The sequence below is a fragment of the Schistocerca americana genome, chromosome 10 (assembly GCF_021461395.2).
Source record: "Schistocerca americana isolate TAMUIC-IGC-003095 chromosome 10, iqSchAmer2.1, whole genome shotgun sequence".
In the NCBI taxonomy this organism is placed as follows: Eukaryota; Metazoa; Arthropoda; class Insecta; order Orthoptera; family Acrididae; genus Schistocerca; species Schistocerca americana.
Genome location: NC_060128.1, coordinates 168,141,398 through 168,207,224, shown reverse-complemented (window position 1 = coordinate 168,207,224; position 65,827 = coordinate 168,141,398). Strand labels below are relative to the sequence as shown.

The 65,827-nt window shown below is 40.0% G+C and overlaps 1 protein-coding gene across 1 annotated transcript; it reads right to left on the bottom strand.

Annotated features, from left to right (window-relative positions):
* Positions 1-5,499: 5,499 nt before the first annotated feature.
* Positions 5,500-58,187, bottom strand: LOC124552344 (DNA (cytosine-5)-methyltransferase 1-like). Its single transcript, XM_047126613.1, has 10 exons — positions 58,109-58,187; positions 57,864-58,015; positions 46,655-46,786; positions 46,375-46,577; positions 36,494-36,605; positions 28,978-29,127; positions 28,711-28,877; positions 18,949-19,174; positions 5,686-5,802; positions 5,500-5,595 (listed from the first exon to the last, which is right to left on the bottom strand). The coding sequence occupies exons 1-10, from the start codon at positions 58,185-58,187 to the stop codon at positions 5,500-5,502; spliced, it is 1,434 nt and encodes a 477-aa protein (XP_046982569.1).
* Between the last annotated feature and the right edge of the window lie 7,640 nt (positions 58,188-65,827).

The following is a 65,827-nucleotide window of genomic DNA, read 5'->3' as shown; positions in this document are numbered from 1 at the left end:
GTATTAGGTTGGAGCATAAGTTCACAGCATTTTTGTTTTGCATGTTTATATTTTGATTGCTATGGTTTCAGTTATCAATTGACATATTTTATTGTAGTTCACCGAAGCCATTTGAGTTTACATATTGTCATTTTGTCATTTGGAGATAGTGAGTGGAGCTGTATACAGTAGAAAATGGAGTGTCAAATGGAGATATTGATTTTCTCATTTTGAGGAGGATCATTTTGAATTTTGAATTAGTGACTCTCCACATTCAAAAATACCTTCAGGGTTTGGTGAAGATCATTTAAACGCATTAATCCACAATGATCCATGTCAGTGGACTCAATAACTGTTAGACATGATCAAATGTAATCTTTCCACCATCACGTGATATTTGCGTACAATGGGGACAGTTGAAAAATTAAATGTATGGGTATCGCATGCTCTGAGCCAAGCTTGCTTGCCATCAACTGGCACATGAACAACAGTGGCCTCTCCTGCCCTGTATTGTTACTGGTGATTAGAAATGGTGTCTTCATGCTAACATTAGGAAAAGAAAGGAATGGTTTAGCTCAAACAAAGAAGCAACTCCCCATACAAAAGATAATGTTATGCAACTGGTGGAAAAGTGACAGTATGGTGTACTACACATTGCTTCCCTCAGGTGTACCGTATTTACTCGACTCTAAGCCACACTCGAATCTAAGCCGCACCTGAAAAATGAGACTCGAAATAAAGGAAAAAAAAAATTTCCCGAACCTAAGCCGCACCTGAAATTTGAAACTCGAAATTCAAGGGGAGAGAAAAGTTTTAGGCCGCATCTCCAAATCGAAACAAAGTTGGTCCATTGTAATACGAGACACAATTTAGGTCGAATGAATGACGATACAGCTGCAGTAGTTTGGTTCGAGTCGTAAGCTTAGCACTTAAGCTTTACCAGGTAGCCATTGTTTGCGTCAGGCGCTCCGTCCGTATTTATACGGGTACCCTTCCTTTTTCACGTGCTTCGTCTGATTTGAATCGATTGCTTATTTTTCTTTGATCTGATAAGTGCCGTTTTCTTTGTTATAGGTGTTTACGTCACTCTGAGCTGAAAATGCATTACTGTACTGTGTCATGCATTGTTTGTCGCGGCACGGCTTTGCTTTTGCGCGCGCTGTCGCCGCTTACAAAGGAATCGTCTCATTAGCGAAACAATGGCAAGAGATTGCTATTTGTTGTTATTTATACTGCTGCTTTCTTTGATAATGATCAACAAGAACCAAATAATAAACTGCGTATGATAGAAGATGTTCTGAACGAGAGTTTAGCGAAAATTTTTCTCCGTTTGAAAATCTTTGCGGCCGCTTCTTTAGTACATCAAATTCTGCACAGAAATTAGAGTCATCTTAGATTTAAAAATCTAGTCAGTTGCCGTGCTTCATTTCTGCCTGTATCACTATTAGGCATAAGAATAACACGAATATATACATTACACGATATTTATATTCTTCCACGTTTGCTGTTGTCTCACTCTAGTTTCGTAGTTTATTAGGCAGACAGGATTTAATTGAGATAGCAGCAAACATGAAACAATACATTGCAAAATGTTTATATTCGTATTCTTTCTTATGGTGAAGAGAATAGTGCACGTGATTCACAATTCAAAAAGTTTCTATTAGCAACCATCTCTTTCTCAGAGGTAGCAAAAAAGTTCAGAAATTGGCCATATTGACAAACATCCCAAACAGTCTTGCCAGTCGGATTTTCGCAGTGCATTGAAATTCTGCTACATTTGAAGATGAACAATACGGAATTTGTATTTACTTCGTTGGATAATGTGTGAAAATGCAGTGGTCGAAACTGGGGGTGGAGAAAAAAAGCTCGTCTTCCACCCCCCCCCCCCCCCTTTTTTTTAAAATGACGCAGAGGTTTTGGCACCAGTATTTACCTTTGTGCCTACAAAGCTTGCCTGTGTAGCGCTACATATATTCGACGGCAGAAGTTAGTTGTGGCGGCACCTACCAATATTTTTCAGAACTTCCACTTGCTTTGCACTCGATTCTAAGCCACAGGCGGTTTCTTGGATTACAAAAACCGGAAAAAAGTGCGGCTTAGATTCGAGTAAATACGGTAACCAACACTGCCCACATTTATTGTCAATAACTGATACATCTTGCAGACGCATTCTGAGAGCAACAAGTGTGAAGTGATGCTAGTCCACAATAATGTCTGCCTGCATTCTGCTACACTGACAAAAAACAAGATAGGGGAGATTGGTTGGGAAGGCATTCTGCAGCCACCTTATTCATCTGATCGTCTACCATCAGATTTTCACCTTCTCCACTCTACATCTACATGGATACTCTACAAATCACATTTAAGCGGCTGGCAAAGGGTTCATCAAACCACCTTCAGATTAATTCTCACCTATATCTTTCTGTACAAGCTCTGATTTCACTTATTTTATTATGTTGTTCACTTCTCTCTATGTAGGTTGGTGTCAACAAAATAATTTTGCATTCGGAGAAGAAAGTTGGTCATTGAAATTTTGTGAGAAGATTCCACCCTAACAAAAAACATTTTTGTTTTAATGATGTCTACCACAAATCCTGTATCACTTCAGTGACACCGTCTCCCCTATTTCACGATAATGCAAAACGTGCTGCCCTTCTTTGAACTTTCTTGATGTATTCAGTCAGTCCTCTCTGGTAAGGATCCCACACCACTCAGAAGTATTCTAAAAGAGGACAGACAAGTGTATTGTAGGAGTCTGCTTGGTAGATTTGTTACATTTTCTATGTGTTCTTCCAGTAAAATGCAGTGTTTGATTAGCCTTCCCGGCAACATTTTCTATGTGTTCCTTCCAATTTAAGTTGTTCAAAATTGTAATTTGTTACACCGTCACCAAGACAGCCCCTGCGGGCCAGCAACACATCTAACATGACACAGGACCAAGGTTGCCTATGCCCAAAGGCGTAAGCAATGGTAAACATCGGCTGTTTTGGAAACAGACATTCTGTGTACTACTTCCTGCAGAGGGAGTTCGAGATGGCCTGCAGGAAGTATTACTACACTGACATTTGATTGGCTGGCCAATACTGTTTAAAGGCTAGCACCACCACCGGACATCAGTTCACGCCGAATACCGACCTCAAGGACGTCTCCACAGTAGACTACGTCTTCACCATCGGAGTAGGACTTGGAATTAAGTGTATGTGTGTTACAACAGGCTCTTGTGGGAAACTTAGAAGTTATCTTTTGTTGCCTCTAGTAGGAAATTCTTACTGGCTTTGTGATTATGACTTTTTGTTGTTATTCAGTCATTTCCATGTAGACTCACATCAATAAAAGTTGTGTTGTAAAAATATTTAAATTGTCAGTTACAACATAATTCCTGGGTATTTAGTTGAATTTATGGCCTTTATATTTGACTGATTTAGCATGTAATCAAAGTTCAGTCTAGTAGTAGTCTATCGAACAACCTTCAAGGATCTTCCTTTCTGGAAGAAAATGCACTCTGAACATGGCTTGATGAGTTGTTAGCCTCAAACCATATGATTTCTATGGTTGCAGAATCAAAAAGTTACCCCAGCAATGGCAGACTGCTGTAAATAGTAAAGGAAAATATACTATTGATGACTAAAGTCTCTGTTATGTGTATGTGTTGTGTTTATTAAATTTGTTGAGAAACACTACAAGTTATGCACCAATGCAATAACATTTTCAATTTAATGAGAGCCTCAGATTTATGGGAAGGATTATGCCTGTCTGCCAAAAGTAGGCATTGTACAAGAAGGCAAGCGTTATGCAAGTATTACCAATTGAAATTTCAATGAATTACCAACATCAGCTTTGTATAGGGTGTTGGTAGAATCAGTGGGGAGATTTAAAAATGTGTGCCCAACCGGCATTCAAAGCCGGGATCTCCTGCTTACTAGGCAGGTGCTGCTGTAACTCCTTAGCCACCGAGGCCACAGTGCAGCTGAATTATCCCAAGCACCCCCCCTCCCCTGGCCCCCCTCCCTTCCCTGCAGACACATCCTCAACTTACTCCACACACTACAAAAGTAGTGCTCCCTGCCCATTGATCTCAATGCTCATGGCAAGGTGTATTCCCGCATGAGTTCGAGCATGGGTGTGCATCCACACAGAAATGATACGTGGCTTGTGATAGCCGTCATTATGTGTTTATGGTTTAATGCTTGGGATACATCCACACAGCCGCACCAGTATCTGTGTCCTTGGTGGCTTAGGGGTTAGAGCACCTGCCTAGTAAGCGGGAGATCCCAGGTTTGAATCCCAGGCGGGCACACATTTTCAACTCTCCCCATTGATTCTATCAATGTCCCGAATACAACTGATGTTTGTTAACCATTGAAATTTCATTTTTCATGGCTGTAATGATCCACCATGGTGTCTGTTTCTTCAGACATGTCCAAAAGAACAGACACCATATACATATATTACCAACTGCTTGTGCTCCTATGTAACCATTTCATACATAACTGTTGTAAAAATGAGAATATGCAGTTGAAAGGTGCACATGGAAAAAAGCTTGGAACAGTCAGATTTACTTCAAAAAGTTTCAGCTTCATGCATTTCCACAAATCTCTTATTAGCTTATTCATATACACGTTTACCTCAGAAGTAATTGTAAGGAAACCACTGTGAGGGGCAATAAGTCTAGTTCTTCATTTATGTTTAGTTTTCATTTATTAAAGGCAAAACATCACAGAAATGTATTGGTAGAAAATATCTATACAAGTTACAGAAGTTCTGCAGCTACTTAACTGACAGTTCAGTAAACTACTAGCACTGTCCTATAATTTTACAAATAGTGTTAACCAAATTACATGAGATATCAAAAAGAATTAACTGATAATGTCAGTAAACTATTAGTGCTATCCTACAATTTTACATATATTGCTAATCAAATTATATGAGATATCAAAATGACATAGCTGATACTGTCAGAAAACTATTAAGCACTCTCCTATAATTTTACATATAGTTGCAAACAAATTACATGAGATATCAAAAATACCGTAATTTTATTTAATATATGTTGTTATACTGACAGGTGTTGATCACAAGGAAAAAAACTGTTTTAAGCAACCAAACATTTTCCAAACATGTGCAATGACAAAAATTCAGTTTAAATACCCCACTAGCACATGGCATAAATAATAAAATAACTTCCACATGGAGTTTGAATTCTTATCTGAAGTTCAGAACAGAGCTTGATATCCTGAGATTAAATATTTTACCAGAGTTCTGAGAGACACAAAATGAAAACTTTGTAATATTCAGGAAGGAAAGAAAGTACACCTTACTATTCACACTTTCTATAAATGTGTAATATCTTCCTTTCTTAATGGTTTACATAAATGCTGCAATTTTACACTTGAAAACTGCATTGACAGTTCCTTTGCAAATCCTTGCCTGGTCTATCTTGTGTCATCTTTAATGACATAGTGTTTTATTAACATTGTCACACCTAAAGCAAAAAAGTAATTAAATTTATAATAGTTTTGTTCATTGGCTGCACTGTCTTGCTATGTGAATTACCAAGCATTTTGCTATTTCATGGCCAACACCAGCACTCAGTGGTGGTGGAACAGCATTTCCAACCTGAAATACAAAAGTATATGCTTCAAACCATGAGCACGCACCCATGCATCCAGACACACACACACATTGGAACTTTCATTAGCTTCTTACCTGACGGTACTTATCTGCCATTGATCCACAGAAAATAAAACTGTCAGGGAAGCCCTGCACTCTTGCAAATTCTCTAACACTCATTATTCTTGACTGTTTTGGATGAAGAACTTGACCCTGAAAATTGTTAATGTGCAATAGACGAGTTTAATTGCATGATAGGACAATATTTGATCTATGTTGTGATTATGTTAGGTGCTGAACATGAAATATTGTTTTGAATCATGCATGTGAAGCAACAAGAAATAAATACTTCAGAAGAGCTGGAGGTTCAGCCTGGAGTTGATATACATGTGATACATATATAAAACAGAAAACAAATAATCCTCAGAAATTAAAAACAATTGTTTTACACATCTAGCCACTTCCTTGTTTAAACTGAATTGATCAAAGTCAAGGGATAATGATATGCACATATACAGATGGCTGTAGTATCATGTACACTAGGTATACAAGGGAAGTGCACTGGTGAAGCTATCATTTGTACTAAGGTGATTCATGTGAAATAGTTTCCAACATGATTATGGTCACATGACAGGAGTTAACAGACTCTGAATGAGGAATGGTAGTTGTGAGGAATGGTAGTTGCAGCTAGATGTAGGGGACATTCCATTTCAGAAATCATTAGAGAACTCAATCCACAGTGTCAGGAGCGGGCCTAGAATACTAATTTCCAGGCATTACTTCTCAACACAGACAACACAGTGGCCGATGATTATCACTTAATGACTGAGAGTAGCGACATTTGTGTAGAGTTATCATATGACAAATAAGCAACATTGTGTGAAGATATAGAGAAGTAAGTGTGGGACATATGACAAATTATCCTTTAGGACAGTGTGGCATAATTAGACATTACTGGGCTACAGCAGCAAATGGCCAATGAGAGTGCCCTGCTAACAGTGCAACATCACCTGTGGTGCCTCTCCTGGGAGCAGACCCTGTGAAGACCTGTATCCAAGCTGTCAACAAGGTGCTGTGAAGCTGGTATTGGCTCCATAATGGTGTGGGCTGTGTTTACATGGAATAAACTGGGTTCTCTTGTCCAACTGAACCAATCATTGATACTTTAGCTACTTGGACACCTTTTACTGACATTTGTGGTCTTCAGTGTTCCCAAACAATGATGGAATTTTTATGGATGACAATCCACCATGTCATTGGGCTACAATCAATGTGATTGGTTTGAAGAACATTCTGGACAATTCAGGTGAATGATTTGTCAACCCAGATAACCTGACATGAATCCCATTTATGGGGCATAATCAAGAGGTCAGTTTGTGTACAAAATCCTGCTCCGGCTACACTTTCACAATTGTGGACAACTGTAGGGGCAACATGGCTCAGAATTTCAGCATGGGACTTCCAACAACTTGTTCAGTCCATGCCACATAGAGTTGCTGCACTATGGCAGGTAAAAGGAGCCTTCACTTGATATTAGGACGTATCTCAAACTCCTTTCTCCTGTGTGTATATCAAAATACATGGAGTTTTAGCATTGTAAGAGTAACTGTAAATATGACTCAGTGGCTAGTGCCACAATATGAGTCCAGAAGTCTCAGTTTTGGTTGCTGGTCAGTACTAGGATTTTAATGTCTCTTATCACTTCTTTCACCTCTGAAATGTTTGTTGATGTGAAAAATGCCAAGGTGAACCGACATTCAAATGACAGCTTTGTGTTAAAGTAAATGACATATAAAAGAGCCTCCAATTTTACTAGGTGTAAAAGTATGAAACCAGAATTTTGTTGCAAAAATTACACACCTGTTGTTTGAAACTGATAAATGATATTTTATTCAAAATAACCTCCATTGCTATTTATATACTTCTCCCACCTCTCCGGTGAAGAGAAACGGCTTTCTGCATTACATTCAATTGTTCCACAAGTTCCTGTTGAGTTAGAGTATCACCTCCATCCAATAAAGCCTGCAATTCATTGTCTTTGAACTTTTTCAGTTGTTTCCCATACTCATCAATTCTTGCATCAAAATCACCTCTTTTGAATTTTTTGAACCACTTGAAACATTGTGCTTTTCCAAGAGCATGTTCACCAAAAGCTTCGACAAGCATGCAATACAATTCTGCACTAGTTTCCTTCAAATGATAACAGAAAATCAATGCTGTCCACAGATCATTGTTCATAGGCACAAAACTCTACATGTTTACAGGTTTGAAACAGATACCTGTGTACGGGACTTGGGTTACTGTGTGTTGACATTCATCATCAACTATTATAGGAAGCAAATGGCACTGCAGATGTGGTCTCATGGGCCCTACGCTGACGGCTAGCACCATCTATAGGGAAATTCTGGTTTCGTACTTCTACACCTGGCATATTGCACAAAAATTTGTTTCCCATCAATTTAAGGAAACACTGAGATTTTATTGATATTACTCCAGTAACTTGATCCACCAAGAGTAAAAATAACAAGGAAAAGTACATTTTTACAGACTACTGGACATGGGACTCAAGCTTGTAAAAAAATCTGCCTGACAGGCAAGGAAGCACCCACAAGACATGGTCAGATGTCACTGTAACTTCATACATGTTGACACCATCAGCTGTCATGTAGATGATTAGAGCTGCATCTGTCTCTGACAGCTATAGTGGCCACCACATTGCATTACTGTTGTTCATGTTTAGTGTTTTCACCAGCCCTGGTAGGGTATATAAGGGAGGTGGGGGAAGGCAGGAGCAATGTCAGATGTTGAGTGATCACTGTGGATGACATATGCCGGCCGGGGTGGCCGTGTGGTTCTAGGCGCTTCAGTCTGGAACCGCTTGACCGCTACGGTCGCAGGTTTGAATCCTGCCTCGGGCATGGATGTGTGTGATGTCCTTAGGTTCTAAGTTCTAGGGAACTGATGACCACAGATGTTAAGTCCCATAGTGCTCAGAGCCATTTGAACCATTTTGTGGATGACATGAAGAAGCACTCATATGGATGTTTCAGCATAGGCTGATATCTGTTATCTCAGAACCACTTGTGATATTAAAATGTAAATGGTTTCATGCACTCCATAATACACACTGGTTAATTTTTTTTTTGACGGTGTATGTTCTTAGCAGCCTCCAGCCACCAATCTTCATGAAGTGTTGATCCAGCATATGTTTCATGAATGGCAAAAAAAATCCTGAATACGTCATTTCAAGGTTGTTTGCTTCCATACCACAAACAATTTGGGAGTATATTTCTGCTCACAACCCTTTCAATGCTACAGGTGTGCTCTCTGCGTTCCAAGCTGAGTGCAGCTCTGTTGTGGTGGCGCTGCTTACTAAATACTGATACCTGTGATGAGAGGTGATGTTCTGGCCACAATGAAATACTTATCATCTGATTTTAAGAAAACTATTCACTGAAAAAATTTGAGTTTTGTACATCTTACAGTCAAATATCTTTGCTCAATAGGACTCAATTTCTTTTCATTATTCCACATAGTTACTGCACTGCAGCAAGTTAAGTAAAACATGTACACTACTTTAAACAGCTTGCAGATGTAAAAGTACAGTGCATTAATTTTGTATGTGGTTGATTTTATCTCATATACTTCAATGTATAAAACATAAATAAGATATCAAAATTTTACTTAAAACTGAGAGAAAATGATATCTCAGTTCATTCTCAAATTATTGATTTTTATACGTGATGGACAATTGCACGCAGTGTGCCCAGTTCTGTCCATAAGTACTTGCTGGCAGCTATGAAATACTTATCATTCAATTTTAAGAAAATTATTTGCTGAAAACATTTGATTTTTGCCCATCTTTTAGTCTGATGGTTCCACTCAAAAAAGGACTGAATTTCTTTTCATTATACTCGTACATCATAGTTCCTCTACTGCATCAAATGAAATATTATTTAAAAACAAAGATGAGGTGACTTACCATACGAAAGCACTGGCAGGTCGATAGAAACACAAGCGGACACATACATACACACAAAATTCAAGCTTTTGCAACAAACTGTTGCCTCATCAGGAAAGAGGGAAAGACGGAAGGATGTGGGTTTTAAGGGAGAGGGTAAGGAGTCATTCCAATCCCGGGAGCGGAAAGACGTACCTTAGGGGGAAAAAAGGACAGGTATACACTCGCGCGCACACACACACACACACACACACACACACACACACACACACACACACACACACACACACACACACACACACACACATCCATCTGCACATACACAGACACAAGCAGACATTTCAGAGTAGAACAATATGTAATTTATCTTTCAAATTATTGATTTTTATATTTGACAGACAGTCGATGCACCCATTTCTGTCCCTGTGAATTGGGAATCTTGTGGTTATAGCAACTGTATTATTTCATAAACAGTTCAAGATATCAAAACAAAGTCTTTTGCAAATTATAGCACACAAAGAGGCACACATGTTATATGATAAATACTCAAAACCTTTTTATTCACCATGGTATGAAGTAACTTGTCTACAGCCATGTGAAGTTAGTGGTACAGGACACATAAACATGTCAACAGTGCTTCAGGAAAACCCAGGGGCCATGATTAAACAAGTCCCCATCACCTGGCGAACGACGGAGCATGACGAGTTAACTTGCTCATAAAGGTGGTTTTACATGAGTGACTTTTTGGTCAAAATCAACTACTTGAAATGTGGGCACCTTTTGTACTTGTGTGCAAATCAGCAACCAACAATGATGCAAGTGTGTCTGTGCTGAATGTGTCTTCTCAAGCTTTATTGTGTTGTTTTTGTGACACACTGAAAAGTTACACAATGTCCTGGTATGTTTTCCTACTAGTGTTCTCCTATGAGAGATGAAACAACTGAAAGCAAAAACTATTTACATTTTACAAGGAAAAAACTACACTATATATAAATAAGAAAATAAATAGATAAACATGTTTAATGAAAAGTATTTCAACAATGAAAAAGTCAAAATTATCGGACAAGAAAAATAATTTTTTTGTTGTTTTGCACTTAGCAAGAAAATGAGATACAAAGGATAAAGCAAAAATGTGTTATTTACTGCATTTTACATATTGTCTGATGTGTTGGCAAGCATATATTTTCTCAAGCAAATAAATGTACGTGTTCTGAAATGTTTGGATGATACTTTTCCCACTCTTCTTCAGTTCTCAGGAATGTGAAGAATTTACTACATGACCTCTGACATGAACTTCCACTAGCAATTCTTCTTTGATCATTAATAACCTATATTGTCACAGCTCTTTCCCACATTTTGTTACTAATGTTGATTTTTCTGTAAAAAGCATAATCCTTCTCCATTCACATGCCAAACTCCACAGCAGACAGCTTTTACTACACTGGCAATTTTGGTGCCGATGTGCGAAAGAAAATAACCACTCAACACAGATGAGACTCAGTAAGGGAATAAAACGCCAGAGGTATTGCAGTTGATGCATTTGTCTTCAGTAATCAACTGAGACCAAAAAAAAAATGACTGTATAAAAGGGGCTTAACAGTTAAAGGGGTAAGGGTCATACCTCATACTGATGTTGAGAATGATAAAAATGAGTTTGAAATAAAATACAAGGTTTAATCTTTCAATAGTTTTTCCCTAATAAACACCTCTGCAAAGTTTAATAAATTTCCAGTTTTGTCTTAATAACGGTATTGGTGGAATTACATTCTGAGTACTTAGGAATCTGAAACTTCCTATAACTTTTATCTCATGACACCTTTGTCTTTTAGACAGCTACTATTTCTACTACCCAAACTCAGACAATCTTCATTCCTTTAATATTTTCCAATTAAATTACGTTTTTCATTACCAATACAGCTAGGTTACTTCTGTACAAAATTGGAGTAAGTCTCAAAATATTAAGTATTTCACTTTTATACACATTACTTTTTAGACATCTTCCCTCAGACTAACTTCCTCTCCTTTCCTATCAACACATTGCAGTGAGTTAGCAGAGACTGAGAAAGGAGTATTGTGGGAGTAAAGGACGTACTGCAAGAATAATTCCCGTTTGCGTTGTGCAGCTCATAAAAGCCGGTACTGTGGAGAATTATCCAAATGGCACAGGTTGTGAACGAGCCACTGAACCGGAGCATCTTATGCTTAGCTGCATTTTCTGCCAGTGGATGGTCAACTCTGCTCTAGGCCACAGTTTGGCGTTGGCCATTCGTTCAGGTTGACAGCTAGTTGGAGGTCATGAACACAAAAAACGTTGTGCAGAAATTTCAGCAAAACAGGTATACACTGTCCATTCAAAAAGTTTTAGGATTGATTTTATTCTTGCTGTATACAGAAAATCTGTGTAGTAACTATGGTGGGAGGTTCAACTAACAACTGTAGACAACGTAAATGCATTCAACCAGTCAGTTGTGATCAGGCAGTGTTAAGTAGTGAACATGCAACCTTACTGTGTCGCCGGCCGGGGCAGCCGAGCGGTTCTAGGCGCTATAGTCTGAAACCGCGCTACCGCTACGGTCGCAGGTTCGAATCCTGCCTCGGGTATGGATGTGTGTGATGTCCTTAGGTTAGTTAGGTTTAAGTAGTTCTAAATTCTAGGGGACTGATGACCTGAGAAGTTAAGTCCCATAGTGCTCAGAGCCATTTGAACCAACCTTACTGTGTCAACAATGTTCTGTCACAAATCACAAAAGTGAAATGTCTGCACAAATTTGTCCCATGTACCTTGACTGCTGAACAAAAACAGTGATATGTAGACACCTACCATGATCTGATTTAAATACAAAATGCAGACAGTAACCTGGTCAAGTCACATTACTCTAACCACCACCTAAGTTTGACATTACTGTGCAATAACCATTCCCCAATGGCAGGTAGCAGCACTACCAATGGAGGCTACACAAAGCATATCAGGGGACGTGATGTGCTCCCTCCTGAAGCCTGGATCCTTTCAACAATTGTTACAGGGTGTTTGCTTTCAGATGTTTCATGCCGTACATGCCAGTGGCCACATGTCCGATGGAGCATAAAACATGATTCATCTGAAATGGTCACCTGTCACCATTCAGTGGACATCCAGTTGCAGTATTGACATGCAATTCCAGCTTTCATCGCCAATGAAGAGCAGTCATCATAGGTGCATGAACAGGGCACCTGCTGTGGAGGCCATGCAGCTATGTTTGCTGAATGTTCTGTGAGGAGACAGTGTTGGTAGCCCCTGAGTTCATCTGGGCAGTCAATTGCTCAGTAGTTACACACCTGATCACCTGTACTCATCTCCACAGCCATTGTTCATGCCTGTCATGTATGGCCCATCGTGCACCAGTTGTCTCAGTGCCAGTTTTGGATGGTGGCCCTTTTTCCATGCACAGTATACTTTAACCACAGTGATACATGAACAGTTTACAAACTTAGCCATTTGCGAAATGCTCCCACCCTAGGCCCGAAAGTCAATTTTGTGCCTTTTGATGTCAGATAAATCATTCTATTTCCACATTTTCCATGTCTGCTGATATGGTATGTGTAGCCTCCACTGGTAATGCTGCTACCTGCCATTGATGAGTGGTTATTGCACAGTAATGTCAAACTTGAGCAATGGTTAGAGTAATGTGACTGGACCAGGTAATTCTCTGCATTTTGTATTTCAATCAGATCATGGGAGGTGTCTACATACCACCGTTTTTGTACAGCAGTCAAGGTACTTTCTATCTTTCTTTCTCGGGCCTTTGTTCCACTCCAACGGGGGTCAGCTCTGTTATGACAGATTTGGCAGTGTTAATTGCAAAGGGTGGCCAGATTCCCATCCTGCCGCCACCCTGAACCCCCCTCCCTGGGACGGAAGTAGTGTACCCCAGCTGTCTGCGTCTAGTGTAAGTCATGAAATAGTGCAAACGTTTTTCAAATGTCTGTAAGTTGTGTAACTGAGGTGGAACTTAGAGGCCAGTCCAGTATTCACCAGCAGGATGTGGAAAACCACCTTAAAACCACATCCAGGCTGGCCGGCATACCTGCCCTTGTCATTAATCTGCCAGGCGGATTCGATCTGGGGCCGGCGTGCCTACTTGAGTCCAGGAAGCAGCGCATTAGCGCTCTTGACTACCCTGGCGGGTCCAGCAGTCAAGGTACATGGGACAAATTTGCGCAGACATTTCTCTTTTGTGATTTGTGACAGAACATTGTTCACACAGTAAAGTTGCATGTCTACTACTTGTGGCATTTCCTGCATGATCTTGTCATTCTGAAAGGCACAATGGATCAACAAAACCATGCATCTATCACTGGTGACCACATCCATCCCTACATGCAGTTCGTTTTTTCTCAGCACAATGGCAACTATCAGCAGGGCAATGCAACATGTCAAACAGCTCAGTGTGTATGTCTGTGGTTTGAAAAGCATCAGGATGAGTTCACTGTACTCCTCTGGCCGCCAAACTCAGAAGATTATAACTCAGTCAAGAAACTGTGGGACTACCTAGAGTGGGCCGTTTGCACTACAGATCCTCAACTGAGAAACCTATCACAGCTGGCCACAGAACTGGATTCGGCACAGCTCCGTATTGCTATCGGTGCTTTCAGAACCTCACTGACTCTTACTGCTTGTCTCGCAGTGGTCCACACCGCAAAATGTGGTTCTTCAGGCATTTGAAAAGTGGTCACATTAATGTGACTAGACAGCACATTTTCTGGAAAAAATGACCACAGGTGACAAAAAATTGTGTTAAAAATACTAACAAAGAGATAGAAGGGCTGGCCAGTACTTACCTCAGTTCAGTACAGCCGATAGATACACAAAATAGAACAGAAAATTTTTATCCTAGCTTTCGGAAATTTGTTCCTTCGTCAGGGAGGAGAGAGGGAAAAATGGGGAAGAATGGAAAGTGGATTCAGTTACTCACAACCCAGGTTATGAAGCAACAGGGGACAGGTAAATAGGGAGGGTAACAAAGATGGAGGCATGGGTGTCAGAGGGTAGCCAAAGATATTCTACTGTAAGTACTGTGCCAGCTTCAAACCAAAGAGGATGCATACAGAAGTAAAGAGGTATATAGTATAAAGATAAACACAACTATGTAGGATCAAAAGATGCGTAAATCGCTAAAGAGGAAAGGGAAAGAGGAGAAAACTGAAGAGTAAATGGGAGTGAGGTTGGTTAACGTAGCTTCAGTCCAGGGGGATGGCAGGATGAAAGGATGTGTTGGAGTGCAAGTTCCCATCTCTGCAGTTCTGAGGGACTGGCATTGGATGGGAGAAGCCAAATGGCACGTACGATGTAGCAAGTTCGCTCTGCTACAGGGTATTGGACATCTCCTAGGCGGACAGTTCGTCTGTGCCCGTTCATGTGCTCAGCCAGTTTAGTTGTCATCATACTAATGTAAAAAGCTGTGAATTTCAGGTGTGTCAGCTGATAAATGACATGTGTTGTTTCACACGTGGCCCTGCCTTGAATTGTGTATGTTTTACCAGTAGCGAGGCTGGAGTAGGTGGTTGTGGGGGTTGCATGGGCCAGGTTTTGCAGCGGGGTCAGTTACAGGGGTAGGAACCGCTGGGTAGAGAGAAGGTGGTCTGGGAATACTGTAGGGTTTGACAAGGATGTTACGGAGGTTGGGGGGTGACAAAAGGCAACTCTGAGTGGTGTGGGGAGAATATTGTCAAGGGATGATCTCATTTCAGGGCTTGATTTGAGAAAGTCATATCCCTGGCGGAGTAATTTTTTGATGTATTCGAGGCCAGGATAATATTGGGTGACAAGATGGATGCTTCTGTGTGGTCTGGGGGTAGGAACATTGTTGTTGGACGGGGAGGAATGTATTGCTCGGGAGATCTGTTTGTGGACAAGGTCTGCAGGATAGTTGTGAGAGAGGGAAGCACTGGTCAGGTTATTGGTGTAATTGTTGAGGGATTCGTCTCTGGAGCAAATATGTTTGCCACGACTACCTAGGCAGTGGGGAAGGGAGCGTTTGATGTGGAATGGATGGCAGCTATCAAAGTGAAGGTACTGTTGCTTGTTTGTGGGTTTGATGTAGACAGAGGTGTGGATGTGAGCTTCAACACGATGAAGGTTAACATCCAGGAAGGTGGCTTGGGTTTTGGAGAAGGTCCGGGTGAAATTAAGATTCAAAAAGGAGTTGAGGTTATGGAGGAAATTAAGGAGTGTTTCTTCACCATGAGTCCAGACCACAAAGATGTCAATCTATAAACCTATACCAGGCCAGGGGAAGCAGCTGTTGGGTCTTCAGGAAAGCCTCTTCCATGCAGCCCATGAAGAGGTTGGCATACTATATACCTCTTTACTTCTGTATGCATCCTCTTTGGTTTGAAGCTGGCACAGTACTTACAGTAGAATATCTTTGGCTACCCTCTGACACCCATGCCTCCATCTTTGCTACCCTCCCTGTTTACCTTTCCCCTGTTGCTTCATAACCTGGGTTGTGAGTAACTGAATCCACTTTCCCTTCTTCTCCTTTTTTCCCTCTCTCCTCCCTGACAAAGGAACAAAGTTTCAAAAGCTAGGATAAAAATTTTCTGTTCTTTTTTGTGTATCTATTGGCTGTACTGAGCTGAGGTAAGTACTGGCCAGCTCCTCTATCTCTTTGGTACTATTTGTTTCACATCTTTATATGAGATTTTCCATAACCATTTAAAACATAGTGTTATTGGCACAAATCAGGCACAAAATAATATAGTGCATAAAGTCACATGAATGATTAATGCTCCGATGACATAACAAATATTCAAGCCAATTTGATGGGAGAATTGAACAAGATCACAAAGAAGGCCTTTTCTGACTGTTTCTCATAGTTGTATGTACATTCTGTGCATTGTAGGGAAGTGTGGGCAGACAATGTAGAAGACATGAAGCATTAAAACCATCATCTCAACATTTCTTTACTTTTTTATTAACCCAGTCTCATAACTTTATCAACTGATGGGGTATGACACTGCTGCTTTCAGAGGTGGCCTTGCCCCTGATGCAACAGGATAGGCCTGTGATGCGAGAGGAATAGAATGAGTTGGGTAAGTGGGTCTTCCACAGCGATACCCTCGACTGATGTGGCAAGGGGTTGGGAGTGAAAGTGGCACAGTGATGGTCCAGATGTTGTGTAGAATGGGTGGGCGCAGAATGCCACCTTAAGAGTGGTCACAGTTGAAGGAGGTCACATGTTGGACAGAGGAGGGCCAGGTGAAGTGAACGGGCTCTGATGGCTGCAGAACTGCAGTCCTGGTACTGTTACTGTGTGTTTAACCATCATAATGTAGCTGTGTGTGTGTGTGTGTGTGTGTGTGTGTGTGTGTGTGTGTGTGTGTGTGTGTGTGTGTGTGTACTCGTGCTCATCTGAAAGCTAGCAAAGTTTTCAGCCTTTCTTCTGTGCCTTACAGCTACTTAATGCCTCTGGAATTTGATGAGTTGCTAAATTAGTTACATATCATGGTACAAACTGTTATTTTTATATAATTTTTTCTTAGTACATTGTATTATTTCTTAGCATGTAACTGATAATGGTACATAAGCCGAAACTGCAATAGTACACTGAAAACAGTTACAGCTAAAAACTGGAAATGACATCACTTAAGAATTTATAGAGGCTGCAGATACATATTACAAGATGAAACAAACTTAAACAATGAAATCTGTCTAAATAGATTGATAGTTGCAGCAGATGGATGACTAATTAGATCATCAGCCCTGTAAATCTGATTCTGTACATTTATACCAGGCTTACATTAATTATCTTCTCCATGAAATGTCATACACTCCTGGAAATTGAAATAAGAACACCGTGAATTCATTGTCCCAGGAAGGGGAAACTTTATTGACACATTCCTGGGGTCATATACATCACATGATCACACTGACAGAACCACAGGCACATAGACACAGGCAACAGAGCATGCACAATGTCGGCACTAGTACAGTGTATATCCACCTTTCGCAGCAATGCAGGCTGCTATTCTCCCATGGAGACGATCGTAGAGATGCTGGATGTAGTCCTGTGGAACGGCTTGCCATGCCATTTCCACCTGGCGCCTCAGTTGGACCAGCGTTCGTGCTGGACGTGCAGACCGCGTGAGACGACGCTTCATCCAGTCCCAAACATGCTCAATGGGGGACAGATCCGGAGATCTTGCTGGCCAGGGTAGTTGACTTACACCTTCTAGAGCACGTTGGGTGGCACGGGATACATGCGGACGTGCATTGTCCTGTTGGAACAGCAAGTTCCCTTGCCGGTCTAGGAATGGTAGAACGATGGGTTCAATGACGGTTTGGATGTACCGTGCACTATTCAGTGTCCCCTCGACGATCACCAGTGGTGTACGGCCAGTGTAGGAGATCGCTCCCCACACCATGATGCCAGGTGTTGGCCCTGTGTGCCTCGGTCGTATGCAGTCCTGATTGTGGCACTCACCTGCACGGCGCCAAACATGCATACGACCATCATTGGCACCAAGGCAGAAGCGACTCTCATTGCTGAAGACGACACGTCTCCATTCGTCCCTCCATTCACGCCTATCGCGACACCACTGGAGGCGGGCTGCACGATGTTGGGGCGTGACCGGAAGACGGCCTAACGGTGTGCGGGACCATAGCCCAGCTTCATGGAGACGGTTGCGAATGGTCCTCGCCGATACCCCAGGAGCAACAGTGTCCCTAATTTGCTGGGAAGTCGCGGTGCGGTCCCCTACGGCACTGCGTAGGATCCTACGGTCTTGGCGTGCATCCGTGCGTCACTGCGGTCCGGTCCCAGGTCGACAGGCACGTGCACCTTCCACCGACCACTGGCGACAACATTGATGTACTGTGGAGACCTCACGCCCCACGTGTTGAGCAATTCGGCGGTACGTCCACCCGGCCTCCCGCATGCCCACTATACGCCCTCACTCAAAGTCCGTCAACTGCACATACGGTTCATGTCCACGCTGTCGCGGCATGCTACCAGTGTTAAAGACTGCGATGGAGCTCCGTATGCCATGGCAAACTGGCTGACACTGACGGCGGCGGTGCACAAATGCTGCGCAGCTAGCGCCATTCGACGGCCAACACCGCGGTTCCTGGTGTGTCCGCTGTCCCGAGTATGGCATATGAACACATTATGTGCACTTATTAAAAATTCTAGTATTATTTCAATGAATTTTGACTGGATTTCAATCTTTTTATATATGTACCAAAAGCTTAATGGGAACTTGAAAACTGTTGCAACTGACCATCTTGAGCTAACTTGACAGAGCAAAAATACCATCTATGTTGATTTTTAATGTTATGATAAATGAAAAAATATCAGTCAAAGCACACAAACAAATAAACCAAATAAAATGTTTACTGAAGTTCAAAATGTGTGTAATACCTGTATTCCTGATGGATCTAGATTTGTTGTTATTGTGCTGAAGAAACCATTCCAGTTTACACGGCCAAACCTCCCTCGCCAGTTGTTGTGGTCATAGGCAGTGTGAACATAAGACCAAGGGATAAGTGTGTTATTCTGCTTGTATGCAGGATCGCATTCCTTGCCTTCAGCACAAGGACAAACACCACGCATCTGTCCACTTCTTGGGTCATAGTTGGTGTATACGCTGCAAGTAAAAGGAATATTTTGGACTAAAACTTAATAAACTACTTATAAATCAATTTTATTATTTTTCATACGTGTGTCCGCGGATGCGTGCACACCCACCCACACACACACACACACACACACACACACACACACACACACACACACACACACACACACACACAATATTTCATTATATAAATCAAGTTGAACTTTTCACTGCACAGTACAATATCACAAATTCATGATTTTCAAGGTACAGTAGCATTAAAAAAAAAAGTATACAAAGTTTTCCACTCTTGCGTGTCGTAAATTCTACAAGGTGTACAACTTTGCTTCTGCCGTTTTTTCCCCAACTTTGATGCTTTAATGAAACAAATTGGTTACACATGTGATTTTCCACCACTGGACAGTACTGTCTCCCATCTTTCGGGCAGTATATGAATCCTGTGTCGAAAAAATTGTTCATCTCTTGAAGAGATCCACAAATCAATCCAATTTGTAACTTCTTCATGAGATCGGAAGTGTTGGTCAGCCAGGCCATGCACCATTGATCTAAACAGGTGATAGTCAGAGGGAGCAATGTCTGGAGAATATGATGGGTGTGGTAGGCCTTCCCATTTTAACGTTTCCAAGTATGTTTTGACCTCTTTAGCAACGTGGGGTCGAGTGGTGTTGTGGTGCAAAATCACTTTACGATGCCTCTCGCTGCAATGCGGCCATTTGTCTTTTAATGCTCTGCTCAAATGCATTAATTGCATTTGATAACAAGCACCTGTGATTGTTCCACTTGGTTTTAACACCTCATAGTACATGACACCAAACTGGTCCCACCAAATGCAGAGCATGATCCTGGAGCCATGAATATTCGGTTTGGCTGTTGACATGGAAGCATGGCTGGGATATCCCCATGATTTTTTGCATTTAGGGTTTTCGTAATGAACCCATTTTTCATCCCTGGTAACAATGCGATGCAGGAATCCCTTCTGTTTTTGCCTCTGAAGCAACTGTTCACAAACACACAAACGCCATTCAGCGTCTCTTGGTTTCAGCTCACACGGGACCTAAGTTCCTTCTTTCTGAATCATGCCTGTAGCCTTGAGATGTTTTGAAATGGCTTGCTGTGTCACTCCCATAAATTGTGCCAATTCTTCTTGAGTTTGATGTGAATCTTCACTCAGCAATGTCTCCAATTCTGCACCTTCGAAAACATTCTCTCTTCCACCACTATGCCAGTCTACTACGTTAAAATCACCATTCTTGAAGTGTTGAAACCACTCACAACACATTCTTTCTCTAATAGCGTCCTTACCATATGTACCTGAGAGCATTCGATGAGACTCAGCCGCTGTTTTCTTCATGCTGAAACAAAACAGTAGCACCTCCCACAAATGGTGAGAATTAGGCTCGTAAATTGACATTTTCAATCAAGAACAGCTTTATGATGCAGACACAAATAGACTAATGTTTGAATGAGGTTATGGTGACCAAGGTCCAAGCTAACTGCCTGACATTTGCGTTTGTGATCTGTTTCTTTCGACCGCTGCTTACCGTTGTTGCCACCTATCAGCAAAAGCGGAAGCAAAGTTGTACACCTTGTAATTTGCTAGCGGGTCTTATGTCACAGTCTCCAAACTTGCCAGCTCCATAAGCTCAAATACTCAACCTGCCGGTTCCTGCCATTGCCCATTTAAATGAAAACTCATCACATGAGTCTGTTGTTAGTAATAAGACTGACAACACTGTGAGTGATCTGGCAATGCTTTGTTGCTCTACTTGAGTAGACCAGTGTGTTCATACCTTCCAGATGCTCAGTCTGAGTTTCAGCTCCATACAGCCAATGCGTGATTTTTGAGAGCACCATCAGTGAAGTTTTATTTTTGTTGTGTGTTACAAAAATGGAACAGCAGCATTTAGATCAACGATATGCCATCAAGTTTTGTGTTAAACTTGGGGAAGCCATGTGTGTGATCATTAAAAAGTTGAAACAAGCCTATGGGGAGCATTCCTTATCAAGAGCACAAGTTTCTTGCTGATACAAATCGTTTTCTGAAGGCTGAGTATGCTATAAAGCTGAAACTTGCTCAGGGAGACCAAAAACTGACAAAAACGTTGAACATGTGTGTGCTTTTGTGAGATAAGACAGAATTTAACAATAAGGATGATGTGTGAGTTATTGAACTTTAACGCTTTCACAGAACATCAAATTTTGACTGAAGTATTGCACATGCATAGGACTTGTGCCAAAATGGTGCCGAAAAACCTCAGAACTGAGCAGAACAACAATCACAGAGATGTGTGCATTGATCTTCTTGAGTGGACTGCCAATGGCCACAAATCATTCAGTTGTGTGATTATAGGTGATGAATCCTGTGTTTTTGAGTACAATCCTGAGACAAAACCGCAAAGTGAGGAGTGGCACACTGAGGCTTCTCCTCAATCAAAAAAAGCTCAAATGAGCAGACTGAAGATCAACACAATGCTGGTTTGCTGTTTTACAGTAGTGGTATTGTGCATAAAAAATTTATTCCTCCAGGACAAACTGCCAACAAAAGTGTTTTACAAAGATGTCCTTGAAACACTCAGAAAAAGGATGAATTGCATGAGACTAGACATTGCAGTCAAGTGGGTACTGTATTGTGAAAGTCACTTTCATCATGGAATTTTCTACCTCAAAAGATATTACTGTTGTTCGACAGTGCCCCTATACATCTGATCCGTCCTTGTGACTTTTTTCTTTTCCCAAAATTGAAAAGCATCTTAAAAGGATGTCATTTTGAGACTGTCAAGAACATTCAAATGAATGTGATCCACATGTTAAATGCCCTACCAGTTGAAGCCTTTCAGGCAGCACTGCTACAAAGACTGAGAATGACAACTCTGCTGGTGTACAGCTGCCAAAGGGAACTACTTTGTAGGCGACAATGTTGTCGTTTCGAAGGAAAAAAACTTTACTGCATAAAAAACCAGTCTCATTACTTTCTGTGCACACCTCATATACATTATGTTTGTGTATATATATCTATACAGGGTGTCCCTCCTAAGAGTTATCATAAGCATTTTCTCTAAGTTTTGAAAGGTATTTGTATTCAGTTTCTCCAATGTTAGCTGCAGTCTACCCAAACAAATATGTCCCACCACTTTGTGTTGGAACTATTCCATAGTCTTATATTTGTCATGTTTTGTACTTACCGATACTTTTTTTGAGAATTAGACCATTCGATACATAAAACATATGTCTAAAATTACGTAAATTTTAGCTTTTTAATGAGCAAGAAGCAAAGAATTTTTCTATTTATATCCAAACATAAAAAATGTATATTCAATTTGTGAATCAAACATAATTATTCTTCATATTTCCAATCTAATTTGAAATTATTGTCATTATTGCTGTTTTTAAATTTATCCTGAAAACATTTGTAAAAATAAATGATTAATCATGTATGTAAGCTCTTGGAATGTAAAATCAATATTTTGTAAGGTCACAGTAGTGGGAATGTTTGTAGTGTGTGTTAAGGAGATGGTCATTTTTGATCTGAGTTGTAAATGCACAACGTGTGTAGCTTTGTCATATTGGGAGTAAATTTCAGCTAAGATGGAATGAATAGTTCATGACACCTGCAGCTTTTATTATTTATGTTGATAACAAGCACAGATCTAGAGCCCAAACACTTATTTTTGAGTTACTGCAAACAGTTGATCAACCAGACAACACAGACAATCACATGAAGAAAACTAAAATTGAACACACCAAGAAAGGTAAGAAATATTAATATAAGACAAGAATCTTCATGCAGTTGATGCACGAATTCTATGTTCTCAATTCCTTTTTCTTCCATACTGTTTAACACTGGAGATAATTTGCCATAACCAGCCATATATAGAGGGAAACATTCCATGTGGGAAAAATATATATAAAAAACAAACATGCTGTGACTTACCAAACGGGAAAGCGCTGGTAGATAGACACAATAAAAAACACACACACAAATTTCAAGCTTTCGCAACTCAAGGCTGCTTTTTTTATATATATATATATATATATATATATATATATATATATATATATAATAGAATTTTTTTCTTAACTTTTATGTCTCAGTACAACCTGCCCTGTAACATCCCTACAAGCATTTCACACATTTCTAACCACCATATATATATATATATATATATATATATATATATATATATATATATATATAAAACAAAGATGATGTGACTTACCGAACGAAAGCGCTGGCAGGTCAATAGACACACAAACAAACACAAACACACACACAAAATTCAAGCTTTCGCAACAAACTGTTGCCTCATCAGGAAAGAGGGAAGGAGAGGGAAAGACGAAAGGACGTGGGTTTTATGGGAGAGGGTAAAGAGTCATTCCAATCCCGGGAGCAGAAAGACTTACCTTAGGGGGAAAAAAGGACGGGTATACACTCGCGCACACACACACCCATATCCATCCACACATATACAGACACAAGCAGACATATTTAAAGGCAAAGAGTTTGGGCAGAGATGTCAGTCGAGGCGGAAGTGCAGAGGCAAAGATGTTGTTGAATGACAGGTGAGGTATGAGTGGCGGCAGCTTGAAATTAGCGGAGATTGAGGCCTGGTGGCTAACGGGAAGAGAGGATATATTGAAGAGCAAGTTCCCATCTCCGGAGTTCGGATAGTTTGGTGTTAGTGGGAAGTATCCAGATAACCCGGACGGTGTAACACTGTGCCAAGATGTGCTGGCCGTGCACCAAGGCATGTTTAGCCACAGGGTGATCCTCATTACCAACAAACACTGTCTGCCTGTGTCCATTCATGCAAATGGACAGTTTGTTGCTGGTCATTCCCACATAGAAAGCTTCACAGTGTAGACAGGTCAGTTGGTAAATCACGTGGGTGCTTTCACACGTGGCTCTGCCTTTGATCGTGTACACCTTCCGGGTTACAGGACTGGAGTAGGTGGTGGTGGGAGGGTGCATGGGATAGGTTTTACACCAGGGGCGGTTACAAGGGTAGGAGCCAGAGGTTAGGGAAGGTGGTTTGGGGATTTCATAAGGATGAACTAAGAGGTTACAAAGGTTAGGTGGACGGCGGAAAGACACTCTTGGTGGAGTGGGGAGGATTTCATGAAGGATGGATCTCATTTCAGGGCAGGATTTGAGGAAGTCGTATCCCTGCTGGAGAGCCACATTCAGAGTCTGATCCAGTCCCGGAAAGTATCCTGTCACAAGTGGGGCACTTTTGGGGTTCTTCTGTGGGAGGTTCAGAGTTTGAGGAGATGAGTAAGTGGCTCTGGTTATTTGCTTCTGTACCAGGTCGGGAGGGTAGTTTCGGGATGCAAAAGCTGTTTTCAGGTTGTTGGTGTAATGGTTCAGGGATTCCGGACTGGAGCAAATTCGTTTGCCACGAAGACCTAGGCTGTAGGGAAGGGACCGTTTGATGTGGAATGGGTGGCAGCTGTCATAATGGAGGTACTGTTGCTTGTTGGTGGGTTTTATGTGGACGGACATGTGAAGCTGGCCATTGGACAGGTGGAGATCAACGTCAAGGAAAGTGGCATGGGATTTGGAGTAGGACCAGGTGAATCTGATGGAACCAAAGGCGTTTAGGTTGGAGAGGAAACTCTGGAGTCCTTCTTCACTGTGAGTCCAGATCATGAAAATGTCATCAATAAATGTGCGGATGGATATGTGTGTGTGTGTGTGTGTGTGTGTGTGTGTGTGTGTGCGTGTGTGCGAGTGTACACCTGTCCTTTTTTCCCCATAAGGTAAGTCTTTCCGCTCCCGGGATTGGAATGACTCCTTACCCTCTCCCTTAAAACCCACATCCTTTTGTCTTTCCCTCTACTTCGCTCTTTCCTGATGAAGCAACCGTTTGTTGCGAAAGCTTGAATTTTGTGTGTATGTTTGTGTTTGTTTGTGTGTTTATTGACCTGCCAGCACTTTTGTTTGGTAAGTCACATCATCTTTGTTTTTATATAAAAAAATAGAAAGAAACATTCCACATGGGAAAAATATATTAAAAACAAAGATTCCATGACGTACCAAACGGGAAAGCACTGGTAGATAGGCACAATAAAAAAACACACAAACACATACACAAAATTTCGAGCTTTCGCATCCCACAGTTGCTACATCAGGAAAGAGGGAAGGAGAGGGAAAGATGAAAGGATGTGGGTTTTAAGGGAGAGGGTAAGGAGTCATTCCAATCCCGGGAGCGGAAAGACTTACCTTAGGGGGATAAAAGGACAGGTATGCACTCGCACACAAACACATATCCATCCACACATATACAGACACAAGCAGACATATTTAAAGGCGCGTGTATACCTGTCCTTTTTCACCCTAAGGTAAGTCTTTCCACTCCCGGGATTGGAATGACTCCTTACCCTCTCCCTTAAAACCCACATCCTTTCATCTTTCCCTCTCCTTCCCTCTTTCCTGACGTAGCAACCGTGGGTTGTGAAAGCTCGAAATTTTGTGTATGTGTTTGTGTGTTTTTTTATTGTGCCTATCTACCAGCACTTTCCCGTGTGGTAAGTCATGGAATCTTTGTTTTTAACAGCACAGCAGCAGCATTGCTGCATGATGGGAGCAGTCAGTGCAGACCTGGTTGGTGCAGTTGCTGCTGGAGTACTGTTTCCTTTTTTTTTTTTCTTTTTCCTTTCTTTTAAGGGGGGGGGGATGAAGGGGGAAAAAAAAGAAAAAAAAAAAAAAACAGGAATCAAAGTAATATTATCCATTGACAACAGGTATCACATGAAAGGTGAGCAGCATTTTTTCAGCTGATTCTATCTACACTTTCCAAAAATGAAATCACAAATACCTGCCAAAACAGCAGATAAATTGTACCTGATGACTCTTTGGTCACACACACACACACACATTCTGAGTGAGATAGTGCAGTGGTTAGCAAACTGGACATGCATTCAAGAGGGCAACAGTTCAAGCTCGTGTCCAACCATCCTGATTTAGGATAGCAAATGGCAGGATGGTTCCTTTGAAAGGGCATGGCCAACTTCCTTCCCCACCCTTCCCTAATCCAAAGGGACCTCACTGTTTGGACCCTTCCCCCAAATCAAGTGACCAACAAACAACACACGGACACAGACACACACACACACACACACACACACACACACACACACACACACACACACACACATGCCTGATTTCGAAGACAGCTGTAAATTTAATAAACACGAATACAATCATTTTGTTTGCAGTGGATGAACTTTGTATGTTTTCCATCTTAAGTGTGGACTATAGCATCAAACTTTTTTCCAGACATTACTCATAGAGTTATGGGACATATTTATAACTATATGTAATGCATTATTTAATTTTTGTCTTGCCCCTCCACAATCTGGCAAAGCACAACTTCGTTAGAGGTCACATGATCCTTACAGTTGGTCATTTTTGAACTTTCAGTGCTGCTCTGCAACAGCAGGATTGTTCACTCAACTTCTGTGGCACATCATGGATTTACACTCCTGCACATTTTAGTAGGAGGATATGACTCAATAAGTAGGAAGTAACTGCAACGCACTGTTCTCAGACTCATCATACTCGTGGAAACACAGTGGGGAGGAAGGAAGCCAGCACAGCACTGACATAACAATGTCGCCTTGACTCCTAATGTATCCAGCCCTCAAAAGAATTGAGTTCAGTTTACAAACTATAATTTCTCTTCAGCAGATCCATACCTAAACTGTAGAGTGGAAATCAGTAACAAGCTAAGTACCAAAAACAATTTTTTTTTAGTTAGACCTGGAAAACCAAGGTAAATGCCATTGCCAACAATCTAAAAAGCAGGCTAAGGGCTACAATCATTTTTAGTTGAGCATATAAGACCAGAAAGATAGACTCAGCATTATGGGCTGGCCCACTGGTGAGGCTAAAGTGGGCAGAGTGCCACAAAGCTTTATAATTGTTTGCAGCGAGTGTCAGGTAGTTTACCCAGACTGAAGAATGTATGAGACTGGAAGAATGTCAGAGTGTTAAGCACCTAAGGTCCTTAAAAACGCGTGAGAAATGTAATAGCTAAAAATCCATTTATGGTTGCTATGCTCCAGCCTGAGGACCTTTTTTGTTTCAAAAAAGCAGCTTATATACATATTAACACAACAACAATAAATATTTCCAAATGTAAGTGTCATCAAGGCAATAACAATGTTTAATGAATTTGAAGAGTGGAGCACCTACAAGATTTTCATGAAAGGAATTACCACTGACATAATAAATAACTTTTTTTTTACCATCGCAACAATGTAAAAACATCTTGTCAGCTGAAAAGAATGTGGATCTGCTACAGATGCTGCTATATTTGAAAGTAGCTAATAGCACATTTTTTGAACACTTAATCAATTAAAATTGCTTTGTGCTTTAGAAAATTACAATAAAAATTAAATATAATTTAATCACAGGACAGTGTACCTACAAAACACAGCTAAAATTTTTGATACTGAAAAAAAAAAACAACTAATAACTGTGTGAAAGATATATTGCTGCTCACCATATAGCAGAGATGTTGAGTCACAGATAGGCACAACAAACAGCAGCCAGAGACAGTGGTCATGTGTATTTAGCTGCGTTTGCATGGATGTGCGTGTGTGTGTGTGTTTTGTCTATTTTGGAAGGAAGAAATCTGGCAGAAAGCTTATGTGTTTAGTAGTCTTTTTGTTCTGCCTGTCTGCGACTCAACATCTCCAGTATATGGTGAGTAGCAATCTATCCTTCTCATAATATTGTCATTATTTCATCCTGGATTTTCCATTATTTGCTTGAGATTTCTTTCATTGGTATTTACCTCATTTTTGCTGATACCTTTATGGCATTTAGCATGTTTGGCATTTTCCTGAATAAAATACATATTTTCATTGATAAAAGAAAGAGAACTTCAAACATATCACAATAGTTGTGTGGCTCTTACTGTAGACAATAAAAAAAAAAAAAATAGAGGTGTTTCATTAAAATATTTTCGTCAACACAAAAAAGAACTGAATAAGGAATCAGTTTCAAGGAAAGTCACTAATGTCAAAAACAATCCTCCTTAAAATGAGAAAACTATATTTTCTTGTCATGCTCTGACCAGTGGCACTATCCCCATGCATGCAGCAAGTGTTTCTGGCTGCCTCTGCTGCTTTCACCTCTCTATTGAACTCAAACAGAAGAATATGAGGGAAACGTTTTGATTGCTGCAGTCAGCTCTCCATTTTCTAGTGTCAACAGCTCCACTCATCCCCAAGTGACAAAATGACAATATGTAAACTCATATAGTGACAACGAACTACAAATAAAAAATGACAATCCATAAATAAACCCATTGCAACCAGAATACCAACATGCAAAACTAAAATGCTATGAACATTATGCATCAACCTAATATATAATTCCTTAATCATTTGAAATTTGAACTAAATAAGTTACATCAGCATAACTGCAACCTACAGTTGATTACTGAAAATAATGCTTGAAGTATGTAAGTTAAAATGTAAAAATGTGACATTAAATAAATAGGCAGAATGTAACAATTAGAAATAGCTGTGCATCTCACAGTTTCTGCAGGTAAGAGCCATCACAAAGCCGGATGGCAATATTCGGCAAATCCCTCCAGTCAGCTCCTGCATTTGTAGGGATATTTGCAACACGTGCTTCATTTAGAGGGTTCAACTTCTTGCAGATGTGATCTCGCAATATCTTCTGTTTCTCATTGCCATGGACCTTACAAGTAACACAGAAAAAAATTACAAAATGTAATAAAAGGTAATTACAACTCATAGAATATTTTATACATTTTCTGTTCATAACTAACAAAACATACCAAATGCTGGAAATGTGTCAGTGGTCTTTTCTTGTAATGAATTTCACATTTATCGTGCCCGTTTGGAAATTCTGGAAGATCAGAAAGAGCATCACGCACTGTTATAGTGCGCATTGGGGCTGAATACATCCGATTACAATTTGAGTAGTACTGTGAAAAATAAAGAACAGAAAAGAAGTTCTATACACAGAAGTAATACAAATAAACATATAATATAGAAGAGATCAACAAGATATCAGTTTTATTAACTGTGACACAATACGAAAAGTATCAAAAAGACAACCTCCATTAAAAAATGCAGAACAGAATTCAACAAACTGAAATAAAATTTTTAAAAACTGATTCAGAATGGGCTATTAAAAATGGCTATTGAACATGGATGGAAGCAAATGTCAGCTTACAAGGGGACTGTCTTCCCTGTAGATTCAGATGTGCAAAGTTTGCTGTGCCCTTGTCATCTATAAATGAACAAGTGTGTTGTTTATTAGTGTCATGTCACAGGGTATAATTCAGATCATGCACAGGGATGTAGTTTTATACATATTATGGCATGTGTTGCATAAATATTTGACTGTATTGTATTTGCCTGAGGTACTCCTGGGGTGGCGTGGAGTTTGCTGAGAGATGGATTTGCATCACACTACATACGGTATGGAGCCACCAATACCGTAAAAACTGCTGTATAAAGAGCCCCCTAGAATAAGGAATGAGTAAAATCATTGCCATTTCAGTGCTGCCTGTATTGTTGACCTGACTTGCTCTGTTCATCTGCAGTGACTCTCTTTGCTAGTGCTGTTTCGTTCTTACAATTGTAACTTTAAGTGAACAATGTGCAGCTGTGAAATTTTGGTTTCCAGACAGTAAAAATGTTGCTGAAACTGTTTTAATGTTGAAAAAAGCTTAAAAAGTTGACGCTAATAGAAAAACTCAAGTGTACAAGTGGTTTACTCAATTTAAAAATGATGACATGTCAATTGATGACAAACCTTGTTCTGGATGTCCGTCAACTGCCCAAATTGACAAAAACATTGAAAAAACATGAGAGCTTGTGCTCACAGACTGTTGACAGACAACTGATCAACTGTGAAAGATCAGTGGGTATCTTGAACCTCGGTTCAGTGAATTTTGATGGAAGATTTGGGAATGAAAAGGATTGCTGCCAACTTTGTTCCTCGGGTTCTGACTGACAATCATAAGGAACATCAAGTTGAAAAGTGTCATGCTTTGAAACAACAGCTTGAAACTGATCTAGATTTTCTGTCAAAGGTCATTACTGGTAATGAGTCATGGTGGTATAGTTATGGCCCAGAAACAAAGCAACAGTCAAGCCAATGGGAGACATCATCATCACCCTGTCCTAAAAAAAGGTCGTCAAGTCAAATCACACAACAAAACGAAGCTGATTTGCTTTTTTCATGCCACAGGAATAGTTCATTTGGAGTTTATGCCCCCAGGTCAGACCATCAATCAAACATTTCATTTGAAAGTTTTAAGAAGATTGCGCAATAGTGTTCATCAAAAAAGACCTAATTTCTGGCGCACATGAGACTGGTTCTTCCACCACGACAATGCACCTGCACACACAGCTACAGTTTTTGGCTAAAAATTGCATGGTTCCATGGACCCATGCACCTTACTCACCTGACATGGCTTCGTGTATCTTTTTCTTATTTCCATGCATGAAAAGGGGAATGGAAGGACACCGATTTAACAATACTGAAGAAATCAAGAAAAAAATGAGGGAGGGCCTGTTCTAAAGTTGACTACAATAAATGCATCGAACGTTGGAAGCACCGGTGGAACAAATGTATTAGGTTTTGTAGGACCTTTGAGGTTCACATCGTAACGACAACTGAGTGAAAATCTGAAAGCAGGGATGTTAATGTATGATACTTAGAACTGAAATCACACTTGTTACAACAGCCGGAATAGAAGTGCCTCCTGGTGGGAGATTGCTGCTATATAGACAAACATCAAATATTCCAGAACATGCATCCATTAAAATCGTGGAGGGGAAACAGCTACAGACAATTCGTCACTTTAGATATCTTGGCAGTGTTATCTGCAATACTGGTTCTATAGACAAAGTAGTAACTCAAAGAATTCAAGCATGTAGTAATTTCTATCAAACAGTTAAAGACCCAATAAGAAATGAGTAAGTAGCACTAATGTGCGACAAAGGCATCTATGACACCTATTACATCACAATTTTGACATTTGGTACTGAAATATGGACCATGAAAAATAAAGAAATCAGCAGAATTCAGGAAGCTGATATGAGTTTTGCTCATAGCATGGTAGGAAGAACATGGAGGGATAGAATCCAGACTGAGGAAATCTGAAAACATATTCATGTTATAAGACAACAAAACAAAATAATCTCACAGTGGCTGAGATATTATGGATGCTAACAGGCTACTGAGACTAATGTACAATCAGAGACTCAGAGACAAAAGATCAAGAGGGCAACCAAGATTCAGGTACAAGGATATAGGAAAATCTGACATAAAGCAGAGAGAACACAACCGTGACAGCCTCAAAGAGGGTTAGAAGTTCAAGAACCATAACTGGTCGAGACACCTCATTTGCTGATCCATCAAATGAGATAGAATGACATGGGATATGGTGAGGACCATATTTGTATATTGATAATTTAACTATCAGAGACACTTCATGTATCTATAGCAAGGTGGAGGAGCCTCACTGGTCTTGCTAAAATCACACTGATTAAAAGAAATGGTACATCAAAAACAGTAAGAAGTCCAGTTCTTCATTTCTTTGGTTTTAAAAGTACGCCAGGCCAACTATTCTCATTGTCTTAGAAACAGAGCTAGTATCATTTACGTTAATTTTTTATTAATTTATTTACTACACATTTTATCACATTTACAATGTAGGACTCGTCAAAATACAAGATAGCATAAAATTTTAAATTTAGATATGTACAAAATACAGGCACATATAAGTTATGATATTACATCTAGACCAGTAGCTTTGTTATCAACATATCTTGACTAATTATAATTCATTATCATTTCCACAATGTTACTTATGCCTATTATCTCTGCTGACCAAAGGTCCCATGTGCCTGACATAGTAGCTCCATTTCCGGCAACTCATAAGTTTAAGGTTCTTTCTGTCTCACAAGGGGAGGCCCCAACCTTTGGAATGTAGATTTCCTGCAAACTTCGTACACTCGTAGTGCTCCTTGAGGACAAAAAAATGGGTAAGCAGTAGTGCGTACTTCTCAAGCGTTATTGAGAAAATCAAAAGATAATTACAGTTGTCAAATATATACCTGTGCGTGGCCATTTTTACCATGAAGCTGCGCCAGCTGAGCGGTTAGCATTCAAGCCCTGTAATCGCTGGATCGAGTCCCATTTGTCAGTGTCTTTCTTATTCTCAACACAGTCATTTTCTTTACTATTTATATTAAAATTGATATAATGGGAAAAATATGTGTAATCGGATGAACTTTTATTAAATTTACTATGTTATTTGGCAGTCTACAAATTTTTATTATCACGAATAATATAATATTCATAACTATCGGCTAGTTAACGACCAAATGCATACAGTGATACTGAAAATGTATGCTTGTCCGTGTCTTCAAAATTTTTCATATTTAATCAAAAGAGAATGAGAAATTGCTTCTTGTGAAGATGCTATTAAAATATACTTGATACTGCATGACCAATTATCAGCACAGATATTTAAGGAAATACTGCGTTATGCATAGTTTGCTTCCAAATTATCGGCTGAAAGAGAGGCTTTTGAAAATGTTAACGAGGTTTCCAAGGAAAGCCTCAAAAGACCTTGTGTATGCAGAAACATAGCATTTATTCAGTGCAGCTGGTGCCGTTTAACTTTGTTATCCATGTTTTTACAAAAAATACCATCCTGCAACTTGTACTTGTAATGTTGAAAGCGACGATTAATTGTACGTCTTTCGAAAGCCGTCTGTGCTGATCAAAACTTGGAGGTAACAAGTAGTTTCAGACTCCTTCCAGGTATAAGGGATTTCACAAATCGTGGACAGGCATACATTTTCAGTATCACTTTATGCGTTTGGTCATTTACTAGTCAATAGTTATGAATATTATATTATTCATGATAATAAAAATTTGTAGACCACCAAATAACATTGTAAATTTAATAAAAGTTCATGCAATTACATGTATTTTTTCCCAATATATCAGTTGTAATAAATATAGTAAAGAAAACGATTGTGTTGAAAATATAAAGAAAAACAACTGAAGAATGGAACTTGATCCAGTGATTACGGTGCTTGAACGCTAACCACTCTGCTGCCGCTGCTTCATGACAAAAATGGCCATGCACAGGTATATATTTGACAACCGAAATTATCTTGCGATTTTCTCAATAACGCTTGAGAAGTATGTGCTCCTGCTTACACACTTTGTTGTCCTCAAGGAGTACTACGAGTGTACGAAGTTTGCAGCAAATCCGCATTTCAAACATTGTGGCCTCCCCTTGTCAGTGCAATGAATTAATTATCTCTGCTATGGTGTGTTGCCTCATACAAGAGGTGCATCCAGAAAGTAAGTTCTGATAACATCCATAGATGACATGAGAAGTTGGATACAAATGTGCAAACACATGAGAAGAGAGTAGGTACATGGGGATAATGCAGTACAGTTTCAGTCTCATGAGGGATGTGGTTACTGCACAGTGCTAGGATATAATGGCTAGTCTGATACTGTCTGCCACAAACTGTAAGGTTTGTGCAGTTATCTGATTTTTCACTCTCAGAAGCACTCTCGAGCAGAGATCTGTCACCAGTTGTGCCCCATGTATGGATACAAAATTATGAGCAACAGTATGGTCAGATGATGGTTGAAGCGATTTGCCAAAGGACGAACCATATTTGTGATTAGGACCATAGTGGCTGACTGCCCCAGTGATACAAGAACTGATGGAAAAAGTGCTACAAGCAATTTTGCAGAACCAGCACTTCATGATTTGAGAATTCTCACATCAGTTCCCACAGCTGTGTCCCAGTAGCTCAGTTTTCAGAAACTGTATGCAAGATGGGTGCCAAGGTAACAGACAGATGAACACAAAAGCAAACATCGAGTCACAGCAGTAGCCAATAGCAGAGCTCCTCAAACAGGTTGTCGCTGGCGATGAAATGTGGGAATAGCATGGCACACTAGAAACAAAACAACAGTCCTTGTATTGGTGGCATTGTGGTTCACCTGTGAAGACAAAATCCAAGCACTCTCTGTCAAAAATCATGTGCACTGTCTTCTGGGACCAATGTGGTGCCCTCCTGGTAAGTTTTTACCATGAAGGGAGACTGTTGTTGCACACCAACCTTGTATAGGACAGTAAAATGGTTAAAATTTTCATAGACCTTGAGTAAAGCTATCTCACTACATTACAGCAATGTCAAGACAAGGTGGCCACAATGAAAACATTTTGCCTCGGAGACTGTGTCAGGACAAAACACAACATTGGCATTTCTGGTGAGCCAGCCAGGACTTTAGCAGAATGTAGTCGGTCAGAGTAATCAGACAGGGTCACATCACCTTTGTTATGTGACAAAAGAAAGTCTAAGGCAAATGCAGCAAATGGTACCAAGAGCTTTTATGAATCATTTCTATACTCTAACAAACTCATTAAGCAAGCATGGCAGAAGGAAAACTGCCGATACCCTCATAATAACGAACCCTACGATGTGGTCACAATGAATGATGTTGGATAAACTTCTTACAGAAACTGTTTTATCACAAATCTTTACAATTGTTATACAACATAACCCAGTTTAGCTCATAAGGCAGTTGGTCAGACGGATTGATGGCATACATAATGTTCACACTCGATTTCCTGATTGCAGCTAAGTGACGTCTTGCAACGCACAACTCTGTTGTAGATTTGCTGCGCATTACTGACAACAACAGCTACCTACTCAGAGAGATGGGTATCTCGCCATAATCACGAAGCACCGAGTTCAGCACCACAGTCTGCTTCTGTCACAGATGGGAGGACCTGGGGCTCTTTCCATCCCACCAGGGCCAGGACACCAGTGTTCCTCACATTCCAGCAGACTGAACAGAGCATTCCTGGATGGCATGCCAATATCATCAAACTTCATAGCTAGATGGCAATTATCATGGTACGACCGACGATGAAGAATGGTGGTGAGCGGGAGGAGACAGAGCACCTCCCAAGTCAGCGTGTGTAAGTTCAATACACACACCCGCCATCACTCACTGCTGTGACATCGTGGTACAGCCAGTGCTGGGGCCACCAAAACAGCAAACCACTAGTGCCACAGTGCGTGGCGTCAGCTGCCTCAAGCGGGGTGAAGGCCACTTATGACGCAATTCCTCGGCGGGCGTTGAGAGACGTGCCAACCACGAGTCAAGATGCTAACTGTATGTTTATGGAAATAAATAACTAATTTTGAATCTTCTTCCACTGTGCCTACCAGTGACCACAGGTCACTACCATCCTATCAAGGAAAACAGGCAAGGAGCAAAATGGGAGAGTGCCTCTTGAAATAAAACCAACTCTACTTATGCCCTCCAAATAGTCGCCTCTCCCACTGTAAATGCTGGTCAGTGTTGTCAGACACTGAAAAATTGGAGGAGGATGGTCCAGAACAGGAGATGTGGGATGTTGACAAGAGGTATTACACTTTTGCACAACAATGCAAGGCCCTGTAGATTAGAGATTAGATTTGATTAGTACTTGTTCCATAGATCATGAATACAACACTTTGTAATGATGTTGAATGTGTCAGGTTAATAAAAGGTGTCTATACAAGATATTACATTACACAAAATATTACACGACACTTAATATTTATTTTTATTATTTTTTTTATGGGGGTTGGTGAAATTACCCGATTACTATATCCAAAAATTCATCTAATGATTAGAACGAGTCGCCATTAAGAAATTCTTTTAATTTCCTTATAAATGCTATATGTGTGCAGCCAACATCACACAAAACGTGTTGAATCAGTTCGGAAGGGAGATCTTCGACTGCCTTGCTGTGGTCCCGACCACACCCCAACTGACTTTCATGTCTTCCATCTCATGAAGCTTTTTCTGGCAGGAAAACATTGACTTTCATGTCTTCCATCTCATGAAGCTTTTTCTGGCAGGAAAACATTTCCACAATTATGCAGAACTGCAGACTGAAGTGACTTTGTGGCTCCACACATTGGTGACAGTCTCTTATGACACGGGCACACAACTGTTAGTGCAGCACAATAAATGCCTCAACAGTGGTGATGACTATGTTGAGAAGTACCCAGTGAATCTATGTAAATATTCCAATAAATATTTCTCACTTAGTGATGTTTTGGCTTTCTTTACTGGTCATCAGAATCTGCTTTATGGACACACCTTGTAACATGTTCATTTAGAGATACCTCCTGCAGGTATTCATCACAATGTAAATTGTGTTTTCAGTGTGATACCTAATGATAAAGGTCTTATTTTTGCACTAACCAATATATATGCTACGGTTTAGTAACACTTACTGTCTGTCCATTTACTGCCGCATTGAGCTGACACAAACTTTGACTAAATGCATGTGTAGGTTCTGGAAAGCTAGGCAGGAGCTCTCCAGGAGCTGCAGCAAGGAGTATTACCCTGGAACACAATATATTTACCTTAGTGTGATGTTAATTTTATACCAAATTAAAAACTTTGTCATACTGCTAGAAGATTACTTAATTTTGCTTTACTTTTAACATAGTTTCAATTCAACAGATATCAAATTTTTGTGTATGAGTAGCAAATTAAAAGTAGTCATTTCTGTCATATATCATGCAACAAATTACAGTCTAACATCAAACAGGTTGATAATCAGTCCTCAAAGGAGTATATTCATATGATTTTTGGAGATGCAAGAAAGTGAATTAATTCAGAAGCATTGAAAAACATTTGATGACACTTGAACTGAATCAGCTATGATGCTTGGCTGGATGTCCATTAGCTCTCTATTTATATTTCAAGTGAGTGGTTTCTTACTGAAACTGTTTTATCACAAATCTTTACAATTGTTATACAACATAACCCAATGAAACAAAACAGATTTGCAAAATTATCTGCTAAAATTTTAACTGCCCTTGGTTTGTTTCTTATCCAGCATAATACTATTTCTGTTCATAGATTTTTTATGATTCACTGACAGTATACTCAACTTATTTATTATAACAATGAACAAATGGACAAGTAAATGGAACATCACAGAGACATATGTATTAATCTTAAAAAAAAGATGAAGTATCAAATTTATTCTCATGAAAAGCTAAGAACTATTCATGGCATAAGCAGCAGACACATTTTGTCAGTTACTGTCATGATTATTATTGCAGCACTGCACATCATAACAAATTTAGACAGTCATTAAACCTGATGCTGATTCCACAAAAGTTTGCATCCCCTATGCAGACTAACTAAAGTGAGGCTACAATGTAGAGCAAAATGACAGCTATTTCACAGTAATTATGAAAGGCATTTGATAATTATACAAAGTAAAACAAAAATTAGGAAATACAGTTACTTTCAACATTCAAAACCAGTATACCAAGACTGCTCCATTAGAAAACAGTGCAAGTAAGACACAACATCAATTTGGTTTGAGCCTTCACTTGTATGTCAGAAAGATAATCTGAAGTAGGTAGTTGCTGCATGAATGACTTACACATACATTCTGATGTGTATAATATTCACATATAAAGAAATATAGAAGTAATTTCTGTAAGAATGACTTTGAGCAGGTTACACTAGGCATAATTTGTTGTTAGTATACTTTACAAAAGTTGCCCGTAGAGGCTGCTTCTGCCAGTTAATGTAGAACTTGACTCTTTCTAGATCTATGTATAATGTGCTTAGGCTATCAGTTTGCTCAAAACACTTCTTGTTTATCATAAACTTCAATAATATACGAATATATATTTTTCACCTGTGCAGTTTTTCACCAGTACAATTTAAAAAATTAAATCTTTTGAAAACCAATATTTACCAAATTTACCACAATAGTTATGTTAGCATATTTTTTTTGAACTCAATCACTTAATTTACTCTGGTGTGCAAAACTTAAGGATGAACGTAACTTTAGCATGATGTGTCCAGTATAAAGCAACACAGCTCAACAAAACTTGGATTATACATTGGTACACATAGCGAGAAGTGCTACACAATAGTACAGAAGATAACTGAAAGAAATACGTAAGGAGACCAACAGAAATGACACTTTTACTCAAAGACAATGATATCTATGTATTATGGTCTTGTGGACATTACAACAGGTGGGACATGGGTCTTAATAGTATGTATGATCACCATGGGTGGCAATGCATGCTCTGTCATGTACTCCCATGCTGTCCATGAGGTTCCTGAGGAGTTCTTGTGGTAGGAAGTTCCATTCGTCCACCAGCATACTGATGGCTGCTGGATGGTTGAGAGAGAGAGAAAGAGAAGTAAAAAGATTGTGGGTACGATGGTGGAATAGCAGGCTGTGTAGTGCCGGAATGGGAATAGGGGGGGTGGTAGGTCGGTGAAGGACAGTGACTAACAATGATTGAGGCCAGTAAGGTTACTGGAACATGGGATATTCTGCAGGGAGAGGTCCCCCTGTGCAATTTGGAAAAGTTGGTGTTGGTGGGAAGGATCCAGATGGTACAGGCTGTGAAGCCATTGAAATGAAGAACTTCATGTTGGGCAGTTGTTTCTCAGCCACAGTTTATTAGTGGCCATTTGTGCAGATAGACTGCTTGTCAGTCATTGTGCCAATGTAGAATACAGCACAGTGATTGCAGCTTAGCTTGTAAATCGCATGACGGGTTTCACAGGTAGCGCTGCCTTTGATGGGATAGGTGATGCTTGTGACTGGACTGGAGTAGGTGGTGGTGGGAGGATGTATGGGACAGGTCTTGCATCTAGGTCTATTACTGAGGTGTGAGTGTTGAGGCAAGGGTTGAGAGCAGGGTTTGTGTAGCGATGGACGAGGATACTGTGTAGGTTTGGTGGACGGCAAAATACCACTGTGGGAAGGATAGTGGGTAGGACATCCCTCATTTCAGGGCACCCTGTATGCTCTCCCAGGCAGCACCATCGTCCCACACCCTTACCCTGCTATCCCTCCCTCTCTTCACCCCAGCCTCACCCTTACACCCATCAACATGACTGCTTCTCCCAATCGTGCACTGCTGCTCACTATCTGGCCTCGGCAGCCAGAGTCAGTGGTCATGAGTGCGTGGGTTGCACTTGCATAAGTGTGTGTGTGTGTTTGTGTGTGTGTGTGTGTGTGTGTGTGTGTGTGTGTGTGTGTGTGTGTGTGTGTGTGTGCATTCATGTGTGTTTGTCTATTGTCTATTTCAGAAAAAGGCCTTTTGGCTGAAAGGTAATTGTTTGGCAGTATTTTGTTGTGGCTTCTGTGAGTCAACATCACTACATGGTGAGTAGCAATCTATTCTTTTCATAATACTTTTATGTTAATGCTTTTTAGTTAAGCTGAGATTCAGAACGTCAGGTCATGGAATATATTCTTCCACGGTTATATGTACCACTGAAATATGAAAAATCTGTTGTATTCATTAACTTGTCTGGACTACTCATCCTCTCCATCACCAAAACTAACTTCACTTAGTCTTCATTTAGCCTTGCACTCATTTAACAATTGTGCAGCCGGCAGAATTGAATCGACATATGAGACAAACAAACATAATATGAAATAAGATAATACACCAAAGTTGCATAAAATAAGAAGAATCTTACTGAACAGTACTGATGAGAGTATTGCTGAATGGCAGTGTTGACACAGAAATATAGTGTGGAACAACACTGTAAACAGACTACACTACTGTGTGAGAGCCACAAGATGAAAGAGCGCCTGCAGGTTGATACTTCACCCCAGATTGACTGTGAAGGGGAACTAAGGAAACAAACAGAATAACACAGGGATTATTAAGTGTTTTGGATAATGTCAATTCAGTATTCAAAGTGATAACAGAGAAAAATCTGAATAGAGAGAGAGAGAGAGAGAGACAGACCTTTCAAATGGGAACTCATGGTGTACCACATTCAGTAGTACTATGTGCAGATTTAAGGAACACTTATTCATGTGTTAAAGATGACATCTATAAACAAAATTCAGACAAACTAAATGAAATATGCAAACAGCAGAAACAGACTTACACTAATGCAAGAAGGAAAGTGACTGAAGAGGATGCAGAAGTGTGCAAGGCTTCATTCACACCACCATTAAAATGGGCAGTCAGAAACAGATGATAGTGTAAGTAAACAGTTTTGAAGGGAAAGAAAGGGTACATATGGTGGTGTGGCACAGACAGTAGCAACAAAATGAAAAGTTCTAGAAAACCTCTGGCCCAACATGAGAGTATAACTAGGCAGCAAAAAGTCTGTTAATAAAAAAAGAGTATGATTACACAAATTATCTTACAAACTTTCTCTAAATCATGTATCAGTGTGCCTCTTTACACAGTGTTAGGACTGTGAACAAGGTCTGCTCAAAAAGTTCCGGAACTTTGTCCACAAAATGTTTCTACACTTACATTTTACTTATTGTGCACAGTCTACTTTGAAATGCTCTCCTCCAAAATTTATACAGTGCTCCCAATGTTGTTTCCACTCCCAGGAGCATTCTTGGAACACCTCTTGCTGGATCACGTGAAGTGCCACCTGTGAATATTATTTCGTGTATCATTGTAAATCTTCATCCTTTCTATGGAGTTTTCAACTTTGTAAATAAAGAAATATTCACAGGGGCCAGGTCTGGAGGGTATGGAGGACAAGGCAGCACACTGATTTTATTTTTTGTGCAATAGTCAAGCACCAACAGGGATGGATGTGTGAGTGCATCATTGTGATGCAAGAGCCACCAATTCTCTCTCCACATTTCAGGCTGTTTCCTTCTCACATTTTCTCGCAGGCATTCCAACATGTCCTGATAGTACCATCGATTAGCACTTTGTCCCTGTGGCATGAAATCATGATGAACTAATCCTTCAAAGTCAACGAAAAGTATCAGCATGGCTTTGACATTTGCCCTGAGTTGGGGAGTATTTCTTGGTCTTGGAGAACCATTCCTGACCCATTGTCAAGACTGAATCTTTGTCTTGGTCCATAGACTCATATCTCATCACCATTATGACTCTCTTAAAGAACATCTCATTCTCATTAGCACGATCCAAAAACTGTACACAGATTGCGAGGCGAAGGTATTTATGGTCTGGGCTTATGAGCTGTGGAATGAATCTGGGGGCAACACAATGCATTCCAAGATGCTGTGTCAAGATTTCATGACATGATCCAACTGAGATGTTACATTCTTCTGCAGTCTCTCAGACAGTCAGTCTTTGATTAGCATGCACAATTTTGTTGATGTTCCTGTCATGAGCGTCATCAGTAGACATCGAAGGGCATCCTAAACAAGGGTCATCTTTAACTTCTGTATGGCCATTTTAAAACTGTGTGATCCATTTGTAAGCCACGCAGGGTTAGCCAAGAGGTCTAAGGCGCTGAAGTCATGGACTGTGTGGCTGGTCCAGGCGGAGGTTCGAGTCCTCCCTCGGGCATGGGTGTGTGTGTTTGTCCTTAGGATAATTTAGGTTAAGTCGTGTGTAAGCTTAGGGACTGATGACCTTAGCAGTTAAGTCCCATAAGATTTCACGCACATTTGACCATTTGTAGCACCAGGTATGGCTGAAGCACTCATCACCGTAGGCTTCCTGCATCATTTGGTGTGTCTCTGTAAAGGTTGTTTTGGGTTTCACATAAAATTTAATGCAAATGAATTGGTTCTCTGCCATCTCAAAATTCACAACCTGTATGATACAACATTCTACTCAATACAGCACTGAACAATAACTAATAGACGTATGACAATGAAACTTCTGACAGTTACACATTAAACATAGGTGTGCAGGGATGCCAAATGCATTTTGCTCCAACACATCATTGGCGCAAAATTACAAATCTTCCAGAATTTTTTGAACAGACCTCATATTTTCTGCATAATTTTCAGTTCTTACATAGTTTCTGGTTATTAAGTGATGCCGCTGTACGTGCAGCTCAAACCTTATCAAAAGGGCAGTGTATTGCATGAAAATTGTGAAACTATTATTAAATTTACCCATTTTTTGCCAAATTCGTCACTCAGAAAACATAGTGTCATCTAATCTCAGACTGAACTGCTTATGTTGTTTTATTCAACAATAGTATACATCTCAGCAGGAGATGCTAAATATCCAAATAGGGGCCAGTGCCATACTAATGCGTTTTGTGCAGCAACAGTGTCACTGCTCACCATAAGGTATGATGTGTCAACTGCTGGTTCTACACCATCAGTGAGAAAACAAGAGGAAGAATACATCTTTGAAAGCAAGAGATGAAGAAATATTGTCACACTGTCACATCAGTGTAGCTGCTACATACTGGATGGTTACAATTAAAATGCCGACACACACAGAAGTCCAGTGTAGACTGTATGAAATGAAATGAGTGTACGGCATTGTGGGCAGGGAGTCCCTCATTCGGGGAAGTTCAGCCAACAAGGGCAAGTACTTATTGCGTTCGACGCCACATGGGCGACTTGCACATTGGAGGTGGGGATGAAATGATGATGAGGGCAACACAACACCCAGTCCCTGAGCAGAGAAAATCCCCTGCCTCAGCCGGGAATTGAACCCCAACCCCTTGGCATGGCATTCTACCGCGCTGACCACTCAGCAAACGGGGGAGGACTGTAGACTGTAATTGTTCTATGATAGCAAAACTAGGTAGATATTCTAATGCATTAAAGCAGAATAGATTTCTGTTGGAAAAAAAATAGTTCAAATTTTGACCAGCATGTGCAAATCTGGTGGTTGGAATGTGAGAAAGACATACCAAAATGTTTCCATTCATAATGATTAGGAATGGGATTTGGGCAGGAAAAGTTAAACAAATCAGAAAGACTATTACAAAATTTCTTCAGTATGAGCACCAGAGATGTCAAAAAGGTGCTGTACAGTGCCAGATTTGCACCTGGTGGTCAAAATTGGAATTAATTTTTTTTCAGCATAAGTCAGTTCCATATTAACACATTGGCATATCTACCAAGTTTCACTGCTGTATGATAATTACAGCTCACACTGGACCTGCATGAGTAGCTGCACTTTAATTATAGCCAACTAGTAATTACTCAGAAAAAAGCAGAAGGGTTCTCTGGTCTTAATATAACCATCACATCAACATATTCAGAAGACACAGAGAAATAATAGGTGCAGCAGATGTGTGAAATCTCCACCAGCAATACAAATTTATCCACAGCGGTATAAAAATAATACATCAATTTACAATGCTTACAATCTAAAATGCCCATCAGTTGAAAATGGCATCATGGAGGTGGCTGCCATTCTCCTTCAGATACATTGCAAGCCTTTTATGGAAATAGACATCGCATCTTGCAGGACTGACACTGGAATTTGATTAACATCCTACTGAATATGATCCTTCACTCCTGGATGGTGTGTGGTGAGTCACATCAGAAGATTTGAGATTTCTAATGACCCCACAGGAAGTAATCATGTGTCGAAAGGTCAGGGTCTCAGAGACCAGGAAATGTCTCCTTCTTGGAGAAAAGATGAGAAGGAAAGATGTTCTGTACTACATTGATGGAATGTTGCGAGGTACGGTTTGCGGCCCCATCTCATTGGAAGAACGCATTCACAGTTACAGGACGGTCGGTGAACTGTCGCATGTGGAAATGGTTTGACATGCGAACACAATGTTCTGCATAACAGCATTGCTGTGGTTGTCTTCAAATAAATAAGGCTCTGTGATTTGGAATGATGATATGCCACACCTCATTATCACTTTCTAACTTTCATGAAATACAATGATGAATCAAATATAAATCAATTTTTGTTCCTAAGCATCAACAGTTCACAGGGCCTATCTCACACTCCTAGTATTGTTTGGTGGGACCGTTAGGAGTGGGGAGAGCCAGCCATTACATACTCCCAACAGCTTCATCAGTAACACTCACGATGGCAGAGCAACAGGTGCACCCCTCCACTGTGCAGTACATAACTATAAAGTTTCTTGTTCATGAAGGAGTTCAAGTGATGGAAATATTCCAGAGATTGACTGCACAGTTCGGTGACCACACATTGTTAAAGACATATGTATCTGCCTGGCATAAAGAGTTCAGGTAAGGATGAGAAGATGTGGAAAATCAGCAATATGATCACTGTCCTTGGACCAGCATTACAGAGGAAAACATTTGTGCAGTTTGAGACAGACTTCAAGGTGATCAATGGATGAGAGAATCAGAAATTGCAGAACAGGCCAGGATAAGCTAAAGGAGCTGTGAAGTGATCATCACAAATGACCTACAGTTCCATAAAGTGTGATCCAGATGGGTTTCTCAAGTTTTGACCAAATATAAGAAGTTGAAGTATTTGAAGGTCTGCAGAGACTTACAGCAAGGTTTGTGAAAGAAGGTGATGCACTTTTGAGTTAAATTTTCACCTGTGATGAAATGCGGGTCCACTACTACACTCACAAATTTAACAGAGGCAGCAAGGTAAGGGAGAGGGAGGGGAAGGCAACCCAAGAGAAAGCCAAGACTCGACTGTCAGTTGGTAAGAATCTTTCAACTGTGTGTGGTAAGATCTTACGGGACCAAACTGCTTACATCACCAGTCTCTAAGCCTACACACTACTTAATCTAACTTACGCTATGGACAGCACACACATCCACGCCCAAGGGAGGACTCGAACCTCTGATGGGTGAAACCTCATGGACCATGACAAGATGCCTCAGATCACACAGCTACCCCATGCAGCAATGCACAAATGATGCTGTGCCCTACTGCATGCTGCTGAAGAAGTTGAGGAATGGATATCGACATAAAAGACAAGACGAACAGATCCTCCTCCATACAGTGCCTCATACTACAGCTCTAACAGTCTCCAAACTACAGGAAATGCACTGGACTCAGATCCATCACCCCCTTACAGCCTGTACCTATCACGCTGTGATTTCTGTTTGTCTGGACCACTTAAAGAAGCTCTTGGAGGACACTAATTTCAAGATAATGAGAGCACAGTGGACTCCACTGCACATTTGGCTCCTGATGCAACCAGCTTTATTCTACAATGCTGTGATTAAAAAAACCTTCCTTCTCATTGGAAAGAAATGTATTTATATTGGGAGAATCTATGTGGAAAAATAAACTGTGCCTGCTTTTTGTTTTTCAATAACTGAATTTTTAAAAATAAAATCCCATTTATATTTGATTCACCCTCATATTTCAGGTTTTTCCTGTGGCCAGTATCTAATGGTTTGCTTGTTAACAATGCTTGACAAATAAAAACTGTCCTCATAACTTACGATCAAATTATCACACAGGCCTGAATTGCCATTCATGAGTTCTAACTGTTCACAGCAAAAGTATAGTCTTGTTGGGAGGTCCTCTATATTCAGTTTTTGCACTATCCAAATTTGTATGGGTTTTATTACAGTTCCTTGTGTAATATTGCCATACATTGCAATCTGATACATCAAGTTCCAGTGCACACTCGCATGCATAATGCCTGGGACTTCGGCTAAAGGCTTCTTCCACTCTTGCAACACTCTGGCTTCCCCATGTGTTTTGTACTTCCATCCCTCTTTTGCATCATGTCACCTGCTTCCTCACAGTTCTGTGCCCATATTTTGATAGCATGTGCCAACAGGACTGGAGCATGATATGCAATCCTGTAATGAGCATGAAATACACACTGCGTAGCCATGTAAGTCTTATTGGTTTTGTAAAATGTCTTCACAGCAACAGAGTGTTGTTTACCAGTCCACAATGCCATCTCAACTGAACATGAATATTGGGGTCAGTAGCAAACGTTTGTTGTCCAGAAGGCACAACTCTCAGTATCTGATTCCTAATGTAATGTATTTCCAGGGCTGCCAAATCAGCCATTTCACTCTTGCACCTGTTATTTGTGGCAACCAAGATACTTCATTGATGTCCATTTCACTTTAAGTAATTTCGGCTGTGCTGTTAGCATGATAATGATTAAGAACATTTGGTTAATACAGTATTCTAAATACAAATAGCTTATATTGTAGCCCATTCAGTAACTATATGTATTTTCCTCTATTTACAAAAGTGAAATTGGAGTCCTAGCAGATTTCATACCCTTCATTTTCTGAAGTATACTTTCTAATAGGTATTTGATAGGAATTAATGTTAACACCGAAATATTGTCCATGTGCACTTACAGTAAATGCAAACTATTTTCTTAGTTATAAAATAAAGGTTAATAATTCAGATTATTTACATGGGAAACTGCTGTACTTAAATAAATTACGAGAATGTAACTACTCCTGCTATTGGGTGAGTATACTGACCTCTTTCTGCTCTGTGGAACACCAAAATTCCCTGCCTGAAGTACTGTGAATGTACACTGGTAACCAATCTCCAGCAAAGCTCTAAGAGTCAAGTTTAAAACCACACTCTGCTTAAATGCTACAAAATTGCGAACATTCTCCATGATAACAAATCTTGGCCGGTAATAATCACAATATGACAGGTAAGATGCAACCAGAGAATTCTGAAATGAAAAACTGTTATGTGATTTTTGGTAACAAATGTCGTGTACTTTACTTAATACATTTTATATATACAAACCTGGAAACGTGAATATAACTTTTCACTAAACCTATTCATTCCACTGAAACCTTGGCATGGTGGTCCTCCACATATCAGGTCAACTTCTCCTTTTTGTGGGAGCTGCTGATGTTTGCTATTTTCTATGGTTCCCTGAAATGAACAATACTATAAACATTTCTTTGTACCTTAGTGAAATGATATTCCTCTGTCTCTGAAGTGACAGTGTAATTCATGCCTGTGTCCAATGTGAAGTCTACCAAGAAGATTTCTTCTCCACAGATGAATTTCTTGTCTGGTTACACTAAATACTGGGTTAGTGCTTAAAAGCACTTTTCCATTTAATGAACATAACAGATACATATAACAGACACTGTAGTCACCAATAATATATTCTCCTTCACTATTTATAACAGTCAGCCAATGTTGGGGTAACTTTCCAATTCTGTGGATGTTAAAATGAAATCACATGGTTTTAAGATGAGGCCATGATTGGAGGTCATTTTCATCCATGTATGAGCTTCCATGAAGGTTTTTCAATAAAGAGCGGAAAACATGAAACTCTGAAGGTACAAGATCAAATGAATAAGGTGGGTGCAGAATGACTTCCCAAAAACTGCTCTATACCGTTTTTTATCAGTCTAGCTGAATGTGGCTGGGCATTATTGTGGAGTAGCATCACTTCATGCAGTCTTCATGGCCATACTTCCTTCATTGTGTCTGCAAGATGTCTCAGTTGTTAACAATAAATGTCAGCAGCCATGGTTACACCTTGGGGAAGCAATTAGTGGTACAACAAAACACACCATCTCTGATCCACAAGGCGCATAACATTATGTTTTGTGGATGCTTACTAGTCTTTGTACAGGGAATGAAAGTGAAATTTGTACATAGTCTTTGTATATGGATAATTGTGGATTAATGTGTTTCAATGGTCATCATTACACCCAGGAGGTTTTCCTGAATGTGGAGGGTCACTCAATAAAAAATGACTGTCCTTAAAATGAGAAAACCATTTTGTTGCTGTGCTTGGTTCAATGGCATCATTCCCATACACAGTTCAGATGTTTCCGGCTGCCTCTCCTGTTGTCACCCTCTACGGAGTTCATACAGAAGAATATGGTAGAAATTTTCTGATGTCTCCATTTGGCAATCCATTTTCTAGCATCCATAGCTCCACTAACTATCTCCAAATTACAAAATGACATAATGAAAACTCAAATAGCAACAGAGAACTGCACATAAAACATAACAGTTGATAAATAAACCCATAGTAACTGGAATATGAAGGGCAAAATAAAAACACTATAAATTATGCACCAATCTAATAAAATTGTGTGTATGTGTGTGTGTGTGTGTGTGTGTGTGTGTGTGTGTGTGTGTGTGTGTGTGTGTTCTGCACTGGGATTGGATAAATATGTCTATGTAACAATAGGTAGCCAGAGAACCATTAAAGGGACAGAAATCACAAAAAAGTTACGTATCACAGCAAATTATTATTTTGTGTAGTGTATGATGAACTAACTGCCACACATTAATAGAAGTATTTTGGAGATTCCAAAAACACATTTCTTTAATTTGGCATGACATATAGTCATATGCAGATTATTTGGGATGAAAGTACAGTATAAGTAAAAATGATGTGTATACTTCATCCACAAATTTCATTCCTTATGAGGGGTCTTATGAATAACAATGGTGAATACTACATGTCAATAATTGAAATAGCCCAAATACAGCTATGTAGACTGTGTTTCTTATGTATTCAAAATGTAGCAAATGTTTTTGCAGAATGTATAACTCTTGCAAATTTCACTTTCATTCACCTCATGCAGAAAGAAACCTACATCACTCTTATGACTATGTCACAGATTGCACTTGGTGAAGCAATCAACTACCAACAGACTCCTAATGAAAAGCAAATTTAACTGGTCCTTGGATCTTTAATATTACATTATTAAATAAACTTTTGGGAGATGCTGAGTTGCAGATAGGCACAACAAAAAGACTGTCAGAAAGTGAGCTTTTGGGCAACAAGTCCTTTGTCAAAAATAGACAAAACACACACACAGTTATGCAAACACAACTCACACACACGTGACAGCAGTCTCTGGCTTTTCATCAGTCTTTTTGTTTTGCATATCTGTGACTCAGCATCTCCATGACATGGTGAGTAGCAACTATCGTTTTGAAATACTATTACATTCCATTCTGGATTTTCCATTGTTTCATTTTAAATAAACTTTTGGCTATGTCAATACTTCACTGGTTTCTGAAAACAACATTGACATGTTAAAATGAAAAGAATTTAATGGACAGTTATGGCATATAAATTAATTGAAAATACAGAATGGAATGCAAATCTCTACTTCAGAACGTACCACTACTCTCTGAATAGGTGTCAAGTTGTAGACAGACAGGATGAAAAGAATGATTACTACCTGAGCTATAGGGGTAGTCCATCTTCCAGGAGCTATAAAACACACACACATATACACACACACACACACACACACACACACACACACACACACACACACACACACAGGGAGAGAGGGGGGGGGGCGAGAGAGCAGAGAGAGAGAGAGAGAGAGAGAGAGAGAGAGATATGTGGTGTGTCTAAAAAGTTTGGTGGATGCTATCAGACAACAAACAAAACAAAAGTTACAAACAAATGTTCTTTATTGCCCTTCAAACTAGTTGCCACCCACTACAAAACACTTCTGACAATGTTCATACAGCTTCTGGAAACTATCAGCAAAGGCCTCCTGGGGAATTGATCACAGAATGGCTGTCACATGATCTTTGATGTCTTTCATGTCTGCACAACGTTCACCTTTCATGGCTGCCTTCAACCAGGAAAACAGGAACAAGTCCACAGGAGCCAGGGGAGTATGGAGGGTGCTCAAGAACAGTTACCATCTTCTGCACCAGGAACTGGCACACACAGGTTGTGCAGTGTGCAGGGGAATTGTCATGGAGCAGCATCCCAGTCCTGTGCCACTCTGGCCGAACCCACCAGATACACTGTAGCAAGTGGTTCAAAACAGACTGGTTAAATGTAGCATAAATGGTTTCACCTGCAGGAACAAAATCCTTGTGGATGAATGCCATTGTTGTCGAAGGAGGCAATCGACAGTGTTTTCACCTCGGATTCTTTCAGATGGCTTTTTTTTGGTCGTGGGGAAGACAGTGAATAATGTGGCATCGACTGTCGTTTTGATCCCAGATCAAACTGGTAGCACCAGGTCTCCCCTCCTGTGACGATTGTGTTCTGAAGCAATGGATCCTGGGCACACATGGAAATGAAATCACCAGACATTTCCATTTATTTTGCTTTCTGCTCATCTGTGAGCTTGTGCAGCACAAATCGGGAGCAGATCTCCCCCTTACCCAAATCATCATGGATGATGGTGTACACCATGTCCTTGCTAATGCCCAATTCTTCCACAATTAATCTGAGAGTCTGTCACTGATCTTGTGCCAGCGTTTGCCACACTTTCCCAATCTTTTCTGGGGTTCAGCTTGGCGATGGCCAACCTAAATGTCTCTTATCCTAAGTTGCTTCCTTCCCTTCACAGAAGCATTTAAACCATTCATAAACACATTTTCTGCTCACAGATTCCCTTCCGTACATCTGCACCAACATTCCATGTGTCTCCATTGCAGTCTTCCCCAATTTGTAACAGTACTTGATGTTTACATGTTGCTCCATTTGTGATGGATCTGGGAGATGTGTTATTTTCTACCGGATTTATCGATACCAAATCTAATGAGGGAGGTTCTAAATGTTTTCTTATATTTTTGTCAGAATGCTTTTTGTGAATTGTAATTTGCCTTATTTTATGCTAATTGGCTTCTATGTTCAAGAGTGACAGCATATTGGTTAATATTAGTAGATGTGACAAATAATATCAAAGAGACTGGTTACAAGCGGAAGCTTGTGTGTTGTGTGAAATGTCTTTGATACTGGAGTCAGTCGGCAGTGAATACTCGCTGTGTGACGGTGGAACAATGTTCAGGTCCCTGTTATAATAATTTGCAAGTGACCAGCAAAAATGAGTTATTCTACTACTTTTTTATATAAACATCAAGAAGGAAGCACATTTAGAAAAATGGTATTTGAAGCACCAAAAATGAGGCAAACACATTGAACCAGGACATTTCCGCAGCCGATCAAACAGCATTATGGAATCATACTTTCACTAGACGACTGAAGCCAACACAAAAAAAAGTCAAATATCATCTTATAAACATCCATGGAAAAGTGCATACTGGCACGAAATATGCTAAATTCAAGTATATAAAAAAAGTGAGCATATTTCACATTGCACTGTGACACTTCCTCTCACACTATGTTCAATTGGTCGCAGTCTGTTTACACAGCCAGGCACATGCAGTGCATTCTGTGTATTGATTCTCCTGAAGTCTCTGAAGACCCATGCGCATGCACATACACACATGCAATAAGTTACCATTCAGATATGACACCATTCACTGAACTTTTTAGAGACACCACATACTTCAACTCTGTCAGCAATGAAATCTTGTTGATGATCTGGCAGTCTATATTCGTATACTCAGATTTTAGGAGGTAACACAGTTATCTATAGTGTAGTACTATCTGTAAAACACAAGATAATTATTCAAGCAGATCTTTATAACATTTCAAAACGGTGCAAAATTTGACAACTTGCTTCAAATGCTCAAACATGTAAAAATTCTGCACTTCACAAAGTGCAGAAATATAGTATGACTAAAATACTTATGATATGAAAGCAATAGATTGCTACTCACCAGAAAGATAAGACACTGAGTTGAAGACAGGCATGATGAAAAGACTGTTAGAAATGAGATTTTGGCCAAAGCCTTCTTTAGAAAAGAGAAATACACACACACACACACACACACACACACACACACACACACACCGACACACACACACACACAGTCACACAAGCAGGCACAGCACATACAGAGGTGACTACTAACTCTAGCCAGTCCAGCCAGATTGTCTGATTAGATTAGAATGTAACTATGTCAACAACAATAAAATACATGGTGAAATCATTTTTCTTTACTTATTTTATCACTAGGATTGAAGAGATCAATAATGCAAGCAGGCCCTTCTGTTTTGCAATGAGACAATGGAGTGTACTACCAGTGTTCATGGCCAAATTATTTCACATTGTTACAATTACTTTGTGTGCTAGCCTACATACCATAGGCTATCAAATTACTGACTACTCAGAGGTAGCCATTATTTGGGCAAAACTGGCATGGGACACGGTGGTGTTATGTTCCCAACTGCCAGGCCCTGTACCTATGTTCTGGATTGAATTCCAGGACCCTCTGCAGTGTCTCACGAAGTAAGAAAATAGAACAATGTTGATAGTGATCTGTGTGCTGACATAGGTTTCATACTCTCCCTTCCATCACCATCATACCCAGCAAACATGACATCACACTATACACAACCATTATAAATGCTTATACTCAGCAGGTACACGTGAGATGTAACTCAAATCTCATGTAAAGGAGCCATTGTGCATGGAGGAAGCATGTCCATTCCAAACAGGCAGCTGAGTAACCCCTCCCAGATGTCCCACACAGCCGGCCAGAGTGGCTGACTGGTTCTAGGCACTTCAGTCTGGAACCGCGCGACCGCTATGGTCGCAGGTTCGAATCCTGCCTCAGGCATGGATGTGTGTGATGTCCTTAGATTAGTTAGGTTTAAGTAGTTCTAAGTTCTAGGGGACTGATGACCTCCGATGTTAAGTCCCATAGTGCTCAGAGCCATTTGAACCATTTTGTCCCACACAAAAACATCATAAAACTGTTTCTTCCTTTTCTCACTAGGCATCGAATGTTTATCTGAGTTTGGTAATATGCTATTGCTGTCACATCTGTTAGTCTTACATGTCACTGAATATATCGTATATCATCAAAATGTATCTATATGTATGAGTGAAGCATAATGACAACATTTCAACAAGAGGTAATGTATGTTGAATGGTTTATTCAGATCAAATTGGATACAGAGGTCCAGAAACACTATACGAAGGGACAACCCTTGTGAATGTCAATACGGTGGTGGTACAGCAATTTTAGGCAGACAGGAAGCGTCAATGTGAAGAATCGTATTGGATGACAGAGAACAAGTGAAGCCGACACAAAATGGAAACGGTTGGCCTTTCAACATTAACACCATAAATCTGTTCAGAGGTCATAACATGAGCTGCAAAATCCCTAGGGTGACAGTGCATCAGGTCCTTCTGAAATGTTTACAGATGTATCCATACTGATAGCAACTGTTGCACTCACTGAAACAAGACAACAAGCCATAAAGTATTCAATTTGCTGTGGATGTTCTTCAATGTTTAGTGGAGGATGGAGATTTTCCAAACAATCCAGCATTTTCTGGTGAAGCAACATTCCACATGCATGTTAAGGTAAACATATACAATGTTTGTATTTGGGGCACAACAATGTAACTGCCCAAGAGTAAATGTTTGGTGGTGTTTGAAGGTTCACTGCATTGTGGGACCTTTTTTTTCACAGAAAATTGCTAATTCTAACACTTATCCTGATATACTGGAGCTGTTTGCATTACCACAAGATGGTGCACTGCCACACTGGTCTTGGACTGTTCAAAATGTTCTAGACCGGTTGTTTCCAGGCCACTGGATTGGTAGGGATGGTCCAATGCCCTGGTATCCTAGGTTTCACTTATTTTTGTGGTAGTAGTCGAGGACAGAGTCTGGCAAACAACTGTCAACTACATCAATGATTTAAAGAACTAAATCACTGATGCAAGTGTAGATAAAGCTCAAATATGGACTGGCTGTTGTAGATGCCACCAAACGTGCACATGTTGAAATTGATTGAATGGCATAAAAACTTTGTGAGATAGTGTGCCCCAAAAGTCAAACATAGTGTAAATATCTTAATTAGTTTGGATGCTATAACACATTAAACTTGTACTCTATCTTTTCTTTTTTTGGAAACTGTTAATGATATAATTGTGAGCTGTACTCATAATTATACCATGAACAGTTTCCAACATGTCTTTAAAGACCTATCAACTCAGCATGGTACAGAAGTAAGAACCACAACAAAGGAAATTATTTTTTTATATTATGGAGTTTATTTATTTATTTGTTTGTTTGCTGTCCATATAGAAATCAGTTTTCAGACACTGTCATAGATTTTAGTTCATGTATACAAAGGCTAGTTGACATACACAAGTGCACATACTGATATAAATAGTGAAGGTCAAAAATTATCATTTTTTGTTGCAAAAACAAACTTATGCTATATACACTATTTTACAAAGTGATATTACAACTTGAAATCTTCTACTGAATAGTAGCTTTTCTCTATTAATAAATGCTTAAGTTTATACTTTAAAGTGTTTAAATTAGCTTTCTTGAGGTCAGATGGAAGTTTGTTATAAAATATGGTTTCTATTGTTTGTGGACTACAGTTTGTAGCTTTTTTTTACTTGCAATTCTGTGAAGATTTTCCCTTCTCCATATACAGTGCCTATGTACGTTACTGTTTGTTACATTATAGTCTGGATTTAGTTTCACAAACACTAATTCTTGCAGGATGTACATAGAATAGATGGTTAATATTTTGCTTTTTCTGAAGAGTTCTCTACAAGGCTCTCTCCTGTTTACCTCAGATACCACTCTTACTGCCTTTTTTTGTAGTCTGAAGAGCCTGTCTTTATATAGACAGTTGATGCCCCACCCCATACCTCGATACCATACTAAAGATGTGGCTGTATCACTCAAAAGTATATTTTCCTCAAGCTATCATGGTCTCAAAAGGCTGAGACCCTTTTTAGTAGATGCACATTTGTACTGATTTTCTCAAAATCACGGTCTATATGCTATTTCCATGACAGGTGTTTGTCAACAATTATACCCAATTTTTTTTTTTTTTTTTTTTTTGTTGGTATCTAAGGGCCAATGGAGATGTAAATTGATTTCTATTTACATTCTCATTATAGCTAAGCATAAACTGCATTGTCACTGTCTTCTCTTTATTTACGAGTAGCTTATTTGCACTAAGATAACTTGACAGAAAATTATAACTGATTTCACCACTGTTTGTAGTAGTTTGCACATTATAGCCCAAGCTGACAAAAGATGTGTCATCAGCATTGCTTACAATCTTGCAGTTTTAGGATTCTGTAAAATTGTTAACATACACAAAACAGAAAAGGACCCAATATACTGCCTTGAGGCACACCACATTGAATTATCTTTTGGGTTGATTTGGTTGTTACCAATCGTTCATTCTTTTTATGAGTTAGCTTGACACACTGTTTCCTGTCTTCCAAATAGGAGGTAATGAGTTATAAGTCTATTCCTTTCACTCTGTATGCTTCTGATTTATGCAATAGAATTGTATGATTCACAGTATCTACAGCTTTACTCACATCCACGAAGGTGCCTGTTACCTTGTCTCCTTAAGCTAGCTTGCTTAACATTTGATGTATAAAGATTGCTCCTGCTGTTACAGTAGATCTTTCTTTTCTAAAACCATGTTGTAAATTGTTAAATAGATTATGTTTGATGAAATATGCCTCAAGGCATATATCCCAAGCTTTGGAGTTAATGATATTTACCTATAGTTTTTCATGTCAGTTTTTATTCCCTTCTTATACACTCGGAGGATTTCGGTGATTTTCAAAAGACCAGGATATTCTCCATGGCAGATGGAGATATTTATTAGATGTGTCAAAGGCTTCACTAATTCTCCTCTGCATTCCTTTAGCAGCTTATGTGACATCAATTTCCATAGTAAGAGCTCTATGGTCGGATATGTCATTTTGACAGTGGTTATATTTATATCCTCCTTTGTTATGTTTGTGAGAATGTGGTCAATGCATGCCTGTCTTCCTACAGCAATTCTTGTACTTTCTGAGTTTATGTGACAATAGTTATAATGCTGAAGCAAGTCAACATAACACAAATAATTATTGCTATTATATAAAGAGTCTGTGTTGATGTCTCCAACAAACAGCAAGTGTTTTTATTCACTGATGTCTTCTCCAGCATGTCTTCCAGATGACTGAAAAATTCTATAGTCAGGTTGTTGTTCCCTAGTTTTAAATGTATTGCTGCCATCTTAAGTATCATTTCTTTACTCAGATCATCAATCCACTTGACTTTTTCACATGCTATATTATGCTGCAAATCCCTACCCCTCCACCTTTATGTGTCCTTCTACAGTACAAGTTCCTTAGCCTGTATCCATATGCTTCCTCTTCCTTGCAACCTAATTCACTCACTATGAAGAAATGTGGCTTTGATTCATTTGGATATACATCCAAGTGCTTTGTTTTATTCATTATATACTGAACATTCTGGTATGTAAGGATCAAGTTTTACTCTAAAAAGCATGCCTATCACCTTTGTGATTGTTAATTTTGTATAAGTCATCTTTCTCTGTGATAATTTTTATTATTTTCTCACATAAAAGTTTCTTTACTTCAAAATTTACAAGCATCCCATGTTTGGTATGTAGGCATTTGTCTATTTTACCTATAACTACTATTCTACATTTTCCAAATGAGGCACACATCTGTTTGATTTTGATGCTTGTTTTTTGTGTTCCTTGTTGACACATGAATTGTATGTTAGGTTGTGTCTGTGAGGTAGCATTGTAATTGTTGTGTTTTGAGGTTTGTTGGTGTCTAAGAACTTTTCCATTGTGCCACATTTCCTGTGGCATTGTTGGCACCAGCTATGCGCATGACATATTCATTTTCATCTTTCATTTTTACCTGCAGGTCAATATCAGTAACATTTTTCATACTTGCACCCGATTTTACTATTCTCATTGCTTGGAAGTCTTTGTTATTGTCTTGTAAAATACTCGCCAGGTTCCTGCCATGGTATTCTGTTAAGAAAAGAACACTGTACCTTTTTTGAAACTGATTCTTTGTTCTGTCATCACTGTGGTTAGCTGTTTATGAACTTCATTGCCATCCTGATTCTTTGTTCTGTCATCACTGTGATTTGCTGTTTATGAACTTCATTGCCATCACACTTCATACTTCCATGTTTATCACTAACACCTCTTTCAGTAGTAATTGCATTTGACTATCACTCACAAATGCGCATGATTTTTGTGGTGATAACAGTTCATAATATTTGTAGATGTTAGTTTTTTCATATTTGTATTTGGAACAGTTTGGCTATCATGTGAAAGTATACATGATTTTTTGATGGATCACACATGTAGGTTTTTCACATCACTCATTAGGACTTCAATTGTTAGTTGAAGACTACTTACATGATCATTTAGCTTCCTGGTTTGATCGCTACAACTCATGCACATGCTGCATTTACTGGTATAATTTTCACTTTTACACATGAATACTAAGTGTGTCTATACAAGCAGCCAACAAGATGTCTTCTCACACTGTGGTAAATTTATGCAATTTTAAACTGATGAGATGGAACTGTGTAATTAGTTAGTTAGTTTCATGTTCCAGGAATCATCTGTATGATAAATCATAATTATGTGGAATGAGTCAGTTTAGACTGACATTACACATTCAATTGTAAATATGGCTACATGCTGACCATTTACAAGTTATTTTTTTTTTTTTTTATATATACAGATGTTAGTTAGTAATTCCTACGAACAATCTTTTACACATTATAATAATAGAAATTCTTATACAGAATAGAAGGAGATATCAAGGAGAAACTTTTTCATCTTGTTTTCGAATTTTACTTTGCTGCGTGTCAGACATTTTATATTACTGAGTAAATGATCAAACATTTTGGTTCCAAAATTGTGCACCCCTTTTTGGCTAAACACAACCACACTGTGGAGTAATGTACATCTTTTTTTTCTTGTAGTATTGTAATTATGTACATCATTGTGGCTTTTAACAAACTTTATGAGGGAATAAATGTGTGGTGAAACAGTGGTTAAAACAGATGTCTGCAAGGTGATCATGGGTGAGTGCCACATATTATTCTTACAGCATGTTCTTGAACTATGAAGACTTATTTTCTTAAAGCTGGACTACCCTAGAACATTATTCCAGATGATGTTATTGAATGAAAATATGCAAAATGTGTCAACTTACTGATTTGTCTCTCCAAAAGATGTACTATGATTAAACGAGTATGTCTATACCTCTAAAGCTTCAGTCTAATTATTTAAGAAGGGTACCTAAACTGTTGAAATGTTTACTCACATTCATTACAAGCTGGAGCAACAAATTGCAATCATCCATTAAAACAGTGCAGTGTGGATGATTATGGCTGAAGGCTTCTGCAGCAGCCACATCTTTTTCTATTGCCCAGCATATTTCAGCAACACCTGACTGCTGAAGACCATATGAAAGACCTAGTAGGAGAGAGAAGGAAAGGAGTTCATAATATATTTCAGGGGACACAAATGACATACTCTAGCTGCTAATGACATACAAATATATGCTACCTCCGCAACCAGCAAAAATATCCAGTGTTCTCAACTTCCTGTTAACATCTGGCCAGTATTTCACCTCACCTGCATCCATCCTACCCTGGCTGTCCTGCAAAACAAGAAATGGAAACAGATCTTACTAATATTGTCTGTCATCAAGACTTGATGCTTGCTGCAATGTTAATACACAATATTAACCCTTTCATGGCTACAGGCATATGTAGAAAGCCCAGGCGGCTATAGGCAAACATGTACACTGAATAAGCAGAATGTCCAGAGAGCTACAGGCATTCATATATACCAGGCAGGTAGGAACACCTGACACCTAAGGGCACTCATGTACTCCTGGGTGTGGGAGTAGGCAAACTTTCACAATAGAATGGTGCCTCACTATTGTCTACATTTTAACATTCCTGACACTGCTGTCACTATCTGCTCTTCTTATTAACATTGGAAAGCACTATAGTTTTCACCTACTGCTGGTTCCTTTCTCCTTATGATCCAATCTAATAAATATAATTTGATTTTCTGATTTCCACAAGACAAAAGACACAAATATACATAAGTCTAGAGGACATGAATTATCCCAATGAACTGACATATTAGATGTTATTCTTGAAGCTTTCCTGGTGTACTGAATATTCTATGAGGTTTCAGCATTGCAGCCAGATCATAGTGACTTCTTACCACAATATTTAGGCTGGCAACTGACCAGCCATCTTCAGGTGAGTGCCCGCCACTGGAGACTGCTAGTTCACAGTGTCAGCTTTATAGCAAAAAATGGCATGGAGGCACATGCACATTAGTGGCTGTTACAGGAGCGTCCTCTATTGAAATCAACACCCTTTCCCAATACTATTCCATCTGTAGTGCACAGGCACATTATAACTATATGAGCACCCTACGTCAGAACGCGCACTTGTGGTGCTAGAAACAAACATCAGATGTCACCAGATCTGTCATAATGAATAAAATGTTTTCTCCCAGAAGAAATTAAAGAGATCCCGGTGAGATCATTTAGGAATTCAGTAATTAAATAATCTGTGGAAATACGCCTAACACAAGATCTCATAAATCACTATGGTGGCTTTCAACTGGACAAGGCTTGGATCCTGTGATCTCTTTAATTTCTTCTGAGAGAAAACATTTCTTTATAATGTTTTCTTTTAGCACCATGAGCACAAGTTCTGACAGAGGGTAGACATGTAGTTTCACCTTTACGCATGTGCCTATGCACCACAGATGGAACAGTATTTGCAGAGGGTGTGGCTTTTGACTGAGGATGCTCCTATCATGGCCACCAATGCACACACGTCTCTGCACCAAGTTTTTCTATAAAGCCGACACCATGAATGAGCAGTCTCCAGTGGCAGACACTCATCTGAAGATGGCTGGACGGTTGCCAGCTGAAATATTGTGGCAATAAGTCAACATGATTTGATGGCTCAGATGTTACAAAAGGAGAACAGTGCAGCAATATAGCAAAATATGTGCAATTTCTCAGCAACTCCAGCAGCCACACACAACTGCAAATGGTATGCACTGCCAAACAAATGGAGCTTGTTTCCTAATCTACAAAGTACACAAACATACAAAATCTAGAAGGGCATGAATTATCCTATAGAACTAATGTATCAGATATTGAAAAAGCAAACAGTGCAAGAAAAGTTTGTACAGTTTCTCAATAACACTTGAAGCCACACGGAACAGAAAATGGTCTGGGTTTTGGGTGTCTTTGCTAGGTACTGCTCACTTTGAAACTATGTATCTTGAAATGTATATTTCTGATGTCAAGGAAATTTTAATCGGTTACAGGCACATATGTTGGTTGTGTAACTGTCTAGTTATAGGATTTTTCAGTCACAAATAAAAAAGTTCTTGTAATATTTCTAAAACAACTTTCTCTCAGCCCAGCATAAACTTATAACAGAAAGCTTGGATTAGTGTTGAAGCTCTCTTTTGTGGTTATCTGAAACTGCAACCACTGTGACCATACTGTGTGATACTGATTTTATAAAGAGTATTGTTGCAGAGTGGTTATATGCATCCTCAAAAGTGTTACTAGTCCACAGTGCCTATAGAGTACAGTGGTCCTGAGGTTGTGGTAACTGGCAGCCCACCAGGTGGATAATACGTTCGCCCCCATCAGGCAGCTGGGCAGGCAGGACACTTGACCTCAACAGCAGCAGAAGGGTTAATTAGCTGAGATTGGCTCAAAACGTGTCAGCTGATGTGTACCTTTCTCACAGTGTGTTGGTAGACTGTAGTACCACTACATTACAGTGAGGATGCACACTATGTCTGAACTCTTGCGGGAATCGGGTAAAGCTGTGAGCAATGAGAATAATGCACAGCGAATACTACAAGTTGAGAATGTGGGTCAGGTAGCATGTCCAGATAACAAAAGCAGCTAACGCGACCACTCACATAAAGTGGGAAATCCAGGTTTGTGTCCTGGTCTAGCACAAATTTTTACTTGTCATCACTGAATTTAATTCAATGCCCAATTGTGATGAGATCTGTATTTCGTTTAAATCATTTAAATCATGTAAACAAAGTAATGCAGACTCAGGAACAATGTAACGAAAGATGTTCTAATATTAAAGAGTTCCTTTATTAGAATGTTAAAAGGCACAGTTAATTGTTTCATCAAAAACTCTCAATTGAGTCGGTCCAGCACGAAGGTGTTGCAGGTTCTCATAACAGGTGCCCAAAATCTATGTGTGGGGAATTAGTTCACACAATTCTTTTAAGACAACATGAGAAACATCATTTATGTTCTTGAGTTCTAGTAAAAAGGTGATCTTACACAGTGGTGAAGGAAACATGCACATACAAATTTAGCATAGTGATCAAAGCAAAATAAAATTACCAAGAAACAAACCTGAGGTACATTTGGTGAAGCTAATCTAACACAGAGATCAAAATAAAATACAATACACAAATAAATGAACTTGAGGTACCGTAAGTGAAGCTAATCTAGCACAGTGAGTGAAGCAAATACAAAAAATGAATTTTTAGTTACTACTGGGGCTAATCTGACATAATTGAGGATTTCAGGCTTTAAGGCCACATGCATGCTACTGTGGTGGTTTGTGTATAGTTCACAAAAAGAAGTCAGAGCTTGCTGCACTTGCTATTATTTAACAGGCTCTGTGAATCAGATATTCCAGTCTTTGGATGCAAGACCACAATGCAACTGCTGAATAATGTTGTCCTGAAGTATGGTATCACTCTTGCCTATTGGTTCTCCATAAGTATTGTGGGAGCCGGCAGTGCTGTTTGTTTCATAGACACATAAAACTGACTCACATTGATGTCTTCACAGATAATTTGCCTATCTGATAGCACTATGGCAAGCCATTAAGTTCTGATAATGAAATAAACTTAATGTAAACTTCACACCAAAGGAACATTAAGTTGCTGCACTCATCGTGTGGACAGCTTGGTGTCTGCATAGGAAGTGCTGGGAGTTGGGAACGCTTCCTCATGCATGCTTTTGGTAAAAACTACATGTGCTGTGGTAAAGAAATGTCTGACAGAGAAAACTCTTTTACTCCGATGCATACAGTTTGTGATGTGGTTTTTTGCTTGGTGACATTGTAACAAAACAGGCTGTATGAGGTCACGTGGAGTACCCAATACAGCAGGTTTCGTAGTATGCGATATATGCTTAAACAGATGTGGGTAGTGTATAAGGACACTTAGTGACTAAGATCACTTAGTGCAACAGAGTGAAATAGTTGTAACAAAAATGTTAAATTGTGTCACAGACCAATTAATTTATGTCCTTAATCAGGTCAAGTAATGTACAGTTACGATAAGTCATTATCACTTTGAAGTTTCAGGATGTTTAGAAGAGAAAGAACAAGTTTGGAATCAGTGTTAATATTGTATAAATGTTAGTAACCTTTTTCATTCAGTTTTGTAATTATAATTCAATTAGTAAGACTGTTTGTTTACCATAACGTGAATTAACTGTATAAACCATTAATTTTAAAATTGCGAGTCAGGACAACATGTTCTTACAGAAATCATCAACTAAAAATCTGTAATTGAACTTGTAATTCTGGAACATTCTATAGAAGAAATTCAGTGCAATGTCCACAGATTATGAGAACTAGAGAATATTCATTTAAACTGGAGACATAACCTGATTCAGAAAGACAATTTGTATCATAAATAATGTCAAAGATCATAATTGTTAAAAGATGTATAAATACACCTTTCCCAAAGCCTTGGAGTGAGTGCAGTTGAAGTACTATCTGGTGTGTTCCAGTTCCTGGGAAGTTGTGACACTTAGCTGTTGTATATATGTGTGTGATAAAGAATGCTACAGCCGCAGGTTCGAATCCTGCCTCGGGCATGGATGTGTGTAAAGTCCTTAGGTTAGTTAGGTTTAAGTAGTTCTAAGTTCTAGGGGACTGATGACCTTAGAAGTTAAGTCCCATAGTGCTCAGAGCCATTTGAACCCAAGCCTCATCCCAGTTACATGATTTGCAGACCCTTAGAAAACCTTCAAATCAAATGGCTCCAAGCACTACGGGACAGAACATCTGAGGTCATCAGTCCCCTAGACTTAGAACTACCTAAACCTAACTAGCCTAAGGACATCACACAGATCCATGCCCGAGGCAGGATTCGAACCTGCGACCGTAGCAGCAGCACGGTTCCGGACTGAAGCGTCTAGTACCGCTCGGCCACGGCGGCTGGCAGAAACCTTCGCTCAGTTCCAAATACACTGACGGAAAAAGCGTAACACTAGGAAAGAGTTGTTCGACATAAACAACAATTGATAGGTGTGTTTCTACATGTAACAGATTATATCTGTTCAAAGTTCGATCCAATTGCGCCACTAATAGGATGCGTATGTAACGGTCGTAAACGCAACATACCTTAGAGATTGCACTTGGCGAGCTGTCAGACAAAGATACCTTTAAGGCGACAAGTACTCCATTATCAGCACATCAGTGGCTTTGAACGACGTCATGTACCAGGGCTATGAGAGCTGGATGTTCCTTCTGCGATACTGCACAGAGACTAGGCAGGAAGGTAGCATTGTACGTGATTGCTGGCTGCAGTGGCGACGAAAAAGTACGGTTGCAAGAAGACCAGCTTCCGAGAGGGGAAAAGTCGTGCCCGGCGTATGGCGGTGGCACATCGTACTGCATCTGCAGCAGCAGTTGGCACCGCAGTGACGTAGCGAACTGTTACAAATTGGTTACTTCGAGGACAGCTCCAACACAGACGCCATGTAGCGTGCGTTCCACTGACACCAAAACACCGCCATTTGCGACTTCAGTAGTGTCAAACGAGAGCTCATTGGAGAGCTTGGTGGAGGTCTGTTGTGTTTTCTGATGGAAGCTGGTACTGCCTCGGTGCTAGTGATGGCCGTGTGTTGGTTAAAAGGAGGTCAGTTGAGGGCCTGAAACCAACCAACCTGCCTGCATGCATGCTACAGACAGAGGACATATTCCTACTTCGTATGACAGCAGCAGCTTTCTAGTGGTTACCCAACGCTCCCAGGCTGCAAATCTGTACGTCGTTCTCCTGATTCTTCATATTGTGCTGCCATTTATGAACAGTATTACAGTGGGTGTTTTCCAAGGGGATAACGCTCTCCCACATACCGATGTTGTAGCCCAACATGCTCTACCGAGCGCCGACATGTTGCCTCGGCCTGCTCAGTCACCAGATCTGTCTCCAATAAAGCACATGTGTGACGTCATCGGACGTCAACACCAGCGTTAACTGTTCCTGTACTGACCGATCAAGTCCAATAGGCATGGAACACCATCCCACAAACTGACATCCAGCACAGTGCGTGCAGGTTTGCATTCAACATTCTAGCGGTTACGCCGACTATTAATGTACCAGCATTTCACATTTGGAATAGTTTATCTCGCACTTACATTAACCTGCATATATGTCCAAAGGAGCAGGCACTGCAGTAACTACAGCCGTTAAGAAGCACGTTAACAGACAACCATCAGCTGTACAATGTAACGATGACAATGAAAATTCGTGCAGGACCGGGGCTCGAAACCGGATTTCCCGCTTATCGCGAGCGGTCGCCTCACCATTTGGCTATCCGTGCACGATTCACGGCCAGACCCAATCTTCCATACGTCGTCAATCGCGTGCGCTTTGGGCGTGCATGCATGTCCGAAGGAACATTGCTTCGTAATTCGTAATAACACAGGCACTGTAATATCGTATTTACCCGCCGATATCGGGCAAACAATTTCCAGGTAAAATATCTCGCCTGTACGGGAATATCCATGATAGATGTACGAGTACAGGTCGTAGACGCATAGTCGACGGCAAAGGGAACTTTGGGTCTGGCCGTGAATCGTGCACGGATAGCCAAATGGTGCGGCAACGTAGCTCAGCGTGTTCGGTCTGAGGTTAGCTGCCCTCTGTAATAAAAAAACTGAATCAGTGGAACGACTATGAACTGGAACAAGCGTCAGGGGACATCCGCCATGAACAAATGCAATGAACTATAACGAACAAAATATACTACTGGACATTAAAATTGCTACACCAAGAAAAAATGCAGATGATACACGGGTATTCATCGGACACATATATTATACTACAACTGACATGTGAGTACATTTTCACGCAATTTGGGTGCACAGATCCTGAGAAATCAGTAAACAGAACAACCACCTCTGGCCGTAATAACGGCCTTGATACGCCTGGCCATTGAGTCAAACAGAGCATGGATGGCGTGCAAAGGGACAGCTGCCCATGCAGCTTTAACATGATACCACAGTTCATCAAGAGTAGTGACTGGCGTATTGTGACGAGCCAGTTGCTCGGCCACCATTGACCAGACGTTTTCAATTGGTGAGAGATATGGAGAATGTGCTGGCCAGAAAGGCCCGTACAGGAGCTGCAACATGTGGTCGTGCATTATCCTGCTGAAATGTAAGGTTTCGCAGGGATCGAATGAAGGGTAGATCCACGGGTCGTAACACATCTGAAATGTAACGTCCACTGTTCAAAGTGGCGTCAATGTGAACAAGAGGTGACCGAGACGTGTAAACAATGGCACCCCATACCATCACGCTGGGTAATACGCTAGTATGGCGATGACGAATACACGCTTCCAATGTGCGTTCATCGCGATGTCGCCAAACACGGATGCGACCATCACCATCATTATTCTGTAAACAGAACCTGGATTCATCCGAAGAAATGACGTTTTGCCATTCGTGCACCCAGGTTCGTCGTTGAGTACACCATCGCAGGCGTTCCTCTCTGTGATTCAGCATCAAGGGTAACTGCAGCCATGGTCTTCGAGCTGATAGTCCATGCTGCTGCAAACGTCGTCGAACTGTTCGTGGAGATGGTTGTTGTCTTGCAAACGTCCCCTTGTGTTGACTCACGGATCGAGACGTAGCTGCACGATCCGTTACAGCCACGCAGATAAGATGCCCGTCATCTCGACTGCTAGTAATACGAGGCCGCTGGGATCCAGCACGGCGTTCCGTATTACCTTCCTGAACCCACCGATTCCATATTCTGCTAATAGTGATTGGATCTCGACCAACGCGAGCAGCAATGTCGCTATACGATAAACCGCAATCGCGATAGGCTAGAATCCGACCTTTATCAAAGTCGGATACGTGACGGTAGGCGTTTCTCCTCCTTACACGAGGCATCACAACAACATTTCACCAGGCAACGCCGGTCAAGTGCTGTTTGTGTATGAGAAATCGGTTC

Bases quoted from the DNA above. Each gene is read 5' to 3' on its own strand.
- LOC124552344 (XM_047126613.1), bottom strand. From the start codon at position 58,187: ATGGATGCAGGTGAGGTGAAATACTGGCCAGATGTTAACAGGAAGTTG. The intron at 46,787-57,863 runs GTGAGTAAACAT...TGTTCATTTCAG, and splicing joins TGCTCCAGCTTGTAATGAAT to GGAACCATAGAAAATAGCAA. The intron at 5,596-5,685 runs GTAAGAAGCTAA...TTTGTATTTCAG, and splicing joins TGGCAGATAAGTACCGTCAG to GTTGGAAATGCTGTTCCACC.